General features: G+C 49.8%; 2 protein-coding genes across 8 annotated transcripts in view; one reads left to right on the forward strand and one right to left on the reverse strand.

The window, feature by feature from the left end:
- Positions 1 to 2239, reverse strand: part of STOML1 (stomatin like 1) — a 9559-nt gene extending 7320 nt beyond the window's left edge. For both annotated transcript variants that reach the window (XM_082616698.1, XM_082616699.1), the window contains exons 1-2: positions 2023 to 2239; positions 275 to 381 (exon numbers count right to left, since the gene is read on the reverse strand). In XM_082616698.1, the coding sequence (XP_082472824.1) occupies positions 275 to 381; positions 2023 to 2155 (240 nt within the window). In that variant the 5' untranslated portion in view covers positions 2156 to 2239. The remainder of the gene's footprint in view (positions 1 to 274; positions 382 to 2022) is intronic.
- Positions 2240 to 4743: 2504 nt separating this feature from the next.
- PML (PML nuclear body scaffold) lies at positions 4744 to 49163 on the forward strand. 6 transcript variants are annotated; one of them, XM_082618402.1, is made up of 9 exons: positions 4744 to 4953; positions 6899 to 7365; positions 25039 to 25619; positions 27147 to 27217; positions 33254 to 33373; positions 33797 to 34055; positions 35512 to 35564; positions 44492 to 44642; positions 45711 to 49163. In XM_082618402.1, exons 1-9 carry the CDS (start codon positions 4825 to 4827, stop codon positions 46493 to 46495), a joined length of 2616 nt encoding a protein of 871 aa, XP_082474528.1. In that variant the 5' UTR covers positions 4744 to 4824; the 3' UTR covers positions 46496 to 49163. The 6 variants fall into 6 exon arrangements, with proteins under 6 accessions (XP_082474528.1, XP_082474531.1, XP_082474529.1 ...); XM_082618405.1 differs by having other exon boundaries at positions 45716 to 45852; XM_082618407.1 differs by having other exon boundaries at positions 4809 to 4953; positions 35512 to 35639.
- Positions 49164 to 61955: the final 12792 nt, after the last annotated feature.

Below are 61955 nucleotides of genomic sequence, written 5' to 3' on the forward strand. Positions count from 1 at the left end.
TTTGTGTGCACCTTAAAGCCAGTGTTCAGCCCCCAAACTTGGGAGTTTGGGAAGACTTGTTTCTGCCACTTATGGGCTCCCAGTATGACTTTGGACAAGTCTGAGCTTCTGTTTCCTCAGCTGAAAGGTGAGAATGAACAATTCTTGTCCAGCCCATTTCACAGAGCTGTGATAATATTTGGGGAAAGGGGGCAGAGAATGGGGAATTCACCCACCAATGCCAAAGCTCTCAACATGGCCCAACCATTCTGGGGGCTGACCCAACCAGCCTTACCTTCAGGGCAAACCAACCAGAAATGGGGAAGGTGATCATCAGCAGCAAGAACCCCAGGAAACTGATGAGGCCATGGCAGGGGCAGGAAGGCCAGCTCTGAGGTGCTTCTGGGGACAAGAGAGCAGAGGTAGTCAAGGAATGCCGACTGGGTCTGGCAGGACAGCTGCTGGCTGAGTGGACTCAGTCAAGTGTACCTTTTGCCCACCTCCCCCTTCAGTGGCTCCTTACTTTTCAGGGCTAAGATGTTCTTTCCTAGCTCACAGTTCTTCACTCCACTTTAGTGCCGTGCCCTAAGGACCATCAAATACTCTTCTTGCCTAACACTACTCCCATGTCTTTGGGCAGGTGCTGGTTAAGGACTGTTCCTTCCTCCCATACACCAAAACAAATCTGTCCCAAGTCCCACCCTCACAAGGCCTCTGCTAGACAGTAGTCATTGGAGTTGAGAAACCAATCACACGATGCTCTCCTCACTAGGCTGAGCAGGAGTCAATCCTTTTGTCTGATTCATATTGCCTCCCATAGCTGGCAAAGCCAGGAGTACCTGGGCATCTGTAAGCACACGCTGGGTTGAACTGAATGCTGCTGGCATAACACCTCCTCTACTATCAGCCCCAGAAGTGTGCTTTCAAGGGATCCTTTTGGAGACAACCTAAGGCTATCTGGTGAGGGGAGAAAGCACAACTCCAGGTGGCATCACTGGACCTTAGCTTAAAGGGATAAAGCATCAATTGCTTTTCAACAGATGCCAGAGATGAGGACAAAGATGTTCTTTCCTAGCTCACAATTCTTCACCCCCCCTTTAATGCCCTCTGGGCCATACCTCGCTTGAAGCAGCTTCAGGTGAGAGGTGGGGGACAGAGAACTAAGAAAATGAGATTCATCTGAACCACAGGTCCCTGGCCCTGTGAACCAGAAGCCCAGAATGGGAGTGAAAGCTGAGAAAGCCCCAGAATCTGGGAGAGGTTATTTTCTGCTCTCTTTCCTCTCCCAACCCTGAACAGAAAGCAGACAGGAGCCTCGGCTCCACACTTCCAGGAACCCTATACTTTTGGGCTCTCTGAGCCCCAGAATGCTAAATCTCCTTTCCTGCCTCGTTCTGACCCATGTGGCCCCTGCAGGAAAGGAACCCTTGGATAGGGGCAGCTGTCATTAGAGGAGGATCACAGAGGGGCCACATCCTCTGGGGTTTTGGTTGTTAGGCTGTGGCATGTGGGATCTGGCCTATGGGCCAAGGAAATTACTCAAGGATTTGGAGCAAGACAGGGCCTGGAAGACATGACAGGCACCTGAGGGCCTGCACATCTCCACCAGGAAACAGGGAGATGCTCAAGCTTAGGGAGTCTAGAGGTGCCCCCTGAGGTGAAGATTCTGACATTTCTCTGCAGCCAAGTGCCCTTGGCGTGCTGGTGACCTCCTATGCCTAGACCTTAGTTTCTTTCTAGGCAAAATGGAAACCTGAAACCTCTGGGCTGATAAAAGCCGAGGAGAAACGACGTGGGGCGAGGCTTCTTGGAAGATGAGAGAGCTCTGGTGCTGCAGCCCCGTGGCCCTAGGAGGGCTGGATTAGCAGTAGCATCCCAGCGCCTGATCCAAGCCCTTCTCCACATTGTGGAGACCCCCTCTCGGTCCCTCCTCTTATTAGGATGTGAGCGCGCAAGACCGGCTGACTCCTGAGAGGCAGAGAGTTCGGGCCCAGGGGTGCCAGCCGATCTCTCCCGGGTCCGCTGTGCTGGGCGGCCACTCACCGGCCCCCGGCCCCATGCCGCCCGGCTCCGGGGACAAGCAACCCTCCTGCGAGCCCAGGAAGCCAAAGCTCGACTGATGGAAACGGTAGAAGTCCCCCAACGGCAGCGCCCGGGACCCAGACCTGCCGAGCATGACTCCTAACGGGGGTACGCCCCGCGCCCCATCACGGTACGGAGCCTGACCAGCCGACCGTTACACCGCCCCGCCCCTGCTGGCCGCCGTTTCCGGTTTCGCCCGCGCGGCCGTGGGCGGTGGCCCTGGCGCAGGCGAAGGAGGCAGGCCGGGCTCGGCTCTCACCGTCGCACAGCGCCCCCTGCGCTGGAAGGACCGAAATGCGGCCGCGGGGCAGGAAGGGAGGGTAGTCTGTGTTCCAGGAAGCCCGCAGGAGTCCGTCCTCCTACACCCTGCTCCCACTAGGCCTTAGAAAAGGAGCAGAAAGAGAAGTTGAGCTTTGTAAGGGGGTTTTCAGGAGCTGAATCTTCTCCAGAAGCAAGGAAATGCTACCAGTCTTCTCAGCACAAACTCAAAAACTAGGGACGGATTTTGGGAAGGTTGCCCTTATGTGGAATTAGGTTTTCTCCAAGGCATGATAAACAAATTATTCCTCTTTGTGTCCCCCCTCAGCCCAGCAAGCAGGGCCTGGCACAGAGTGGATCTCAGTGCTTATCTGTTGAATGAAGGAGTAGCCAGGTCATTGTGGGTCAAGGTGGGGCAGGAGGGCCTGAACTTGGGCACAAAAAGAAAGAAATTTCATGTGCAGACCTCAGGGAGCATGGCAGGGTAAGGAAGGAGGGGATTGCACAGCGCTAACCCAGGGCAGCCCTCCAGAGCATCACAGAGGTGAGATCTCAGTCTTGCAGTTGCAGAAGCAACATGCCCCTTGATCCAGGTACCCAGAGGTAACTTGTCTCTCCATGGCTTGAGAAAACCCAAATGCAAATGGTGAATTTACTCTGAGAAGCATTCATTTCCAACAAGGTATTGGGCAGGCTGTCTTCCAAAGCGGGCAAAGAAATTAATAAAGCTTTCCTTGTCTCACACATGCCAGCCCTCAGGCCCCTCAGTCCACTTCCAGGTCCCTTCTGCAGATGGCTGCTTACCATCTTTGGCTTTTACTGGTTTGATGGCCTGATTCTAAACCCCTGGGGGCACTGATCAAGCTGCAGGGTAGGGTAGGCTCCTGAGGCTTTGCACTGTCCCTGGGAAGTTAGTTCTCCCCGCATCCCCCCACCCCCACCCCAGCCTATAAACTTTACAAGAGATAGGCCCCGTCACCATCCCTCTAGTCTGTCCCGGACTGGAGCTGAGCACAAAATGGGTACACGGGAGTCAGCACAGTGACTGGGATGCTTTGAAGTTTGAAGACAGGGGTATTGGCCCAGTGATGCCACCTGGGGTTGTGCTTTCTCCCCTCACCAGCTTGGAGCTGGGCTTCTCCTTTGGCCAAGAGCTAACTTGCTCTCTCCTCATTTTTTTTTTTTTAATAAATTTATTTATTTATTTATTTATTTATTTTGGCTGCGTTGGGTCTCCGTTGCTGCGCACGGGCTTTCTCTAGTTGTGGCGAGCGGGGGGCTACTCTTTGTTGCAGTGCGCCGGCTTCTCATTGCAGTGGCTTCTCTTGTTCCAGAGCACAGGCTCTAGGCGCGCAGGCTTTAGTAGTTGTGGCACATGGGCTTAGCTGCTCCGTGGCATGTGGGATCTTCCCAGACCAGGGCTCTAACCCCTGTCCCCTGCATTGGCAGGAGGATTCTTAACCACTGCTTCTCTCCTCACTCTTCTCATACCTGCCCATCAGCTCTTCCCATTCCCTCCCCACTCCCTACTGCCTCAGATTCACCAGCCCTTCCAACTATCACACAAGGCATCATCTTGTTCCCCTCATCTCCACTCAGTGTCCTCCTAGTGTCTCTGACTCGGGTCTCTCCCCACATCCCACGGCCACTATCCTAGACCAGGCCACCTGCCCCTAGGTTGTCAGAATGACTGTCCCAATATACACTACAGATCATGTTGTTCCTCGTTTCCAAACCCTTCACTGACTCTCTATTGCCCACAGTACTTGTCCATCTGCTTAGCTATCACCTTGCCCCAGCCCACTCCTGGGTCGACATTACTCATGGGTCCCCTCTTAAATCTGAAAATAACCAAAACTGAAACTGAAAACTAGTTGTTTTTTCTCAAAACTACTTTCTAAACAACCTCTCCTATTTCAAACCTCCATGCCTTTGCATGTGCTGTTCTCTCTGCTTAAAGTGTCCCTCCAATTTCTGAATCCCTGGCGAATTCCCACCATTCCTTCATGTCCCAGATGAGGGATCTCCTTTCCAGCCAGTCTCAATACTGTGTGAAAATCTCCTTTTGGGGGCCTGCTCCTCCATTAGACCTGGGGTTCTTCCAAAGTAGGAGCCACGTGTGGCTCATCTCTGCGGCTCCGGCTCCCAGCTGAGGGCTGGCACAAAGCTGTGCCAGTGTGAGATGAATGAATGTTTCAAAACCGAGGGCGGGGGCTGCCTCCTTCCAGGTCAGCTCTGACACTGTCCAGTTGTGCGTTTACTCCTCTCCTCCCTCTCCCTCCTCCCTGCTCAGGGCGAGTCTTCAGAACCCACAGCCGACTTCTCCGCCCCTAGAACCGCCCACAGCTAGTGTCTCACTTCCTCTCGGGAGGCGGACCCTCGCGGGGCCCCTCCCCTTTCGGACGCTTCGACGCTTCGGGAGCTCAGACGTCAGGCGCAAGCCTCTGGTTCAGCTTCTCCCGCCCTTCAGCATCAAAAACGAGAATCGAAACTGCGCTGGATTCCATGCAGCAGGAGGCTGTACCCGCCCGATCTCCGGGGCCCCAGCAGGACTCCGCACTGCCCCACGCCCCCACCATGCCTCCCCCGGAGTCCCTCTCCGAAGGCCACGAGCCCAGCCACAGCCCCCCAGAGGTACTAGTACTGCGTTTGGGGAGATGGGGTTCAGGCTTTGTTGATTTTCGTTGGGGGAGATGTGGGGAGGGACAGGGGAACTTGGCCAAGCACCTTAAAGAGTGACACAAGGAAGGAAGACCAGGCATGAGGTCCTGACCTTCTCGGTTTGGGTCACGGAAAGTAGAAAATGGGATGAGGATAAGTTAGGGGGGACCTCTCTGGCCTGCGATTCTCCACGAGCAGGGGGGTAAGATGCTGAGGGTCAGTGGCACCCCGGACCGGACTCTTCCGCCCCCACGCTGGGACCTGCCTCTTATCCCCTGCCTCAGACGTCCCCTGCCTCAGACGAAGGACCACCTATTAGGGAGAGTAGTAGCCTTATTGCACCGGCCTGGGAACCCCCAACATGTCCCAGGTGTGGAAAAACAAGAACCCTAGTTCCCAGATCAGAAAGTGGGAGAGAGGTGTCTTGGCTAAGGCCTCAGAGTTCCTGTGGTCTCTCCTTTAGGAAGCTTCTTGGATCCTTTTCTTGGAGCACCTTGCTCCCCTAACCCCCATCCCCAAGGGGTTTATTAGGGGTTTATTAGTCTTCTGTGCAAACTCCCTAGCTACCCCTGACCCCCAAAGGAACTACTTAGATCAGTTGCTCTATGTTCTTCTATGTCCTTTTTACTGTCCTTCATGAAAGTACAAATAACACCATATTGCAGTAACTTTCATTATTTGCATTTACACCTAGGAATAATATTAACAATACTAGTTAACATTATGAATATTTCTCATGGGCCAGGTATGGTATTAAGCACTTTTTTTTGTGGTAAAATGTTATCAAAGGGCCTCCCTGGTGGCGCAGTGGTTGAGAGTCCGCCTGCCGATGCAGGGGATACGGGTTCGTGCCCCGGTCTGGGAGGATCCCATATGCCGCGGAGCGGCTGGGCCCGTGAGCCATGGCCGCTGAGCCTGTGCGTCCGGAGCCTGTGCTCCGCAACGGGAGAGGCCACAACAGTGAGAGGCCCGCGTACAGCAAAAAAAAAAAAAAAAAAAAATGTTATCAAATATATATATTATGTATGTTTTCTCCATTTCTAAGTGTACAATTCAGTGGCATTAAATACATTCACAATGTTGTGTAGCCCTCACCACCGTCTATTTACAGAATTTTTTTATCCAAACAAAGTCTGTACTCTTTAAGCAATAGTTCCTCATTCCCCTCTTCCCCCAGTGGCTGGTAACCTCTAATCTACTTTCTCTGTGAATTTGCCTAGTCTAGATATTTCCTAGAAGTGGATTCCTACAATATTTGTTCCTTTGTGTCTGGATGATCTTACTTAGCATAATGGCTTCAAGGTTCATTCATGTTGTAGCATGTGTCAGAATTTCCTTTTTAAGGCTGAATAATATTCCATTGTGTGTATATACCACATTTTGTTTCTCCATTCATCTCTTGATGGACACTTGGGTCGTTTCCACCTTTTGGCTATTGTGAATAATGCTGTGTACAGAATAATGAGTGTACAAGTATCTGGGTACTTATTTTCAGTTCTATTGGGTATATATCTAGGTGTGGAATTGCTGGATCATATGGTAGTTCTATGTTTAACTTTCTGAGGAAACATCAAAGTGTATTAAGCACTTTATGTGAGGTTATATGATGTACACTTAATGAATCTCATTTTTAAACTTAAGTTCCTTGAAGGCAGGGATTTGTCCTATACATCCTTGTATCTCAGGGCCTAGTACTGTGTCTTATGAGAAGTAGATGCTCAGTAAATTTTGGAGTGAGAGTGGGAAGGCCTGAGTAAGTGGAGGATTGGGGTACTGATAAGCCTGGGTTTTGCATCATCCAATGACAGCCTGGTATGGAATAGGAAGTCCCACTCTGAGCCTCCAGCCATAGGGGCGGGTGTCCATTGGGTGGGAACTCCTGGGACTTCAGATCTCATCTCCCTCTCTGATCCCCCAGCAAGCCACGGACGAAGAGTTCCAGTTCTTGCGCTGCCAGGGCTGCCGGGCAGAAGCCAAGTGCCCCAAGCTGCTGCCTTGTCTGCACACGCTGTGTTCAGGATGCCTGGAGGAGCCAGGCATGCAGTGCCCCATCTGCCAGGCGCCCTGGCCCCGAAGCCCTGATGCGCAGGCCTTGGACAACGTCTTCTTCGAAAGCTTGCAGCGGCGCCTGTCGGTGTACCGGCAAATCGTGGACGCGCAGGCACTTTGCACCCGCTGCAAAGAGCCGGCCGACTACTGGTGCTTCGAGTGTGAGCAGCTCCTCTGCGCCAAGTGCATCGAGGCGCACCAGTGGTTCCTCAAGCACGAGGCCCGGCCACTGGTGGAACTCCGCAGCCAGTCGGCGCGGGAGTTTCTGGATGGCACGCGCAAGTCCAACAACATCTTCTGTTCCAACCCTAACCACCGCAACCCTACGCTGACCAGGTGAGCGGGCCTGCCCAGGGTGGGGTGAAGCATCTAAGAGCGAGGTAGAGGGTGCGGGGAGCAGAGATCCAGAGTCTCACAGCCGGGAACTTGGGTCAAGGAGCTTCTACCGTCTTGCAACTCAAAATAAGGTCCACAGACCAGCAGCATCAATAGCAATGACCGCAATTTATGCTGTCCCATGCAAATGGATGGATAGCAGTAGTTTCCAATTTTCCCTTATAAGAAATAATGCTGCAGAATCATCTTTTCACCCATATCCAGTCATTTCTTCAGGATAAATTTTTAGAAATGCCATTTCTAGGTGAAGGGTTATGAAAGTTTTACATTTTAATATGTTGCCAAACTGCCCTTTAGAAAGTCTTATAGTGGAATTTTCCAGAAGCACTGCCATGGAGTCTCAGTATAGCTGGATTCTAGGATGAGATGTGGGTAGTTAGTTTCTGTCTGAAGAGTCAAAACCGAACAAAGCACTTCCTGGGAGTGTCTGTATGAGAAAAAAAAAAAGTCATGTCCAATATTAATGAGTTTTACTAAACAGCACAGGATTTTAATTCAGGATTTTTTGGATAGATAATACATTTATATGGTGCAAAAAATTACAAACAAAATTTATAGAGAGGACAAAGTCTCCATTCCACTCTGTCCCCCATCTGCCTAATACCCACCACTTCTCCCTCCCCCATCCGCGTTTAACCACGGTTACCAGTTTTGAATGTTTCCACAGTTTGTGAATAAACACACAGGTAGGAGTATATAGTCTTATAGGTCTTATTTTTTCCCCCTTTAAGCAAAAAGCTTAACATAGCATACCTATGAGAACTTTTAATACTCCCCCCCCCCCACATAGATAGCTTGTATAAGATTCTTGGGGATCTGCTTGCAAAGTGAAAGTATTCTTTGCCCATTGAGGGCACACTCAGACAGAGCTCCATTCCTGCTAAACTGACTGTGGCTTGCTTACTTCCTGCTTGGAGATTTACCACCTGTACTACCAGATTCCTCCACAGCTGATACTATTGTTTGAATTTGGATTTCTTTATTTATTGTTAAGGTTGAGGTCCAGTGGCTTTTCATATGTTTGTTGGCCATTGAGCTTCTTCATTTGTGAATTGCCTCCTGAGGTCCTTTGCTTGTTTGTTTGTTTACTTTTAGGAATTAGTCTTTAATTGTAAGAGCTTGTTATAGTGCAGATATTTTTCCTGTGTTGACCTTTGTCGTTCATTCAATATGAGGTGTTGTGTTTAAGTTTTTAGTTCTATGTAGTCCAATCCATCAATCTCTTCCTTTATGGTATCTGGCTTTGATCATCCTAGGAAACATTTTTCCTATGCCAATGTTGAAAATATTTACTTGTACTCTATTTTAATAATTTGTTTTTATAGTTAAATTTTTCATTCCCATGGAATTTATTTTTGTGTGTGGTATAAGGTAAGAACCCTTGCTTTGCATTTCTCTCCAAATGGAAAGCCAGTTCTCTCAACAACTTTTATTGAATAATTCACTCTTTTTGTTTGTTTTTTCCCATTTTTTAAAATCGAAGTATAGTTGATGTACAATATTCTATGTTACAGGTGTACAATATAGTGATTCACAATTTTTAAAGGTTATACTTCATTTATAGTTATTATAAGATATTGGCTATATTCCCCATGTTGTACAATATATCCTTGTAGCTTATGAATAATCCACTCTTGCTTTGATCTGAAATGCCCTTTTAATCTTGTACTAAATGTTCATGTAGTCATGAATATGTTTGTAAATCCCTGTTCTGCACCAAACTATTCTTATGCTAATCCTTACTACTGTAAGGAGTTCTGTAGCTTTATATTTGATAGGGTGAATTCCCATTCTTCTTCAAAAATAATTTTGCTTTTATAATTTGTACAGTTGCTTTTGCTCTTACAATTCATGCAGTTTCAGAACTTATATATTCATTGAGATTTTGACTGAGATGACATTAAATCTTGGAAGAATTGTCCTCATCTCTGGTTATATCTTTGGGTTTTATAGTTTTATTCACAAACGTCTTGAAATTTTAAATTATAGTTAAATTTATAATATGTAATAATATTATGAATGGAATTTTTTCCATTATAATTTCTAACTGGTTATTATTAACATTCACTAATGCTATTAATTTATGTATATCTATATTACATCTAGCCATCTTATTGGGCTCTTTTATTCTTGTAAGTTTTTCAGTTGATTTTTTGGATTTTCTAGGTAAACAGTCATATCACCTACAAATAATAAAACCTTTTTTCTTCCCAGTATTTATACATATTACCTCTTTGTAGCTTTGTTTCATTGGATTGGCCAGAACTGCCAGGACAGTACTGAATAATGTGAAGCAGTGGTTAGAAAAGGCAACTTTGTCTTGTACCTATCTTTCATGAGAAAGCTTCTTATGTTTTCTTGTTTAGTATGATGCTTATTATTGATTTCCTCAGGTGACTTTTAAAAATCACATTAAGAAAGTTGCCTCCCACTTCTAGTTTTCTAAGAGTTTTGTTGTTGCTGTTATTTTGTTTTATTTTTAACTCAGGAGTAGATGTTCTTTTGGACTCTGAAGATGTCCTTTCACCTTTTAATATGATGAATTATATCAATAGGTTTCTTTATGGTGAACCATTCTTTAATTCCTGGGAGGAAAAAGTCTATTTGGTCATGATATACTATTATTTTAAATTCTAGCTAGATTCCATTTAGTACTGTTTAGGCTATTATTTAGGGTATTATCTATATTTATAAATGTGATCAAATTTTATGAATATGTATGATTTCCTTGTCAAGTTTTCTTATTCATTTGATAAGACAACTCTTTCAATGAGTTTGCAAGCTTCTTTGAACATGATAATATGTATAAATTGCTTAGCATAGTGCCTGGCACATATTAAATACTCAATAAATGTTAAAATGCTACTCTGATAATTTCTCTGCTGTAGACTAGTTTAAAGAACATAGCAATTCAAGCTTATAGAAGTTTCTTGAAAAACTATCTGATACAGGTACCTTTTTTGAAGAGTAGGTTTTTCCCCCCTTTTTTTTGGATCTTGAATTAGATTTTTTGGAATGTTTTCTAGTTCATCCTGAGTTATCTTTTATAATTTAAAAATCTCCTCTATACGTGTAATTGTGTCCCCTTTCTTATTTCTAATGTTGTATATTTGTGGTTATTTTAGTGATCTTTTCAAAGCACTAGCTTTTTGGTCTTTCCTTTTATTGCTTACTGATAGTAATGTTTTCCTTTTCTCTAATTAATCATTTTGTTTTTATCATCATTATTTTCTCTCTTCTACTTGTCTCATTATTCATCATCTAACTGAACATTTAATTCATTTATTTGTTATCCTTATTGTTTAATACGTTCTCCTGTGAATATGACATTGGCTGCATCCCATAACTTTGATGTAGTGTAATCATAGTCAATCATTTCTCAAATATCTATAATTTCAGTCTTTTCTCTTTTTAAACATTTTTTCTTTGATAGAAGAGTTTGGGGGAGGGAGTTTTCTAAAATTTTCAAGTGGCTTGTGATGTTTGATATTTAAATATTTGATGTTAATTTCTACAGTATGGTCACCTAGTATTTGAGTTATATCTGGGACTATACTGATGTTTTCTTTGGGGCCCTGGACCATATTCCGTGGACTAGCATATTCCTAGGATTTTTAAAAAATGTGTATTCTTTGTAGAGATATATCATATATATCTCTCCTCTTTCTATTCTGGTTTAAATTTTTAACAAACATATTAGAACGCGTGTGTGTGTGTGTGTATCTCTCACCATCAAGAGTAGATTACAACTGTTCTTCCAGATAAGATAAAACTTTTAGCATACTTCTTTTTCTCCCCTCTTTCTCTTACCACATTCAGATATAGTTGAAATAACATGAAATTTTAGTTCTAGATATTACCAAATTTTATGTCTTTTCTATTCTAAGCATCCTTTTTTGACAGTTATTAAGTGTCATCATCACATTATAACCCACTTGTTATCTATAATCTTAGATTTTAATTAGTTTCATTGCTCACAATAATTTTTTCTATAACGTATCTTCCTCTTTCTTCAATTATTTAATGTTATTAATTTCCCATTTGGCTGGAATACTTCAAGTAATTTTTTTTTGGTTGCTTTTCCGAGTTTACTTTCTGGAATCTTGATTGTCTTAACTTGCATGTCCTTCATTTGCTGTCACATTTATTTCTTAATTTATTTTTTATTTTTATTTTTGGCCATGCCACGCAGCTTGTGGGATTTTAGTTCCCTGACTAGGGATCAAACCTGGACCCTCAGCAGTGAGAGCACGGAGTCCTAACCACTGGACCGCCAGGGAGTTCTCTGCTGTCACATTTAAAGGAAAGTTTAGCTAGGTGTAAAATTCTGAGGTCACAATCACAAATCTTTCATCTTGGAGTATATACACATTGCTTCATAAATTTGTGGCCTCCAGTGCTGCAGATGAGAAATTTAATTATTATCTAATTATTTTTCCTCTGTGGGTAATCCGTTTTTGTTTGCTAAGGATCTTTATATAATTTTTCTTTATTCTTGAAAATGATTGATCAAGCTATAGGTCTTTTCTTTTTTCAATAATCCTCTCTGACATTGTTTAACTGAAAATTCAAGTCTTTCTTCAGCTCAAAGAAATTGTCTTCTACTTTTTTATATATTGATTTCTGTTCATTTGCTTATTTTTTTCTTTTTATGGCAATTGTTTTTGTGTGTGTGTGGCTTTTTTTTAATTAACTTTTTATTGGAGTATAGTTGATTCACAATGTTGTGTTAGTTTCTGCTGTACAGCAAAGTGAATCAGTTATACATATACATATATCCATTCTTTGTTAGATTCTTTTCCCATATAGGTCATTACAGACTATTGAGTAGTGTTCCCTGTGCTATACAGGAGGTCCTTATTAGTTATCTATTTTACATATTGTACTGTGTGTGTGTCAATCCCAATCTCGCAATGTATCCCTCCTCCCCCACTTCCCCCCATAACCCTTCCCCGACTTTCCCCCATAACCCTTAGGTTTGTGTTTCACATCTGTGACTCTGTTTCTACTTTGTAAATAAGTTCATCTGTATCATTTTTTTGGATTCCACATATAAGTGGGATCGTATGATGCTTCTCTTTCTCTGCCTGACGTACTTCACTCAGGGTGACGGTCTCTAGGTCCCTCCATGGCGCTGCGACAATTGCAATCATGTTGTTTTAATTGCCAAACAAGGTCAGTGTTCTCAGGATGCTTTTTCTTGTCAGCCTGTTCTTGTTTCCTCAGTGTATGTTCTTAAATCTCCCTGGAAAACAAACTTAGAATTTTTAGAAGGTTTATGTTTCCTATATTACCCTTTTTTTCAGTGTGAGCCAGGAATCCGTTTGGTCCCCATTTTGGCTGCTGATTCTCTTTATAGGTCCTGTGGTTCTGTGTTGTCTGCTCACATGTAAATGTGGACATCTAGATTGCACAGTCTTAGTAGCTGATAGGGGCTGGCAGCAACTGTATAAACCACAGTTTACACCTCCTACCCTGCGGTGAGGATGGGGCCTCTCCCAGAGCCCCAGATGGTGGTAGCTTACAGAGTGCTTCACCTCTAGTGTCGGGGGTGGATTTCTCCACAGTGGGCAAGGTACAAGGGGCAAGGAGGTCCAGCCAGCAAGAGGACAGGATTCTTTTCCCTTGAGCATGGTAGATGGCTTCAAAAACCTGACAGTATTGCTTAAAAATCATACACACACAGTCACAATTCACAGTTGTTTCACAATCTACCAGTGGTTACTAAACAAACTCGTTTCTTCTGCACAAAACCTTAGTGTCATAAATAACCCACAACTTCTTGCAGGTTACCAGTCAATAATAAACCGTTTCATCCTTTGACATTGAGCTGACTTAGGGCTCACACTGGGGAGCAGCATCAGAAGTGGCTTTAAACTTTCAAACTCAGCCTGGGAGTGTCCTCCCTAGGACCATTGGCATTTGATCACCATACTTGTGGAGTCCATTCTTTCAGCCCACATTCCTACTATGTAGCAAGCCCTCTGCTAGGTGCTAGGGTATAAATACAAACAGATACAGCCCTGGCCCTCTGAGGTCACAGTCTGGTGGAGGAACCAGATCTGCAATTAACAATCAAGGCTGCAAAGTGCTTCAAGGAAGCCTGCTCACCATTGTCACTCTGTGCTGATAGTTGCCCTTAGGACAGTGTGATAAGACACCATCCTCTCCCTCATATTTTCCCTTTCCAGAGGGCTGTGTGTGCTCAGTTATTTAAGGGCAGAAGGAAGAAGGAAGGGAGGCACCAGGCATGTGATCTCAGAAAAGGCCACTTACCCAGCCTGGATTGGCTGGGGATGGCAGCTTCCAAGGGGGTGTCACACTTAGCCTGGCCTGTAAGGAAGCAGAAAGGGGAGGGAGCATGTACAAAGGCAGAGGCACCAGCAAGTCTGCTGCATTTCAGGAGCTGCAAGTAAAGGCTGTGCAGGAGGGCAGGAGCTGGAAGGGTGAGCTAGGGTCAAACATGGGAAAGTTGGAGGAATTCGGACGCTATTCTACAATTTCCGGGACAAAGAATGTTCTCAGTTTGCTCCATTTTCCTGCAGTTTACTCTTGTACCAGTGAGTATCCTGTAGAGCACAGTGTGAATGGACCTTTGGGGACTCTGTTGGAAACCCACTGGTGGTATTAAGGCAGAGAGTGGGATAATATTCAGATCCTCTTTCTGCACTCTGGTACTTTGATTGAAGTGGGCAAGTTTAGGAGCAAGGAGACCAGGATTTTTTTTCTTTGGCTGCATGCTTATTTACATTTTACCCTATTCCATAAAGAATTTGAGATTTACCACCTTACCGTTGGATATATGACCCAAGCGGAACTGAAGCAAAAAATCTGGACCTGGGGAAAGGGAGCCGCATTAGGAGGCTGAGCCATGGTGCAGGTGGGGGTGAGACCTGCAAGAATGCAGAGGTGGCAGCATGGGGAGAAGGCCAGAGTGTCACACGGCCATGGCCTGCCTAACCTGGAGGTCAAGGTGGCTGCCAGCCTTTTCATCACATGTGCTGGGGAGCGCTGGGGAGTGCCTTGCAGCCAAGGGTAATGGGGGTTTAGGACTGTCGATGGAGCTGAGACCCATGTTGGGGTGTCAGATCCCAAAGCTTGGCTGGATGGAGTAGGGGAATTAATCCAGGACCATCAAAACTTGTAGCGGGAAGAGCTTTAGTTACAGTTGAGTGGGGAAAATCAAAGACCTATTATTCAAGTTTGAGACGTATGATGAGATCATAAACTGGGAAAAGAGCTCCCAAGACCAGAAAGTTGGAATGATTGGCAACAGGTGGGGAGAGGCATCCTGGGCAGCCCAGGGGAGGGTTCAGGGCAGAGGTGGACATCACGCAGTGGTGGCAGGAAGCAGAGTACAGGGGACAGGCTTAAAACCAGCCTTGAGTGACGCTCCCCGATCCCTTGGTACCTGGGCAGCGCCTTTCAATAGGAAACTGAAACCTTTTCCAGTATGGTCAGAGAATGGGCTCTTCTGGTTGGATTTGACCTCTTCTTAACACAATAAAGCACTTTCCTGTCTTTCGAGATGTTTTTTCCTGTGCTGTTACCTTACTTCCCAGACCCTCCTATAAGATTATTGAGGAAGAGAGAATTGTTGCAAGAGGCCCAAACATTAACGGGAGCTCATCCCCAAATAGGAGATCTTATCTGAGCCAGGGCCAGGACAGGACGCAGGATTTCTGACTGCAGACCCTGCAGAGTCTGTCCTGGTGCTGCCGGCCTCCACATACAGGTAGTTTTCAACTAACAACCTGGCCAAGTTGCAAAAAAAGGATTCTACAAGTTGCTTGTTTCGAGCTCAGAGTGTATCTTCCCTTACAATTAGTTTATTCAAAGGAAGCATGCTAGTTAAGCAATGTTAAATTTAATTTTCCTTGACTTTGATGAAAGAAAAAGATACTAAAGTAAAATTAGACTTGCTAAACTTCAAAGAAATATTTCTTCATCCTAAAATATTTCCTAAAAGACCTCTCTAAGATTAAGCAAAAAAATTACCAAGGCATCAAGAGGCTGGAGCCATTATAGTTTGTATTTAATGAAATGAATCCATTTTAGACAGTAACAAAGTCTTTGCCGTGAAAGACCAGGATGGTCCACTCCCATGTTTGTAGTCTTGGTTCCATGTCACAATGGCTCTAATGCACAGCACTGGTCCTTTCACTTTAACACCACTTTTCATGGATTCTTTGTTTTGATTCGGCTCTTGGTTGGACGGATGTTGTCAATCAGCAGTTTTTCTCAAGAAGGACTGCTGTGTTCTGAATTCCTAGAGTGTCTTGGTGTTGAGAATGTCTATCAGTTGCTTTTACGCTTACATGACATCTTGGCTGGGTGTAATATACCTGATCATGGTCTTTCCTTTAGAGCTTTGTAGACTTTGCTGCATTATCTTCCAGCATCAAACGTCCACCAGGAGAGGCCTGAGGCCAAATTTATTGGCTTTTTCTGTCTCGATGCCTAAAGATATTTTTCATTCCTTAAGTTTATCAATTTAACCAAGCTGTCTTGGTGTGGAGCATATTGTATCAAATTATTCTGAAACCCAGTTTGCTCCTTTAGTTTAAAAATTCTGTTTATTTCAATGAAATTTTCTTACATAACCCCTCCTCCTCTTTCTTCCTCTTCCTTTCCTTCTCATTTTCCTCTTGCTCTATTACCGTTAGTATTACAGTTTTTAATTTATGATTTTATTTTTTTCTGATTAGTAATCTTAAGAGTATTACCACAGTGTGGGGGAAACTTAAATATTTAGTGAGTATTGAATGAGTAACAAAGATCAGAACCACAGTATACACTCAGAGCTACATAAAATAATTTTATACCTATTTTAATAAAAGTACTTCTGGAGAATATCAAAATTGTTTGTGTCACATAAGGAGTTACTGCTTGTTTCCTATGTCACCAGATTCTATTAACATTTAACGATTAACTTTATAGTCATTGAATTTTGTAACAAATGCCTGCTTTGGCTTTTTTTTAAAAATAAATTTATTTATTTAATTTTTTTATTTTTGGCTGTGTTGGGTCTTCGTTGCTATGCGCAGGCTTTCTCTAGTTGGCAGTGAGCGGGGGCTACTCTTCGTTGCAGTGCGTGAGCTTCTCATTACGGTGGCTTCTCTTGTTGTGGAGCACGGGCTCTAGGCGCGCGGGCTTGAGTAGTTGCGGCACGCGGGCTCACTAGTTGTGGCTCACGGGCTCTAGAGCACAGGTTCAGTAGTTGCGGCACATGGGCTTAGTTGCTCCACGACGTGTGGGATCTTCCTGGACCAAGGATCAAACCCGTGTCCCCTGCATTGGCAGGCGGATTCTCAGCCACTGCGCCACCAGGGAAGCCCGCTTTGGCATGTTTTACAGTTTGGATTTGTTCTGCCAAAGCTGTTAGAGTTGGGGAGGTATTTTGAGATAGGGACAACTGAATAGAAGCGCTGTCTGTTTATACCATATGTTATTTAATACAGTATTAAGTTATTGTTACCTTAATATCCAATAGCATTTTTCTTATTCATGGCTCTAGTTAATTGATTGTTTCAGCTATTTCCATCTCTTTTGCCGTTTTATTTCTTGAAATTAGGTTGGATTTAAATGAAATAGCTTAATCAGATTAATAAGTAATCACTATACTTATCTATGTGATCAACTTTGCCTTGTTCTTTTGCAACGTTTACTGGCATGTAAATCCAAATTGTGTTCATGTTCACTAATACCCAATACTATATAATTATAGTACATTATTATAAAACTCAGTGAATTTGCCCAAGTGATCTAACTTTGTTCAAAAATTGAATCTCCTTCATTAACAAATTACTTATGTGTTACTTAAGATATTGCTTGCACTTGATACTATTCTGACTGTACTTCCAAGGGGCATCATTGCAGTCACCTCAATGTATGGTGATAATCACTTTTTTTTTTTTTTTTTTGGCTGCTCCACGCAGCTTGTGGGATCTCAGTTCCCCGACCAGGGATCAGTCCAGGGCCCTTGGCAGTGAAAGCATGGAGTCCTAACCACTGGACCGCCAGGGAATTCCCAGATGATCACATTTTAGAAATACCATGTGGTGGCACTGGGAAAGGTTGATTGGAGAGACCAGAGGCAAGGAGGCCTATTAGGGGACAGTGCTAAAGGAGATAAGCCATAACTGGGGCAAGAACAAAGGCAGTATCAATGGGAACTGATGTGACAGATTTAGGAACCAGAATTCTACCTTAATCATCTCTACATTCTAGCCCCATACCTGTACATAGCTGGTACTCAGTAATTTTTTTTAAGTAAATGAAGGTAGACCTTAACAAGACTTAATAATGAGTCATTGTTGAAGCAGTCGAAGAGGGGAGGAATCTGGAATTCCCCTTGATCTTTGGCTTGAGTGGCCTTTGAACAGTAGTGCCATTCACTGCCATAGAGAGGGCAGGAGAGGCAGGGCACCCATGCAGCAGTGCATCTGCTACCTACTGAATGAGTGACGTGGCCCAGCAGAACACTGTCCACCATGGATGTGCCAGTCTTGAAAGCAGAGACCTACACAGAAAAGAGTGGGGAAGAAAAACTATAAACTTTCTCTTCCTCTTTCTTTTTCTTTTTCTTTTTTTTTTTATTTTGTGGTATGCGGGCCTCTCACTGTTGTGGCCTCTCCCGTTGCGGAGCACAGGCTCCGGACTCGCAGGCTCAGCGGCCATGGCTCACGGGCCCAGCCGGTTCGCAGCATGTGGGATCTTCCCGGGGCACGAACCCGTGTCCCCTGCATTGGCAGGCGGCCTCTCAACCACTGTGCCACCAGGGAAGCCCTCTTCCAGCCCTCTTCCTCTTTCTTGGGTGTGGGACCAGCATAAGACCATAGTGTGAAATAGACAAGGCTTCCTCCCCTCCTCTTTCTTTGCTGTTTCTCTCTTTTTTTAAAAATTTATTTTATTTATTTACTTTTGTTTGTGTTGGGTCTTCATTGCTGCTCGTGGGCTTTACTCTAGTTGCGGCGAGCGGGGGCTACCCTTCGTTGTGGTGCGCGGGCTTCTCACTGTGGTGGCTTTTCTTGTTGAGGAGCACAGGCTCTAGGTGTGCAGGCTTCAGTAGCTGCGGTGCGTGGGCTCAGTAGTTGTGGCTCATGGTCTCTAGAGCGCAGGGTCAGTAGTTGTGGCGCACGGACTTAGTTGCTCCACAACATGTGGGATATTCCTGGACCAGGGCTCGAACCCGTGTCCCCTGCATTGGCAGGCAGATTCTTAACCACTGCGCCACCAGGGAAGTCCCTCTTTGCTGCTTCTCTTAACTTCTGTTATCTTCCTCTCTGAGACCGCAGGTTTTCCTATCTCTGTCACCACCTTCTCAACTAATGAATAGTTGGAGGAGGGGAGGTCAACAGGAATAATGCTTTCACTCTCTTTGAGCATCCCAGTCTCTACAATTACTCATCTCCTCTCCTGGTTTCAGAAATCTTATTTCCTCAACTGTGTCACCCTGGAGATGGCAGGAAACCAGCCTCATTAAATGCATCCATACTACTGTGTAAATGACTGACGGATCCCTTTAATTACCCTCTAGCTAATTATTTGAATTTCCAAAAGAGGCTACTCCTTTCCATACTCCACCAAAGTGAGAGCTCCCATCAACCCTTGTTGAGATAGGGGCGGTGAAGTGGAGAGTTTTTCCGTCAGCATTCAGGCAAGTCAGGCCCTGCCCTGGAGTTTTGCTCTGGGGCCATCTCTCCTCCACTAGTCCTGTTTTCATAGGATTTTTGCTTCCTGCGTTCTGAGTTATCCTGTTTCCTAGGACAGCAGAAGTGCCATGTTGCTCTGGTCCTACTGGGAAGTGTGGCTGGTCTAGGGCGGCATGTCCCTACTGGGAAGGGAACAGTCCAGAGACCACACTCAGTGGTGATGTTTCCTACTGCCTGAGGTTGAGAGGCTCACCCACCCACCAGCAGCAGGGCTCTCCCCTGCCACGTGTACATATGCGGTTAATGCCCCCTCTTCTTTCACAGCTCCAGAATGTCCAGTGTGTATCTGGCACTGTGCTGGTCACTTCACATACACCAGCCCCTTGTCTTTGTAACAGTCTATGAGAGAGTATCCTTATGCCCATTGTATAGATGGGGAAATTAAGACTCAGAGAGAGAAAGTAATTTACTCAAGGCCTCATAGCTAGGAATTGTGGAAGAGCTCAGATTCAGGCCTAGGTCGGGCCGCCTCCAGAACCCATATCCTGTCTACTGTCACGTGGCCTCTGGGATGGTGGTTTAGACACAGGCAGCTTTTGGATGGGAAGACTGAGAACCCAGGAAACATGTTGGGGTTTCTATTAAAATATTAATCATGCAGTCAATTCGCTGAACAGTCATAAAGGGATAGACAAAACAATATATCATAAGGCAGAAGAGAAAGAGCTTGTTGTAATTCCTAGAGGGGATGTTCTTTTACGGTTCCCCATTGCCTCCTATTTAAAGTCCAAACTCGTTTGTTTAGAATTGATTACAGAAACTTTTGGAAAATCTCAATCAGTAAAAAGGGGGAGGGGAGAAGAGAAAGAGGTAACTACTATCAATCTAGACTTTCTCCTTTCCTCCCTGCTGTCTCTGTAATCATCTAAAACAGAATGAACAACACTTAGGGTTACAAAGTGTGCTTTTCTTATAATAGGAGGTCATGAATGTCTTTCCAAAAAATAGAGAGTTTTGAATTTTCAGGCAGCTGCATCTGTTGATAGTATGATTTCTTCCACTTCTTCAGTGGTTATAAGGTCTTTACCATCATGAGAGTAAATAGTCAACTGTTATATCTCCATGGTGTTATTTTTCATATTTAACTCTGATTCATCAAAAATATATCTTGGTGTAGTGTATGAAGCAAAGCCCTAACTTGATTTATTCCCCCCCCCCCGTAGCCAGTTTTCATGATCTAATTGTTGAAAATCCTTTAATGTCCATTAGTTTGGGATGCTTTATTGTATAAAATATTACATTCTGATAGATGCCAGGGCCTCTTTCAGGACTATCTGGTCTGTTGTGCTGATCGTTCTCTTGACTATTAGACTAGTATGTACACTTTTAAGAATGGTAGTTCTATAATGTTGTCAGTGGCAGAGAAAATCCCCTTCCTTACACTGATTTTTCAAACAATTTCTTAGCTATTTGATCTGTTTACTCCTTCATGTGAAATTCATTCTTTTTTTCTTTTTTTTCATTGTGTGAAATTTAGAATCAGTTGGTTAAGTTTTAAAATCTCATTTGTAATTTGGCTCAAATTGCTTTAAACCTTTGTATTAACTTGAGGAAAATTAACATTATACTATTTAGTCTCTCCCGTTGGGACCTTGATACACTTTTCTGTTTTTAGACTTTCTCTCGTAGTGGGTTTTTGTCATTTACTCCATATAAGTTCTATGTATTTCTTGCTAGGGTTATGTCTAGGTATTTTTTTTTAGCATTTTCTAAATTGCTGTTGTGAATGAGAACATGGAAAATTTTTCCATATTTCTTTTCATTTGCTTTGCTGGAATAGAATTAAGCTGTTTTCTTCTCTTAATTCTGGTACAATCCAGCCACTTTGCTGAGCAACTTCTCATTGATTCCGTGGTGTTTTAGTTCATTCTTTCGAGTGTTCTAGAAGCAAATAAGTGCCCTTTTGCTTTCCAGAGCTACACCTCTCTGTCTGTGTTAAGTCTGGGTCCTTGTCATGGAGCTCCTTGTGGGTAGGTGCCCACCTCACCTCTGTCTCCCCACAAAGTGCCAAGCACACAGTGGGTGCTCAGTAAGTGTCCTTTGAATGAGGGTGAAGGAACCCTAGGCCAAGGAGGTCATCCTTGGTCTTGGGTGGCAGGCCCACAATGGGTCATTCTGATTCAGGGTTTGCACCTCAGTCTTATCAGAAAGTTGGGGGCTTTGGACCCCAGGGCATCTGATGCAGGCCCCTCAACAGAGACCTGAAGCCAATTGTCTCCTTCCATCCAGAGGGGCAGGGGTGGCTGGTTTCCCTGGGGAGACCCCATTTGGGGCAGAAGGGGCTTAAGAAGAGGACCCAGCAGAGACTGTGGTCCCCCCCAGCAAGTCTTGCTCTCCCTCCAGCCAGGCCACCCCTAGGGGTCCCCTTCCCAGGCCTGGAGCACTCTTTCTAAGGAAGGGTCACTCACCTCGGTCTCAGCCCCTCTCCCATGAATCCAAAGCTAGGAAAATGACAACTGGTTCTAGTTCTCCCTTTATTTCTATAGCCTATCTAATTGCCCACATCTATTAGAATTCTGTTCTTTAATTAAAAACATAGGTAATATCAGTACATTCACAAGGTTCAAACATGAGAGCAACCTAAAAGGCATACAGTGAAATGCCTCACTCCACCTTTTCCCTGCCTCATCCTGTAAATACTTTTATTAATTTGTATCCTTCCAAGGTTTCTTTATTCAAATACGATCAAATATGAATATATTCTTATTTTTCTCCATTCTTACACAAAAGGCAGCATCCTATAATGCACTTCTGGGTTTTTTTTGGCTGCGTTGGGTCTTTGTTGTTGCACGCGGGCTTTCTCTAGTTGCGGCGAGCGGGGGCTATTCTTCATTGTGGTGCGTGGGCATCTCATTGCAGTGGCTTCTCTTGTTGCGGGGGATGGGCTCTAGGCACACAGGCTTCAGTAGTTGTGGTGTGCGGGCTCTAGGGCACACGGGCTTTAGTAGTTGTGGCACGCAGGCTCAGTAGTTATGGTGCCCGGGCTTAGTTGCTCCACGGCATGTGGGATCTTCCTGGCCCAGGGATCGAACCCATGTCCCCTGCATTGGCAGGCAGATTCTTAACCACTGTGCCACCAGGGGAAGTCCCCTATAATACACTTCTACACCTTGATTTTTTTACTTAAAGTATACATTGTCATAATTGAACACATTATATGGTAGTCACTGTTCTAACCTTTTATATATATTAACTCATCGAATCCTCCTAATACTCCTATTATTATCCTTATTTTGCTAGAGAGATTTTTCCATATAATGAACTTCCACAGTTTTTTTCAGCTGCATAGTACTCCACTGTACGGGTGCATTGTAATTTGTGTAACTCATTGCCTAGTGATGGTCACTTAGGTTGTTTCTATTCTTTGCTATTATGGACTGTGTTACGTTGTACAAATGTTATTTTTTATGTATGGAGATAGAGCTGCAGAAAAGATATCTAGAAGGGAGAGTGCTGGGTCAGAGGATAAATACATTTGTAATTTTGATGAATACTGCCAAATTGCCCGCTGTAGAGTTATTCATTCCTTTCATAATTGCTTCACATTTCTCATTAGTAGTGTCTAATTAGGGAGCACTAATATTTCAGGCAATTATAATCATAGTCTTTTTAAAAAACATTCATGTATGGCTTACCTCATTTGATCCTCTCCAGCACTCCCATATGAGGTAGGAATTATCCCTATTTTACAGGTAAGAAAACTGAGGTGCAGAGAGGTTAAATGACCTGCCAAGGAAGGGCACAGAGCTGAGGTCAGATCCACATCTGCCCAGCTTTTTTCTCTGCTCCAACTGCCACTTACCACAGCCACTGGCCCTGACTCTAGGTGATGTGGGTCTCTGTTACTTAGATCCGATTTCCTGAGGCTGGAGGAGCTCAAGGCTCATGACCCAGTGGCACCCCCCATCCCACTTTCCACACACTTTTCTGTCTCCAGAAAAGCTTTGCTAGCGTGGCATAAGTCTCCTGTGTTTGAGCAGGAGGGTCAAGCCCTGGGACTTTACCACCTTGGGTGACTTGGGAAGGTTGAGAGCTGGCAAAGCTGAGGACTAGTACCTGGTTTCAAGATTTTAGAATTGGGTCGGCCAGCAGGCTCTCTGTTGGCAGTTGTGGGACAAGTTGCTATCAGTAATTAAGGCCAAAATGGCCCCAGCTAAAATCCTTTCTCCTGGCCTCAGGTGGGCTAACTTATTATTTTCATTGCCGGTGAGAGTAAATTACAGCAGTATTTCTAGGGAAGTAACTAATATTTTTCCTGGTAATATTTGAAGAAGCAGCACTGCAGTGTTTCAGAGCATGGACTCTGAGCCAGGCTGCTTGGGTTTTTTATATTAGTTTCCTGTTGCTACTGTAACATTTACCACAAATTTAGGGACCTAAACCATTAGGTCCTCTGGAGGTCAGAAGTCTGAAATGGGTCTCATTGAGCTAAAATCAAGACGTCAGTAGGGCTGTGTTCCTTCTGGAGGCTCTTGAGGAGAATCCATTTTCTTGCCTTTTCCAGCTTCTAGAGGCTGCCTGCATTCTGTATTTTATGATCCCCTTCCATCTTCAAAGCCAGCAGCATAGTGTCACTGTGACCTCTACTTCCATCATCACCTCTCCCTTCTCTCACTCTCCTGCCTCCTGCCTCTTTCCTTTATGAGGACTCTTGTGCTTACATTGGGTCCACCCAGATAATCCAGGATAATCTTCCCATCTCAAGATCCTTAATGTAATCACACCTGTCAAGTCTATTTTGCCGTGTAAGGTGCCATATTCAGGTTCCAGGAATTAGTACTTGGATGGGGGCCATTATTCTGCCTACTACAATTTGTATCTGGACTCTACCACTTACTAACTGTGTGACCTTGGACAAGTTATTGTACCTCTTGCTCAGTTTCCCCATCCTTAAAATAGGGATAATAATAATCCCCACTCCATAGGATTGTTAGAAGGATTAAATGAGTTGATATTTGTCAAATGCTTATAATAGTGTCTGACACATAGTAAATGCTATGGAAGTGTCTTCTGGCTAAAATATATTAAATAAATAAAAATATGCATACTCTTTGATCTAGCAATCCTATTATTTTATAATGTATTTAATAGAAACAAAAGGATGCATGCATTAGGCTACAGAAAGCATTGGGCATATTGAGGAAAAATGCACAAACAGGAAATCACTGGGATTTCCATTAACAGGATGAATGAATCAGTGTGGTCCATCTGGAATGTAAAGAAGCTATTAATGAGAATACATCAGGTCCATACTTGTAGACCTAGAGGAGTGTCCTGAACAAAAGTTCAATTAAAGGAGGAAGTTACACAGGTTTAGCATGCTCTTATTTTTTTTAAGAACATCAACCTGCCCAAAACTGTTGTAGATATTTGAGCCAATTATTTAAACTCTGAATGTCTTGGTTTCTTTATCTGTGAAATGAGGATAACAGTAATTCTCCCTTAAGAAACTCTACGGAGGATTAAGTGGAATGAAATGTATCAAGTCCTTAGAATTCTGCTAGCAGCAGCATAGTCTGGATATTTATGTAAAGCTGTTTGAATAGAGAGAGGTGTGAAGGATGCACCCAGGGTGCTCACCTGGTTGCCTCCGAGGTGGGGAAAGGAAATTCAGAAACGCTGGGAAGAGATGATTAACTTTCTTGTTGTACGTCTTTGTATTGTTTCACGGATGGAGGCTAGCTATTATTACTTTAGTAACTTTTGATGTTCTAATAACGTTTTATTGGTGTTTTGGATACTATCACCATAACCACAAACATTGAACTGAGAAAAGCACGAACGTAGAAAACATACCATGATTCAAAGTTTTGTAATTTTTGAAGAGGAATTTAATAACGAATATAAAGAGAAAAAAAGCAGACGAGCCCTAAATCAGGCCAGCCTTATGTGTCCACAGCATCTACTGCCGAGGCTGCTCCAAGCCGCTGTGCTGCTCCTGCGCGCTCCTGGATAGGGGCCACAACGAGCTCAAGTGCGACATCGGGACGGAGATCCAGCAGCGGCAGGAGGAGCTGGACGTCATGACCCAGGACCTTCAGGAGCAGGACCGCGCCTTTGGCGCGGCGCAGGCGCAAATGAGCTCGGCCATCAGCCAGCTGGGCCGCGTGCGCGTGGACACCGAGGAGCTGATCCGCGGGGGCGTGCGCCAGGTGGTGGAATACGTGATGGAGCAGGAGCGCCAACTGCTGGAGGGGGTGAATGCACGGTACCAGCGCGATTACGAAGAGATAGCAGGCCAACTGGGCCGCCTGGATGCTGTGCTGCAGCGCATCCGTACGGGCAGCGTGCTTGTGCAGAGGATGAAGCTCTATGCTTCCGACCAGGAGGTGCTGGACATGCACGGCTTCCTGCGCGAGGCACTCCAGCAGCTGCGCCGGGAGGAGCCCCAGAGCCTGCGAGCTGCCGTGCGCATGGACAGCTTCGACGAATTCAAGGTGCGCCTGCAGGATCTCGTCTCTCGTATCACCCAGGGCACAGGTAAGCCACCCTCATGGCTGTCCTGTTTACCGTTTAAGGGCTTGGGCCTTGCCGCTGTCCCTTGGGAAAGGCGAGGTAGAGAAGATCAGTTCCGTATGACAGAAAAGGAAACTATGGGGTTTTTATTAAGTCTCTTGGGTTTGATCACATCATAGGTTACAGGGTGCAGGATCAATCTGGGGGAGAGGAGGCACTGACACGAGGCTGCGGCCACCCAGAGGGGTCACGTTTGACTGATTAACAAGGCCCTATGGATTAACTGCGATCTTGTGACCCTAGAGGAAGTTAAGAAACGACAAAGCTGAGAACCAGACCCTGTATCATTTTAGCCCCAGAGGGACCAACCACTTCAGGAGATTCTCTTAAGCCACCTGTGTCCAGCAACAGAGAAGTTAACTGGAACATGCGGTATGGGCAAAGGGGCTGAAAACCACTCCCCCTATCCCCTGTGGTTGGGTGCTTACCCAGAACCATGCTAGGGCTCAGTGGAGGAGACCTTTTCCCCCTGGGATGGCCCGCCATCTGGACCAGCTTCCAACCTTTATGGGCCCTGCCTTGTACTGGGCACTTGGGAAGTATGGGGACAGTACACCAGTTCCTGACCTGGAGTTGTCCAGTCCAACTGGGAGACAAGGTTGGGGCACATTACATAGCTGAGGAATGAGATAGTGCTTGGCTCTGCAATACAAATCCAGGAGTTGCAGCACCTTTATAGGAGCTGGAGATATCAGGGGAGTTCCAAGAGACACAGGGGGTACACAGGAGGGCCTCCAGGGCAGGGAGGCTTTAATGGCTCTTTGACAAAATCTCTAGGCTGGACTCTGAGTTCTGGTCAGCTGGTGTGAGGATGCCCTTACTGGGTAAGGGGAGGGAGGCTACAGAATCTGAAGGTTCTCAGGTAGGTGCCAGTGATGGAGACCTTGCTCACTCCTGCCCTTGGCGATAGCGGATGTGGGCTTATAAAAGTGCAGTACTAGAGTGGGTGTGGACTTGTGCCTTCTCCACCTAGGTGGTGACTGTTACCCCATGTACAGGAAATGACCTGCATAGAGTTTAAACAGCTTGCCTTGGGTGTTGTAACCGGGAAGTGGCAGAGAAAGGAGTTATTTTATTCTGAAGCATGAGAGATTTAGATTTAATAAAAACAGGGTGCAGGTCAGAAGAGTATCACGGAGCTCTCATTATGCAGAAAAATCAGTGAGCAGTAACGGTGTTAGGATTGTCCATGCTTTGCCTTGGTGGTAGCCCCAAGATGGAGAGAGCTGTGCTTGGGGTTTGGAGCCAAAGGCAAGCACTCTCTAGTGCTACCTCTCTCTTCCTTCTGGCTGAGTTCATGCCCATTGCAGTCAGGAAGCTTTCTTTCCAATTACAGCCCCTCCATGGAGCTTCCCCAGTGCTGCCAGAGGCCCTGGAGAATGGGTCTCCAGGAAAAGCAATGGGGATGTTTCCTTTGTCACTGTCCTGAGACAGGATGCTTCTCACCAGGGATGTCTCTGACCTGCCTGTGACCTTCTCTGTGTTCTCCAGATGCAGCTGTTTCCAGGAGAGCCAGCCCAGAAGCTGCCCGCACTCCCGAAGACACTTCTGACGTTGACCTGGTGAGATGGGCTTGAGGTCTGAAGGGGAGGTGGTATGTCCTGCCGGTCAGGTGGGTTGGGAGTTCCCCTGTGTAAGGAAGGAAACTGAGTCTTGCTCTTCCTGTGTCTGCAGGCAGTAGAGGAGGGAGAGCACCTGAGAGAGGGACAGCAAGGACCTGGGCTGGAGCCTTCAGTGGGAGGGAACAAAGGAAGGGCTGGCTGGCTGGCTCTGGGCTCCTGAATGCCAAAGTAGCTCTTGATGGGTTCAGGAGGGGTTAGGCCCAGGGATGGACAGGAGATAAAGGAGGTGGTCACTGGTAGGCAGGCCCTTGATAGATGCGGCAGATGACCCTCCCTCCGTGTGCCCCACCCCAGGTATGTGGACCTTCCCCTCGTCTCCCCCCACACATGGATCTTGGAGACGAATGAAGAATGGGGCCAGGAGTCAGACAGTGATCACAGCAGCCTGGGTTCTATCGGTGTGATTTCAGGGTCAGCATAGTTCCAAGAACCATAGTTTTCAGGGTTTGGAAGTGCCCACACTCCCTCTAATGTTGGCATTACCTCTGCAGCACCCCTGACCTGTGGCTGTCCAGCTATCATGCACACCCTCCAGGGACAGGAAGCTCACTCATTCTTGAGGCAGCCACTCCCATCTCTGGACTGCTCTTAGAGTGCGTCCCTGGGTGGAAATGCAACGGCATCCCTTTAACCTGTCCTCTTGGGTGCTTCATGCATGGCTCCTCTCTGCCAGGATAAGCTTCTTCAGTTTCTTCTTGGACCGGGTATCTGGTCTGCCCCCCATCCTGGTCATCCAGGTGTACGTGCCTATTGAGGATCTGGGCCCAGGACTGACTAGTCCTCCATGGAAAGCAAGTCTTATGGTGAGGGTGTTCAGCCTTTCTAGCTTTGCCATGGCATGGCCTATAGGAGAGAGAGATTGCTGTAGGCTGAGGCAATCAGGAGAGGCTTCCTGTTAGAGGCAGAACTTAGGATCTGAGAGTTTCAAAGCTAGGAGAGATCTTGGATTCTGACCTTCTCTTGTACAGAGGATGAAGCTAAGGCTCCCAGAGAGGGTGTGACTTAACCTGAGGCCACACAGCAAGCTAGGGGCAGGACTTGAAGCCACTTCCTAACTGCCTTGGGTACTGCATTCCCATATACCCATATACAAAAGTAAAAAACACCAGGGGGGAACCTCCCTGGTGGTCCAGTGGTAAAGACTCCACACTTCCACTACAGGGGATGCAAGTTCGATCCCTGGTTGGGGAACTAAGATTGCATGTGCCTCGCAGCACACCCTAAAAAAATAAATAAATAAAAATAAAATAAGATGGTGCATTAAAAAAGAATAAAACAATGATAAAAATAAATAAATAAATAAATAAATAAAACAAAAATCATTAAAAAAAAAAAAAACACCAGGGGAGTTCTCTGGTGATCTAGTGGTTAGGATTCCAGGCTTTCACTGCCGTGGCCTGGGTTCAACATCCCGCAAGCCACATGGTGCAGCCAAAAAAAAAAAACTTAAAAAAGGACATTTTAGCCCATTTTTTAAACATGAAAAACACATTTTATTGCACTTAAGTTACAAGAAAATAAAATTTCTAAGTGAATCAAACCATAGACACAATCCCTTTAAAGGTTGTTTTCCTCCATCATGTCAGGTTGTTACATAACTAAAATTAACCAACTTGAATCTGATTGTTTTAAATCAGACTATAAATAAAACAAACAAAAAAATAAACCAGAAGAGGGAAAAAAAGATCACCTAGGATAGTGTTAAACCACTTTCACAGTTCAGCTTGAGTTGTGGCTATTGGAGAATGAGGCAAACCATTTGACTTTTTCATTCATTTTGCTTGTTTACGTGTGACGCCTTTGCTACAAAAACTGGATAGTTTCTGCTTTGTCAGTTACTCAGAGCAATAAAACTGTAACAGTTGTTTTCCCAAATACTGTAAAACACTAAGACTGACCAGCGACTTAATTTTGTTTTATATATTTTTAAAATATTTTGTGAGTTTTATTATGTATGTTCATCCATTTACCACAGCCCTCAAAAAGAAAAGTTTCTCTGCAGAACAGGCGGCAACAGCTCTGTTCCAAGGAACAGAGTGTTTTAATTTTTGCCCAGATAAAAGAAAATAAGCTTTGTACACACACTCAATTCTTTACTTGCAGGCATACTTCACTCCTTATTTTCTGAAACTCTCCCATTCTCAGCCTCTTAGAGGCACAGATGGTTCAAGTTTCAGTTAGCCCATTTTTTGGATAAGCAATACAATCACATGGTCAGAAATAAAAACCTAAAAGTAATAATGTCTCTCTCCCACCTTGTCCCCTGTCTGTCCAGTTCTTATACCCATATTCCTATCTTTATTAATTTTTACATACCCTTCCAAAATTTCTTTATGTAATTACAAGCAAATATGACTATATATATTTGCTTTCCTTTTTTTTTTTTTTTGTACAAAAGTAGCACAGTACCACATATACATAGTATTGTGCCCTAGGCATAATAGTATTTAGGAATTCTTTTTTTTTAATTGTATTTTATTTTTTGGCTGCGTTGGGTCTTCATTGCTGCATGTGGGCTTTTCTCTGGTTGCAGCGAGTGGAGGCTACTCTTCGTTGCAGTGCACGGGCTTCTCATTGCAGTGGCTTCTCTTGTTGCAGAGCACGGGCTCTAGGGCGCGGGCTTCAGTAGTTGTGGCTCACGGGCTTAGTTGCTCCACAGCATGTGGAATCTTCCCGGACCAGGGCACGAACCCGTGTCCCCTGCATTGGCAGGCGGATTCTTAACCACTGCGCCACCAGGGAAGCCCCAGTATTTGGGAATTCTTACCTTATCAGTAGACAGGGAGCTTCCTGATGCCTTTTTGCATCTGCATGGTGGTCCATTAAGTGGATGTAGCATGGTTTATTTTTAGCTGACTCCTTGGCTATTTAGGTTGTTTTGGCATTACAAACAGTGCTAGAATGAAAAATGTCCCCAAAGAAATCATATGAATGATAGTTGAAAGTGCCGTGGGTCCACAGATTGCACTGTCTTCCAGGTGTCAGTCGCTGGTTAATGAACAGCAAGAGAGCCTGTACCCTTGTGTGAATAAGGTCTAGGCATTTTGCCAGGTCTGGTCTTGTGACCTCTCACTACCAGCTACTAAGCAGTTTGAACTTGGAACCTCAGAAGAATCCTCTTCCTGCAAAGTCTCTTGCTTTCACTTTGGTAATAGGCTTGGGGGTGAGGGTGGATGGAGCTGGGGAATGGAAGTGGGTCACACACCATGCGTGCAAAGGACAGGTGTGGCCGCTTGAGGGTGGCAGGCATGGTCTGGTTGTGCCAGAAGAAAGGCAACTCTTGGACCCACATTCCTGCCTTAGGAGGCAGGAACTGGGCTTCTAGGGCCGACACTCATCTCTCTTGAAACTGCTGATGTACTTTTATCGCCACCCTGTGCCTGTAGGCGGAGAGGGTGAAAAACACCAACAGGCTTAACTAGGAGCACATGGGTGGGACAGTGGCTCGGACATTTTCCCTCCTCTATTTCTCACAGGCTCTTTTTGCAATGACGTCACAATACAATGGAAAAAAATAAATTGTTTTAAAACTATAAACAACTATAAATCAGTCATCATGATTTTTTTTCTTTACTGAGCCCTCATGTGTGTCCCCTGCTTCATTAACATTGCAGGCGGTGTCAGGGAGGATGGGACGGAGGTGGAGAGGAGCCCAGCCCTGTCTTGGGGGAGTTCACAGCCCAGGTGGAAAGAGGTTCTCTTACATGCCAGCAGTTTGCAGAGACATACATGAAGGATAGACCAGGACCTTTTCAACTCTTTCATTTTTAATGGTGATCAAATATATACAACATCAAATTTGCCTAGAAGTGGAATTGCTGGATCATATACTAATTCTGTTTTTAATTTTTGAGGAACCACCATACAGTTTTCCATGGTGGCTGCGTCATATTCTGCGTTACCACCGACAGTGCACAGTGGTTCCAATTTCTCTACGTTTCTCATTCACACTTTTTTTTTAATAGTGGCCATCTTAATGAATGTGAAGTGATTTAAACTTTTTTGACTACTACCCACTGTAAAAAATATATTTTACATCTAACCTACAGGGTATACACATGCACATACCTGTAGCTAAAACAGAAGTTTTGCAAAACGAATTATGCTTATAAACATGGGAGTTACTCTAATTTTCTGTTCTGTATTATTCTATGTAATACAAAAAAATGCTAGTCATGACATTGCTTTCGTGATCCACTCATGGGTCACAACTGTAGTTTGCAGAACACTGGCACAGAGAGTGCTGTGGAGTCTGTGTACTTTACCTAGAGACCTGGGAGAATATGACCTGGGAGATCATCCCCTCTCCCCTTCCCACACAGGTGCGCTCTCTGATCCAGCTCTCCTCCCTTTCTGTAAAGATGTTGAGAAAAATAAACCCGGGAAGCAAGGAGGAGGGAAGGAAATCAGTCCATTATAGCCAATGATTTGGGAGCCCACGTTTCACATGAAAGCACTCGATACCAAGAAGAGCCCCACCTCAGGGTCCTGGTCCCCAGCACATGGCCTGTCGTGCGGGGCTTTCCCTGCTTTCCCCAGCCTGGGCTCGGCCAGGTAATCCCTGCTGTGCACCCCGTGAGGGTGGGCCTGACTATGTCGCCCACCACACGGGAGGGACAGAGCTTGTCCTAAGGAAAGCACATCCCTGGCCTCATCCTCTTACAGCCCAGTGCCTGGCTTTTCTCTGCTCAACCCAGAGCCCCCTCCAGCTGTGTGAGAATCCCCTTCCTTCACTGGGTGGACAGACCGCAGGCTCCTGATGGATGGTCATCCACTGAGCGCACAGGGGCTGTGAGGTGCCAAGGGGTCAGGATTGCAGGCAGGAGTGGCAGGCCAGGGCCCCTGGATTGAGCCCTGGAGTCTGGGCCTCCCCTTTCGGAGGGACACTCCCCACGTCACCCACTTGATTTCAGCAAAAGGTCCAGCTTATTCTTCAGTGTCACATGGTAGAGGATGGTGCAGAGGGATGTTAAAGGATACAGTGGGTGCAGGAAGGGAACTTGCATTTCAAAAACACGATTCAAGCCCTGGTCCAGGCCCTTATTAGGTTTGTGACCTTAGGAAGTCACTTCACCTCTTTGTGCCTCGGTTTCCTTTTCTGTAGATAGGCAATAATCGTAATACAGTACCGTCCTCTTTTTTTTTAACTATAATTTTATTGTAACATTCACATAAGAAAATTCACCATTTTAACTATTTTATTAAAGTGTACAATCCAGTGACATTTAGTACACTCATAGTCTGGTACAACCATCCCACCTCTAGTTCCAGAGTACTTTCATTACCACAAAAGGAAACCCGGTACCCATGAAGCAGTCACTCCTCACTTCCCCTCCCCTAGCCCCTGGCAACCACCAATCTGCTGTCTCCGTGCATTGGCACTTCTGAATATTTCATATAAATGGAATCAGACCGTATGTATTCTTCGGTGGCTGGCTTTTCACTTAGCCTGATGTGTTCAAGGTTCATCCACGTTGTGTGTGTCAGAACTTTATTCCTTTTTATGGCTGGATAATATTCTCCTGAATGGCTATCCCACATTTTGTTTATCCATTCATCAGCTGATGGACATTTGGGTTGTTTCCACCTTTTGGCTATTGTGAACAGGTGACAGGGAGGCCAGTGTCAGCTCAGTAGTGAGCACTTTGTCCCTGGAGTTGTCTAGGCTGGGCCTATTGTCAAGCGAGCCTTGAGTTGTTGGGCAGTGTGATCCCTGAGGTCATCTTCCAGCCCCGTTAGGATGCACAAGCATTGAAGTGGTCCCTGGATGCCAGCACCTCAGGGTCACAAGGGGGTGAAGTCATGGAGGCTGTGGGGAGGACTTCTGGTCCCCAATAGGCTCTGGGCTTTGGACTGGGCAGCCTGCACCTGTTTCTGGGTGAGGCCTTGGGGACTGGGCTGACCCCAGGCCTGGGGACCTGGCCCTGGTCCTGCTGCCTGGTCATTTCTGACTACCTTCATTTCCTGACTTTGCAGCCAGAGGAGGCACAGAGGGCCCAGGTGCAGGCCCCAGGATTGGCTGTGGTACAGCCGGTGCCAGGGGCACACCCTGTGCCAGTGTACGCCTACTCCATCAAAGACCCTTCCTGCAGAGAGGTAAGGTTCTCCCCCACCCTCCCCTCCCCTCCCGAGGGCCCAGATCCTCCTAGGCGGTAAGAGGTGGAGCTGAAGTGAGAATCCAGACCTCAATAGGCACCTATTCTACACTCTCCCTGCTCTTGGTTTCCCTGTCAGGAAGCTCCTCTCCAAGCATGAGCCCCTCCCAGGGCAGTCAGAGGCCAGCAGAGGTCAGTGGTCAGTGGTGGCCAGCAGAGGTCAGTGGTCACCAGCAGGGCCAGTGTGCATGCTGACCTGGGAAGGCATCCTGTATAGAGAGGCGTGATCTACGTGGCAGATAGCAGAGAGAACAGCAGGAGCAAAGGGCACGGGGGGCACAGGTTCCTGCCACCCAGGTCTGGTCTCTGCCCGCTGCCCCAGTAGGAGGCTCCTGACCCTACCCTGTGACTCCCCGTTGCACAGGAGGTCTCCAACACAGCCACACCACAGAAGCGGAAGTCCTGCCAGACCGAGTGCCCCAGGAAGGTCATCAAGATGGAGTCTGAGGAGGAGAAAGAGTCAAGGTTGGCTCGGAGCTCCCCTGAGCAGCCCAGGCCCAGCACCTCCAAGGCAGTCTCGCCACCCCACCTGGACAGGTCCCCCAGCCCCAAGAGCCCCGTCATAGGAAATGAGACCTTCCTGCCTGACAGCAACCATGCGACCAGCGACCCTGGGGAGGCAGGTAGGGAGGTGGGTGGGCAGCAGAGGCTGAGGCCTGCACGCTGTCCTCCAGGGGCTGGGTGGGACCCCTCTTCTGCATCCTGACCCTACCCACGGAGCCCAAAGCCAACAGCATTCCCTGTGTGTCCTGCCCTCAGCTGCCACCAAATGGGGAAGGGAAAGCCCAGGGCTTGTCTGGGGGATGAGAGTGGATAGTTTAGCCTGTGCTTTGCTGGGATGCCAGTGTGACGAGTGTGACGGGCCAAAGACCACATCTCCTTAGTTCCTTCCCCTAACAGTCTTCACACTCTTACAGAACCCAGCACTGTGCCTCTGCATGGGGTGGGTCTCCCCAAGAAATGCTTGTTGGTGGGTGCCTGGCATGTGCCCAGAGAGGACTTGGGTAAAGTCCACACCCATCGGTTCCCAAATTTTTCTGCCACCTGCCTAAGGTACCTCATTTGTCCTAGATACCTTTTACGGCCCCTGCCAGAGAGGGAGTTGAGGTCAACCCATAGAATTCTGGAATGTTCAAGACAGTTCTTCCTGGATCTGTTTTACCCAGAGTCCAGCTTTATTTTCATTGTAGGTCCCACACTGACCCCTGTCCCTGGTCACACTGAACCCCGACCCTGGTCACACACTCAGCCCTGACTGATAATCCTTGCTCACAAATACTATTGGTAATCAGAAGGTTTTGATTAACCTAGATAAAGTATCTTTTTAAAAAATTAATTAATTAAGTTGTTTATTTATTTATTGGCTGCGTTGGGTCTTTGTTGCTGCGCATGGGCTTTCTCTAGTTGCGGTGAGCAGGGGCTACTCTTCGTTCTGGTGCTCGGGCTTCTCATTGCAGTGGCTTCTCTTATTGCGGAGCACGGGCTCTAGGCGCGCGGGCTTCAGTAGTTGTGGCACGCGGGCTCAGTAGCTGTGGTTCGTGGGCTCTAGAGTGCAGGCTCAGTAGTTGTGCACGGGCTTAGTTGCTCCGGGGCATGTGGGATCTTCCTGGACCAGGGCTCAAACCCATGTCCCCTGCATTGGCAGGGGGATTCTTAACCACTGCACCACCAGGGAAGCCCGATAAAGTATCTTTTAACTCAAACATCTCGTGGCTCACGGAGCTGAGAATTGGAACAAACCAGTGTTCTGCTTTAGGACGGCAAAAGGTTCCAAACCAGGTGGTGCTTGCCACGCCCCCTCCACAGGTAGTAAATTCTGAATCACTCCAGGGCCAACAGCTGAATTAAGTGTTCACAGGCAAGGCACAGTACGCAGTGATGGAAAGCCGCTTTGAATAACCCCTCTGCACAAACAGATCCACGCTGGCACACGCGCTGAACGTTCACATCCCCCCTTGCAGGGCACACGTCACCCACCCAGTCCACTGGCCTGCAAGGATTCCCACGGGAGAACGCCCTGGGCCCCATCCATGGGCATCCCTGGCAGGCCTTAACGTTGTCTCCCCTGCCCTGTTTCAGAGGAGCGCGTCGTGGTCATCAGCAGCTCGGAAGACTCAGATGCCGAAAACTCGGTGAGTGGCTCAGAAGTTCGGCCTAGGAATCCTGCCTCCCCCCATTCCAGGTCCCAGGGGGCGCAGCCACAGCAGGTGACTCTCAGACTCGCCTTGCGCCTGGGGAATTTACCAGCAAGGCAGTGAGTCCTGAGCTGTCCAGAGGATAGTCTCCACATGCCAGCTGTGGTCTGGATCACCCCGAACCTCCCTCCATACCAGGGCAGGAGCCTTCAGTAATCACATGTACTCTTCTGAAAAGCTGGGAGAGGGCTTCCTTCCAGGGCTCTGTCTCATCTCTGGACTAGCCAATACCTGTGTCTGGAGCTTCCTTATGCATTTTCTGCCCTCTTAAGTCCTCGGTGAGGAGGGCGGACAAGCGTTCATTCCCTGGTTAATGGCAGCTGTTGAGGGCTCTGGGGGTGTGAGCGTGCAGGGCAGCCCCATGCAGGGCCCAAACAAGCACGTGGTGACTCCATGTAAGAAGAACTTCTTTAAAGCCATCCCACAATGGAACAAGTGACCTTACGGGTTGTGACCCTTCTGTCCCTGGAGGTTTGTTAATGGAGGCTGGGCTGTCACCTGTCCAGGGGCAAAAGGGATCGGAATAGAGTGGAAGGTTGGACTGGGTGGTCCCTGAGGTCCCTTCCAGCCCTCAGTCTGAGGTTCTGTGTTGGAAAGCGTGTGGAGCCCATGGAGACCGTCGCACCTCCCTCCTCGCCAGCCCAGCCCCCGCCGAGAGCTCGCCGAGCGTCCCACCCCTGCTGGGCCTCTCGTCTGCCCCGTGGCACATGCCGACCCCCGGCTTGGCCTCCCCACCATCCTGCCGAGCAAGCTGCCGTCCCTGATGCTGAGTGTCCCGGACAGCCTGCCGCTCACCAGCAGCAAGCTGCCGTCCACCGTGGGATCCACTTCCTATCACGCAGAGCACAAAGAAACCTGCGCCTTTGCCACATCTTACGCCTGCCCCTCAGAGTGTATTGTGCCCCCACGTGGACTTGCTCTCCCTCCCAAGGGCCTGTCCAGGCCACCGCCCCGGCCACCACCGGGAATCCCAGCCAACCTGCCAGTCTCCAGGAGTGTCCCGCCCGCCTCAAAAGGGCCAGTGGCCCACCCCGCCGGGCGGGACAGGCAGCACGATCCCGCGGCCGCTCCCTCCGGGGCTCACCACGTGTGACCCAGTGGCTCAACAACTTCTTTGCCCTTCCTCTCTCCTCTGTGGCTCCCCAGCTTGATGCCTCTCTCATGGGGGGGCTCGGGGGAGGCGGAGCACCCCAGCCTCTTGGAGCAGGAGTCTCCCCGGGGGACTCTGGCAGAGCCCCCATGGGGAATCCCCAGGTCCAGGTCCCACTGGAAGTACCTCCAAATGCATTCCCACCACCCCACCCTCCAAAGAGCCCTCCCAGCAGCACGGGCCCCCCGCAGACAAGCCTCTGAGAGCCCCAAGTGCCTCCCTCCTCTGCAGCCCTGACCCTGGTCACCTTCCTCTTGTAACCTTGTGGCAAACACACCCCCTCTGCTCCCCAAGCCCCCTCCACCCTGCTCCCCAGCCCAGCCCACGCACCTAAAGGTCCTACACACAGTAGGCATCCAGTACACCATTAGAGAGTGAACAAGGGAATGAATGGCTCCATGGACCTCTGGGCAAAGAGACAAGTCTGCCCCAGCCAGTGGGGCGTGACTGAGATTCAGGCCCTTGTTCCTCACTTCCTCGGGCCTCTTTGCCCAAGACAAGGAAGCTTCTCTCACCCTTTGCACCTCCCACTGCCCCCATCCCCCCACCCCAAGCCTTCCCACTGGGCCTCTGCCAGGATGTAAGCCCACGAGGGCAGAGACTGTGTTGCTCCCAGGACCTGGCAGGTGCGGCTGCTCAATAAATACTTGTTGAACGATCACCCTTGCAAACCCTTCTTCCATGACCATCAGATTCCCTGCTGGGCTTAGTTCTTCCCTGCAGGTGTTTTTTGTCTCCTCCCTGCACTGACGCTTGGTTCACCTGTGGGGCTACTTATGTCCCTCTTTCCCCCACACCCTGGGAGCATCAGAGGTGGGAGGTAGGGTCCAGGCCCTCTGTGCCTCCTGTTTGGGTCCCACCGTCTGGCAAGATCCCCTGTGCCTTTGAGGTTCGGGCTCTCCAGGTGAACCCCACTTGCCCCAGCTCATCTCAGACATCCTCCTGCCTTTCCCCACGTAGGAAGACTGCCTCCTGGGTTTCCTCTCCCCACGCAGGTCCAGCCTTCCTGGGTGACTTCAGGACCCAGCACCCTGGTCTCTCCTCGCCTTGACCTTTCAGGGATCTTTGCCCCATTCCCATGCAGCCGCCAGTCCCATCCCCCATGCCCCTCCCCCCAGACCTCGCCATCACTGAGAACTTTCCATCTCTAAACTGTCCCATGCAGACTCTGACCACAGCCTCCTGCTTGAGCTCTCAACCCGTTCCTTCCAGGACCTCTGCCCTCTCCCTCCCAGCTCCTTCTGCCTCTGCCTCCTGCCCACCAGCCAGCAAGGTCCCCCATTTCAGCCAACCTTTCACCAGGGTCTCGGTGCCCTGCCTCCCCCCCCCCCCCGGCCTCCTGGTAGCCTGCCCTCCAGAGACAGCCCTGGAAGGATTCGGTAGCGTTCCCCTGCTCCACGCCACCACCAGGAGGCCGCCACTTGTGTTGGAGAAAAGGCAAGGCAAGGAAAGCTGCAAATGATTGTCTCCTGAGCTCCCTGGCCTCCTGCCTCAGCATGCCTCTCTGCTCTCCACGGCCCCTTGCTGCATGTCCACTTCCCTAGCTCTGGTCCCTCATCCCCGCCCCGCTCGCTCTTGCCAGGTGGCTGCACCTTCTGCCCTCGGAGGATGACAGGTGGCATGGGAGCGGCCCCCATCTCGCTCTCTGATGACAGATTGACCCAACCCGGTTACATCCTTCCCCCGTTCCTTCTGTTAGGGTGGTGGGGATGGCCACCTCCCTGTAGGACTCACTCCCCCTCTTCCTGGCCCCGCCCTCCTGTCTCCTTGGGAGCCTACTGCATCTCCCCATCCTCATTTGTGTCTTCCAACACTTCCTGTGGGCTACAGCTAGGCACCCTGAAGAAAGTCTTTCCTATCTTGGCAATTCCCCACCTCGGACCTTCACCCCCTTGGTGCTCCTTCCTCAGCCCACTCCCCGGCCCTCCCCCACCATGCCAGTGAGCCCTGCCACCAGCACCAAGGTAACCTCCACGCCTCCAAGTCCAGTGGTCACCTTCAGTCTTAACTCCCCAAAAGACTCTGCTGCTTCCCTTGGGTTCAGGACACTTCCTCCTGCAGCTCTGGCTGCTCCTCCCCACTCCCCCTTCAGGTCTCTTTGTTCTTTTAACTGTTGTTCTCCGGCTTAGGTCTGGGCCTTCTTCTCTTTCTAGTCTGTGTACTCCCCCCCCATGATCTCAGCCACACCCACGGCTTCACTATGGGCTCCTGCCCGCAGGACCAATAGAGCCAATGGCGTCCTGACGGCTCCACTCAGATGCCCCATAGAAGCCTCAAACTCGTCTCTCCACCTCTCCTCCTCTCCTCTCAGTAAATTGCAACATCTGCCTAGTTACAGAAGCCAAGACCCCAGAGCTGCCCAGGACTCCCCCTATGCTTTTTATTATTCCTCACAGCCAGTCACTTTTTGAGTCTTTCCATGTTCTAAATTCCTCTGAAATCTGGACACTTCTTTCTATTCCATAATCTTGATAAAATTAAAACAAGACTGACCTTAGGTAGAGACAGAAGCCTGGGAAGGAAAGAGCGAGAAAAGGATTGGAACGCCCTTAGTCTTGCCAGACTTCATGAGTGTCAGGTGGAGGCACGGAAACCAGCAGTATTTTGGGGGTGGGGTGGGACCGGGGTGGTTAGTCTAGTGCTCAGCTGTCAGCAAGGAGCCACTGGATGATATCTGAGGTTGATCAACTCAGGAAGGAGAAGCACATTTCAGGTCAGGAAGAATTAGACGATTAGAAGCCGCTGCTCACCTTTGGAGAGCAGGTCTGGAGGCAAGAGAGCCAGAGGATCACTGCCTTTGTGTAGGGGTTCTTCCGACAAGTTTTTCAAATTAACCATTACACGAGTCCAAAACTTGTTGGGAAAAAATTTTTTTTAAAGAACACAAATTAGGGCTTCCCTGGTGGCGCAGTGGTTGAGAGTCCGCCTGCCGATGCAGGGGACATGGGTTTGTGCCCCGGTCCGGGAAGATCCCACATGCCGCAGAGCGGCTGGGCCCGTGAGCCATGGCCGCTGAGCCTGCACATCCGGAGCCTGTGCTCCGCAATGGGAGGGGCCACAACAGTGAGAGGCCCGCGTACCGCAAAAAAAAAAAAAAAAACACAAGTTAGATCCCCCTAAGTAGGTGCATCTCTCACCCACTTTCCATACCCCCTTCCAGATCCCTGGTGCTCCCAGAGTTCTTTGGAGGAAGAGAGCAGGGCAACATTTGCAGGGTGCTCCAGACTCCCCTGTCCTCCACTCTCTGCAGCCTTTATCTAACCTGCCAGTGTGTGAGAGCTGTAGAATACTGGTCTGCTAAGATACTGCGTTTCCAAGTGTACCAGGGTGTGTAGGCCCCCTGCTCGGGCTGCAGCTGTCAGTGACTGGAAGCGAGACATGGGGGGCAGGTCGTTTCTGGCACAGACCTGGCGTGGTGGGCAGGGCTGGGGAGAGGCTGCCTGGGCAGCAGGGGTGCTCTGTAGGAGACCTCGCCCCCGCTGGGAGAGGCAGTGGGGCTGTAGTCTTGGGGTGGAGGGGCGAGACACAGGTCTGATGCTGGAGACCTGGAGTGAGGACTGTGCTTAAAAACGAGGTGGGTCAGACACATGTCTGCTGCGGGCCCCGGGTTCACGGATCCAAAGCCGAAAAAGATAGATGCTCTCGTCCACTCTTCGGACAGAAGACTCACCCCAGTGCCCGATAGCAGCAGGACCAAGTGGAATCAGCAGGAGGCCTAGCCGAGGGGGCAGCCCCTGGCAGAAGTGGCAGTGGTGACCGGCAGTGGAAGGGAGGCCTGTGGGGAGCAGCCGATCCAGGGGAGGGACCGTGATGCTGGTGAGTGAGTGTATCAGAAAAAGAAACAGGTGCTCAGCTGAGAAGATGGGAGCCGTGTCCTCCAATGGGTAGCATAGCAGCAGCCTGCAGAGGGGCCAGAGCAGTGGGCAGAGGGCAGTAGGGGCCACAGGCTGGCTAATGGGATCGTTTAGGTTAACAGATAACATGTGAAGTATCTCTGGGGCCTTCAGGCTTTGCAAGAGCTGTGGTTTTGTGTCTGCAAAATACAGCAGTGCGTGTCTTGCCACACTGATCCCAGCTGTTGCTTAAGCTCGGGTGCTAAGAAAGTTCCTCAGGAGCTGGGGATTCTTGATTAGTATTAATGTCAGATACTAGATAGGTATCTTCAGGTGGGAATGTTGAATATCAAAGAGTTTGGCTCCTGTCTGATTTGCTGATGCCCAAACATGGAATAAATCAGTAATTAGGACAGTGGTTGCCAATCCTGGCTGCACACTGGTGTCACTTGGGGGGTTTTACCAAGGACAGATTTCCGGGTCCCACCCCTGGAGATTCTAACTGACTTGGTCTGGGGTGCAGCCTGGACATCAAGATTTTTTTAAGCTGCTTATGCACAACCAAGGTAGAGACTCACTAAATTGGGGGAGTCAGTTGCACATCTGTGTCAGAGAAATGCTGCCCATTTGTATACGTATCAGCCTTGAGCAGAGGTGAGGTGTACATTGCTGGGATATGATCCAGGTGTGGAGGGGAAATACTGGCTCTTCCCAGATAAACCTCCTAGACTTCTAGAAGGTGATGTCAACCCAGCTGCTTCCTATGAGCACCTTGGAATGGCCATTACACCTGCTGTGTTGAGTTGGGATGTGATTGATCTGCTAAGTTGACTGTGATGAAGATAAGTGAAATAGAGCTCATGAGCCTGATTGCCTGTGTGTCCCGAAAAAAATCCCAGATCCCACGTGGCCCAGTCTGAACACAGTTTTGTAGTCAAAGAAACACAGTCCATTAACCAAGTGTCCAGTATTTACTCACATCTTTCAAAGACTATTACAGGGGATCCAACTCATAATTCACAGCAGCACTCCTTAAATCCTCCACCACTTCACCCTAGCCCTCATCATCTCCCACTCCCTGGTCCTTCAAAGCCTTGTCCCACTTTTCACTTTGAGTCCTCACACATGGGCTCTGGTCTCTTCCCCACTCCAGTTCCTTCTGCTGCCATTCCTTTCCCTTCCAAGCAAATCTCAGCTTTTTCCAATGAAAGGCCCTCTCCTAGATTCTTGGGTTCTGGTCTCTGCCACTCTCCCTCTCTATCCCCCCTCCCCATTATCCTGATTGTGGAATAAGGTCGGGAAGTGGCAGTGTCGGGGTGCGGAACAGGGGCAGAAAATGAGCAGGGCCAGAAAGACATCCTGCACTGGAGCCTCTGTGTGCTGATTCTGTTAACTCTGGGTCTTCAAAAAGGCTTTTTTAATTGTGTCAGTACTTCCCAGCTGTACTGCTGGGATTTAAGGCAGGGAGGGGGAATTGCGTTTACAGCTGGCTGGATTACAGTGGGAGGCATTCCAGTGAGACCACTCCCATGGGGTAGCCATACTTGATGGAAGTTCCCAAGGACAAGAGGAATCTGGGAGGAAAAGGAGTCACAGCTGGAAGATTCAGCCCTCCCTCCCTCAACAACTCAGCGGAAAGGGGTGTCCTTTTATGAAGGGAGCCAGCAGGTCTTCAGGAAGTTCAGGACGAAGGATATTTCCATGACTATAAAAGAGAAAATGACCCCAGGACCATGGGAGGCTCTTAAAAAATGAGGTTCTCATGGCTATCATAAATGACCCTGGTATAAAGATGGGGGAGTTAGCTCAAGGATGCAGCTGTGCTGCTTGCCAGGGAGCTCAACCCTTGGAGGAGAATATCTGAAGAGAAGACTCTGGCCCTACAGCCTGAAGAGACAGTACCAGAAGACAGATGGAAGCACCCTGGGCCACTGCAAGGGCTTCTGCAGTTTGGAGCAAAGAGAAGAAGGAAGAAGGGAAAGCCCAGCGTACTGTGTCGGTGGGTGGCAGAGAAGACTTGGCCAAGGGGACAGCTCTTCAGCCGAAGCCCAGGGGAGGCCATAGCAAGGGGAGTCCAGCTCTTTCCACCAGCCCAAGTGTGAGAACACCCCTGCCTTGTGATCAGAACAGGCACTGGAAGATTGGAGATAGAAAACAACTTGATTCTCCCATGGGGGAAGAAGGCAGCATCTCCTGTCTACAGGCTAGCAGCTTTAAGGAAGACTCCTGGAGAAGGCTCCTCATAGAGAGGCAAGGGAGCCGTGACAGCGAGACAGAGACTCAGAGCAAGGCAGGCCAAATGGATGTATGGCCAAATCACAGATATGCAAGGCATATCTCTTGTCAAGTTAGGGCCTCAGGTATAAAGTCCCAGAACTCACAGGCTGCTGTAAGCAAAACCAGCTCTAGATGGACTCATAGTGAATGTCTGTTTCTATCAGTGACTGGAGGAAGTTGGTGAGCCTGGGGTAGGGCCATGAAAGGCAAATACAGATCAGCCCCTCTCAGTAAGCACATTTTAATTGTGATTAGTAAAGACTTTGCTCTTGGCTGAAGTTTTGGTAAAACAAATGTTTCACCTGGAGGGTGGAAGGGCCTAAGAAAGTATGCTAATTCTGCCCCAGACCAGGGACGTTAGCCAGAGGCCAGAGTTCAGGGAGGCCTCAGATGGCCCCAGGTGAGGCCGACTCCATCAGCCACCAGGGACAGTCCCTAAGGGGGAACGATCGAGGCCTTCTCTGGACTCTGTCCCAGCAGTGCCCCCGGCCGGCCCTGTGACATTGGCCATGTCCCTCCCAGTGTCTGGTTAGTGTCCACAGGTGGCATCCACAGGAGGTTCTGAGCAGGCCACCAAAGACTGAACATCTGGCTTTGGCAGGTGTGCAAATGATAAGCAATTAACTCTACATTATGAAAGACTCCACCTCTCTCTTTAGCTCCAGCCCCGGGGTTTAAACTCTTATAGCCAGAGCTCTTCCCCAGCCCCAAGCCCTTTCAACAGTGTTCTTGCCTTGGTGCGGGAGAGAACAGACCCTCAGGTGCCAGCCTGGAGGAGGCCTGGCCTCCGGCTTCCCTAAGCACCATCTCCTGGATGCCAAACCTGAGGAGCCTTCTCTCTACTGTTCTCACAGCCAGGCTCTGTGTATCCTCCTAGATGTGGCTGGCATCCCGGAGGCCCAGCTGCCTTCCCCTCTCCTTTGTGCAGGACACTGGGACCTCAGCTCACTTGGGGGACAGGAAAAGCCAGGCACCTTGCCCCTCCCAGAGAAACACCTGAGGTTCGAGATGAGCCTCCTTCCCCCTGTCCCAGGTTTATGACGTTTGTTCTGAGTCTGCTCAGAGAGACGAAGTCAGGAGCAGACACGTCGGACCCTGCCAGCCTCGGCCCTGGCACCTTCCCTGATCCTCCACACCCAGCCCTGCTCACCCATGCGCACACTCACCCACAAAGTATCACACTTTCACACACACGTGTCAACACAGGTCCACAATCCCACACCCCTCGTGCACACCCAGATGCACACACACACGATATTTGCATTCATTCCCACACATTTTTCACGCACACTCACACTTACCCACGTGATCTCATCCTACTCACGCACTAACGGACATGCCCTGGTTCACACGCACAACCCTCACACGTGCACGTTCACATCCATTCATGTGCTCACTTGGAGACCCATCTTCCCTTTCCCAGTAACATGCCCTCCCTCAGGTGCACACAGATGCCCCCACCATACCCATGTGCTTGAGTCCCCCTTGCCACACTCATGCACGCACAAGCATGCACGCCTGCTCACGGGCGCAGGCTCACATCGCCACCGCGCTCCCTCTCGCCCCCCGCAGACCCCTGACCTGTTGGTTTTTCTGTGTTGCAGTCCTCCCGAGAGCTGGCCGACAGCAGCAGCGAGTCCAGTGACCTCCAGCTGGAGGGCCCCAGTTCCCTCGGGGTCCTGGACAAGAGCCTTGAGGACTCCCGAGCAGAAGCCAGGCCCCTGGTTTTCTTTGACCTCAAGATTGACAATGAAAGTGGGTTCTCCAATGGCCACCCCCCACCCCTTTCTAGCTTAGTCCCTGAGTCCCCAGGATAAGTGCAGTCAGAGCCGTCTGCGAGTCCGGGAGAGCCCTGAGCTCTGGCCGATGGCTGCAGCCAGAGAGTGGGCAGAGCACTGGGCCTCCCAGGTACTTGAACTTGGTTCTTTGAATAAGGACGTCTGCTTGGACCAGTGCCTAAAGGCTTCAGGCAAGAGCTTCCAGGGGTTCCCGCCCACCCCACCCCCATCTTAGGGAGCCTTGGGAACACACTTCTAAACAGAAGCACGATGTGAAAGTCGCTGCTGTGAGACCAGCAATCCAAGCACAGCCTTAGGCCATGACTGCACATTTCTGAATACAGGGCCCATTCGTTCCACGGTAGCTGCACGGGGAGGCCAGCAGAGCCAAGGTCCCAGAGAAGTATGACCCCTTCTCCCTCAACTCCATAGTGCTTGCCCTGGCCCTGCAAAAGCCCAGGCCCTGTCCTGCGGCCTGGACTCAATGTGGTGCCAGCCCAGGCAGATGGAAGCAGCAGGTGTTTCCATAGGACAGAGAAGCAGTTTGCACACCTCACTGGAAGATTCTGGGCCATGCTTTGCATGGAGTGGACTGGGCAGGTGTTCTGTCTGACCCAGTGCTCTGACAGCTGAGGGCCTTAGCTATGTGACTGATGGGATTGGAGGCCAGGGGAAAGGGAGTGGAGGGCTAGGCAGAGACAGTGAGGGGTCTCGAGTGCAGGTGGGTGGAGGCTGGCAGAAGACAGACAGGAGGGACCTGGAGTGAAAGTGTTTGGTGAACTCGGGAAGGTGGCAGGGCAGGAGGGAGCTGGACTCCCAGCAGGGGAGCAAGGGGGCATGGAGGGCAGCCCCACCTCCCCTTCTGAGCCCCGTCCCCATCAGAGCCAGGGTCAGAGCTGCATTTGAGGCTGATGTTTGTTTCCTGCCAGCAGGCCCCAAGGTGGGGTCTCTGGATGGGGGTATCGGCAGCCCTAGAGGACCCCCTGCTCCCGGTGGTACCTTGCGGTACCCTTGGGGCCTCACGCTGCCCTTCTCTCCTGCCCAGCCCAGAAGATTAGCCAGCTGGCGGCCGTGAACCAGGAAAGCCAATTCCGCGTGATCATCCAGCCCGAGGCCTTCAACATCTACTCCAAGGCCGTCTCCCTGGAGGTGGGGCTGCAGCACTTCCTGTGCTTCCTGGGCAGCATGCGCCGGCCCATCCTGGCCTGCTATAAGCTGTGGGGGCCTGGCCTCCCCAACTTCTTCCAGGCCCTGGAGAACATGAACAAGCTGGGGGAGTTCCAGAACACCATCTCAGGCTTCCTGGCCGCCCTGCCCCTCATCCGGGAGTGCGTGCCCGGGGCCAGCAGCTTCAAACTCAAGAGTCTGGCCAAGACCTACCTGGCGAGAAACATGAGTGAGCGCAGCGCCCTGGCAGCCGTGCTGACCATGCGCGACCTGTGCCGCCTCCTCGAGGTGTCCCCAGGCCCCCAGCTGGCCCCGCACGTCCACTCCTTCAGCAGCCTGCAGTGCTTTGCGTCCCTGCAGCCCCTGGTGCGGGCGGCTGTCCTGCCCCGGGCTGAGGCCCGCCTGCTGGCCCTCCACATGGTCAGCTTCAAGGAGCTGCTGACTGCACACCGCCGTGATCCACAGGGGGGCCTGAAGAAGTACAACCGCTTCCTGAGCCTACAGACCCACTCGTTGCCCGCAAGCCAGCCTGCACTCAACCTGCAGGCTCTGGGCACCTACTTCGAAGGCCTGCTGGAAGGGCCGGCCTCAGCAGGGGCAGAAGGCATTGCTACCCCTCTGGCTGGCCATAGCTTGGCAGAAAGGGCTTCCCAGCAGAGCTGAGAGGAAGGGATGACTGGCTCAGGCTCTTCTGGGGACAGAGAGGGATGGGGCCCCCGAGCCAGGCCCTGCCCATCACAGCATTCCCAGGTCCTGGTCCCCAGTTCTCCTTTGTCATTTGGTCCAGAATCAGTTTCCTTCTCTGGGACCAAATTCCTCTTCTCTAAAAATCCCACAGAGAAGGTTCCAAGGCCAAGCAGCCACCTGCCAAGCAGCCACCGCACAGATCCCCGTGCGGCCCTGGGAGCACGGGAGAGTTAGCTCACCAGACCGCTGGCCCCTCTCCCCCAGGTGCCAGAGCCAGGGAGGTCCCTGGTGAAGAAGGCCTGGCCGCTGGGCTCTCGAAGTGGCCCCCGTATTGCCCCAGCCACCCAATTCCCACTCCCAAGGGTGCCCTTGCCGCTCCTCCCTGACCCCTGGCCATGGCCCCAGGGGGGACCTGCTGACAGCACCCACAGACACTGCCTGCAACACCAGCGGTCCCACGGGTACCTAAGTGCCTTTCAAACCAAACCACCCCTTAGGGATTTGGGTTCTCCTAGCTTTTGCCTGCCCGGGGCCAGCTCTGTTCACCTCCCCTGTGGAGTATTTTCACCCACAAAGGGCCTCCTCTCAGCAGAGACAGGGGCTGCTGCTCCATGCCTGTCCATGCTTCCAGACTGTGACCCTTCCAAGCCTACTTCCCTCCTCCTGCCCACACAGATGCCTCCCCTTAGTCGAGGCTTTGCCCTTCACGCTCTCTGCACTGCCCCCGGCCCCCAGCCTTCCTGAGGTGTGTCCTCCAACCCAGCACCGCTTTCAGTGGACTCCAGAGACCCGCAGCATTGGAATCTCCCAGCAAGCTGCTTTAGTGCATTCTCCAGACAATTCTGATGCCTGCCAAGTTTCAGAACCATTGCTCTGATAGACTGCTCCTCCAGGGACAGGCAGTGTGGAACAGCAGAGAAGGTCCTGGCCCTGGCCCTGACTGTGTGCATTGAGTGGAACCCAGGGAAGGGCCCCTTCCTGAGCCCCCACGTCCCCACCTATAAAATGGGCTGGTTAGCCAGCATGGTCCTAGAGCTCACATCCAGCTCTGCCATTCTGGGGTTTTAGGAATGGACAGCAGGCCTCTGAGGCAGTGGTCAAGGAGGTTTTCATTCTTGAACCCTTGGTCCCAGCCCTAAGCTAAGGTCCCCAACCTGTAGTCACACTAGAGGTCAGCAGCATAACACAGGCAGGTCAGGCCAGTCTCGTCTGACTAGCAGAACCACCGTCCCTTCCCCTCTGCCCCTCTCCCATCCCTCTTCCTTGGCCCCCTGATACTGGGATGCCTCCATGGCCTCAGCTTTCATGTGGGTGAAGGCTTTGCACCCACACCCCTGCCCCCATCCAGCGGGGGGGCCGTGAAGACCCACTGAGGGATCACATAGGAATGTGCCACCACGTTGAGAGTGCTGGCTCTAACAGTGAACTCTGTTGCATTTCAAATAAGATTCTGATTTAAAGTAGGCGCTGGCTCTGAAGCCCAGTAAATCAGGCTGGTGGGTGAGGGGGGGAGGGGGCTGGAGCCTCAGTCTGGCCGTGATGACCATCTTGGCAACAGCAAGGCAGCGCTTGGACCACTCCTCACAGCATCTTCCCTTCAGCCCCACCTCGGGACTGAGCCTGCCGAGCCCAGCCTCACAATGCTTTCTACCTTCAGATGGAGTTGATCACAGGTTTTACAGCAAAGGGCTGTTCTGCCCTCGCTCCACTGTCACAGCCTCTAATAAAGATGTGAATCGTCAAAGCCTGATGCACCAATCACAGACTCTGCTCAGCCCACCCCAGGAGCCACTGAGCAGCCTCTTGCCTGGCGAAGGGGGCACTTGCTGGCATAGCTGTTCTTTGTGGGGGGTCTTTCAGGACTTAGCAGAGCTGAGAGCCCCTTGTTGCTCAGGTACAGGCCTCAAGGATAAGAAATCCCATTCCAAGTGGGCAGACCAGGGTGGGCCTGTCTGGGATCATCTCCAAAGCGGGGAGCCACCTGGAGGGAAAGAAGCACCAACTTCAAGAATTACCCCCTAGAGGGAGCCAGGGACCAGAGACCAGAGTCTGTAGGAACTTTACCTCTGCCCCCTGCTGGAAAATCCTGTACCCTGGATGTCACAGATGGAGTTCTCATTAGTGCCTGCAGGGATTCCCCTGGCACAGGCAGTGTAGGAATTAGCAACCCCCCTGACCTGGGTGACGAGCCAGGTAATGTGATTTGAACAGTGCCACTACCCTTAGCCCCACCTACCTGTCCCAGGTGCCCAAATTCCAGTCCTGGAGTTTTAGTCTCTAATTGTGAATCCAAATATGTCTCCTGTGCTTCATCTTTGAATTCTGTCTCAGGTTTATCCATGTCAACTAACCACAAGCTTGCTGGACACTGAGCTGGACACTGGACACTGAGTCAGGACACTGAGTTTCAATCCTCACTTAGTTGCCTCTGACTCTAGTCTGGTGCATCAAACTTGTTGATGCTTAGGCTCTGACTCTATAAAATGGTATAATATGGGTTGTTTTACCTCATAGGATCTTGTGTGAACCAATCAAATGTTTCTGAAAGTAGCCTTTTAATGTATGAAGAACCACACAAATGTAAGATCTTATTTTACTGACAACAAAGATGACAGTGTTAATGCTTTATAAGTTATAGAAGAATAAACAGATATTGGATCTTAGCAAACAAAGGACTTCGGCTTGTCTTCAGGGGAATAAAGAACAAGATCTGGCATGGAGCAGACAACTTAGTGGGGCTGGGGGTTCCTGGGTCCCAGGGAGCCAGGAAGGAGAGCAGGGGAGTCTGCCTTGGAGTGGTTGAGCAGTAGGTGGCTTTGTGTCCCAAAAATACCCAGATGGGAGGTTTCAGCCATACAGACCTGGAGCAGACAACAGCTTTCCTGTGGCAGCCCAGCTCAGCCCTTCCCAGCCCTCCCCTACTCTCAGGCCCCTTTTTGAGGCCCAAGAGCTCAGTGACACCCCCAGGAAGGTCACTTGAAAATCTGCTTTAACCTCAACCTTGCTCTTCCTTTTAACTGCACAAAACTCAGCCACTGCTCCAGTGCTTGGCCCAGCTGTTCCCCCACCCTGCACCCTCCCCTCATCCAGCCCTGGCCGGCCCCACCTCCACCCTTATTCCTACCCTAGACTCACTCTGACCCCTAGTCCCAACCTTGACAATTCTCCATAATTCAGAGTTGACCCTTCACCCTGCACCTCCCTCAGGCCCCACCTGCTCCCATCTCCACCTCCTCTGACCTTAGACTTGTCTCCACCTCACACCCCGGCTGCCCTATATCTAGAGGAAGGGGTCCTTTCTCACCTCTCTTCAGTCCTCACAGTTAAAGGAACTACACAGTTAAAGGAACTAGTGACATGAAATGTCAAGTCAAAGAGAGTCGCACCTTGTGGATCCTGCCCAGATGGAAGGGGAGCTGAGCTAGAGCAGCTCCCAGACTCGCCAGCAGAGGGCGCTGTAGCCCCACAGGGCCCGGTGTCGAGGCTGCTGCTCCCCGCGGATGGCGAGGGGTGTGGTGTCAGATAAAGGCTCTGGGCAGCAGCAGTCTTTTCCAAAGTGCCACGCATACTTCCGGTGGTGTGGGAGATATCTTTAGGTAGATGGTGCATGGAGAAACATTTTTAACGTGTTAACCGCCTTGTATTTATTTTAACATCTATTAGAAAAAATATAGCCAGCCTATCAACACCGTGATTTCTGGAACATGCTTGCTCAGAATGATGCTAAAATGGGATTCTTTACAGGTCTAATTTAAAGACAAATATGAAGTAACTACAAGCTCAGAAGGAACACAGGTACAGCAAAACTTGTGACTGTGGAAGTGGGGGACTTAATTTTGGGAAATACTGGGTTACCAGGGGCATTAGAGTGAGGATTAGAGCTAAGGTTAGGGCCCACGTTAAAACCAGAATAAGATGGGGTGGGGTTAGGAGTCGGGGTGAGGCCTAAGGTTAAGATTTGGGGTTATATCAAACTTAGGGTCATATTTGGTCATTAAAGTTAGGCACTGAGTTAGGAATTTAATTAGGAATGGAGTTAGATAGGGAATTCCCTGGTGGCCTAATGGTTAGGATTCGGTGCCATCACCGCTGTGGCCTGGGTTCAATCCCTGGTCGGGGAACTAACTGAGATCCTGCAAGCTTCGAGGCGTGGCCAAAATATATATTAAAAAAAAAAAAAAGGAATGGAGTTAGAGTCACTCTTCAAGATACAGGTGTCACTTTAGCAACAGAAAAGTCCATGAAACTGTGGAGAGATGGGCAGGAACTGAGGAGGAGGACCCCCTAATACAGAGCCTCAAGTGTAGTCAGACTCCCTCCCCATCCTTTTCTAGAAGCATCCAGCAGGGGTTCCACCTGAGCTCACTGAACCCTGGAGAGAGCACAATGACCCATCCCATCCAGGTGTGAAAGCCTCCTGGACAACCAGGTGAATAAAGCTCCCAGCTAACACGACTGAAAGATAATTACATGCTGGACACTCTTTTCTCATTCAGCACAGCTAACCTCATTTAGTCTCCCCAGACACCCTGTGCGGTTACATCATCATCCGCCTTCTGTCCAGGACGTGGGATGGGGGTTAGGGCAGGAAAGTGGAGTACCTTGCTCCAGATCATTAAACTTGAATGTGGCAGAGTTGGGATTTGCCCCACAGGGAGACTGTGTCTACATTGGAGCCCTCTGTGGCCCACACTGCCCGATGCATTGCCATGCATTTGGGGGGGCGGGTGGGGGTGGTTTTCCACTCTCTCCTTCCCGTGCCCTCCTGGTCTGTTGATCTCACATGATGCAGGGCCCAGAAAACTCACACCCCAACCTTCTGGTCCCAGTGTCCCAGAATTTGAACTTATCTTAATTCTATTTTTTTCTTTAAGGACAGTGCTTCTCCAATTTTTTTGCCCATTATTGCCCCCCTAAGGAGCCTTTTTAGACAATTTTTTTCCTAGTCATGACTCCCCCAGTGAAATTTTAGTACTGTGATTCCTTAGGATTTTCTATATACAAGATTAGGTCATCTGCAAATTGAGATCATTTTACTTCTTCCTTACACAGATGTACTGTATATCTGTTTATGTTCTGTGGTCCTTTGGAGGGTCAGAAATCACTGGAATATCTAAGGCTGTTAGTGCCCTCTCCAACCTGGACCAATTTTCATCCTCTCTGGGGCAATGTTGCCCCGGTTGAGAATGCATGATTTAGGGTAAGACCCTATTCCCAGTTATAATGCAAGTAAGAAGTGTCATGTGGGTGTTAGCCCCTCCATGAGGCTCAGTTCACAGGTGGGGGTGAGGTGAGAATAGGCTACAGGGAGATGGGAGGGAACGTGGGCAGAGGTCTCTGAGGACATGCTTCCCCAGGGTGGCCTTGGTCCTGGACTCAGTCCTAGGCCCAGGTCCAGGATGAGCCTGGGGACAGGGAGGGATGGGGGGCAGCACCATCACTTATTTTTGTCTCAGAAACCAGGTGTCAGCTCCAAACCTTTTGGACCTGAATAAAGCAAATGCCTGTGGGGACTCTACTGAGAGAAGGGTCAAGAATTTCAACTGACTCCCCCTCTCAAAAAACAAAACAAAAAGTTTGAAAATCTCTACCCACTCCTACAAAATGCATTTGCTGCCAACAGAGGGAAAAATTCCTTCATTCTTGGCTCAAGGAACCTCCTTAAACTCAGCCCAGAAGAATTCTTTAAAGACCAGCTGCCTGGACTATGCTAAAGTCAGTTTATAAATATTATAAATATCCCAAATTTGATAGCCAAGCAGATTACAAAAGCTAGCTAGCAAACCACAGAAATTTTCCACAAAGTTATCCAGCCAAACAAGTGTGATGGGAAATATTGTGAAATCCAGTGTCGCTTGTCTGATTGTCTAAAACTGAGAGCTTTGTGCAGACCAAGTTCAGAGGGCCCAGGGGTAGAATTTACCCGAGGGCTGACACTCTCCTGGAGTTCTACAGCCATAAAGCCCTGGCTTGACACCACAGTGGACTGATTCTAGAGTAAATCAGACCAACCAAAGAGGAGGCAGTGGGTGGGTGAGGCTGGGCCCACGGTGGTGGTGCCCTTGTCAAGTCTGCTTGGGGTGGGCAAGGATGCTGAGTAGTAGTTAGGACGTGGGCTTTGGAGGGACCTCGTTCAAATCCCAGCTCTGCTGTGTGACCTTGAGCAAACTACTTAACCTCTGTGGTCTCATAGGCAAACTGGGGGTGACAATACATACTTAGAAAATTGTGAAGAGTAAATGAGATACATAAAGCACTAAAGTTTGTGAACTGGCAATCCTCAATAAAAAAAATAACTCTATACATCCAACGCCACAGAGGAGAAGGCATTGTGCTGACTCCCAGAAAGCACTGCAGGCTTCTCCCCTCCTCTCCTCCCTCCCCTCCCTCCCTTCTGGTTCCAGTCCATTTAGGATTTGGGCAACTCTGTCCCTAAATCCTTCTCCTGGTGCCTCTGTCCCCATCTCTCCAAACCTCCTCCACTGTCTCCTCTACCCCGACGGGGTCACCCTGCGGGCTGCAGGCAGGAGGGATTTACGGTCCCCTCCCTCCTCAGCCCCAACCTGAGTACCAGACACAGCCATCTGCAGGCAGGTCACTTTCTGGCAGCACCAACAAAGATGTGGGTTGAACAGAGGAGGTCCTGGGAGAAGCAAATAAACACATCAAGTTTCCAGCTGGGTCTGGAGATAAGGGCTGGGGGTGGGGGGGATGGGGAGACAGGCTGAGGTATCTCAGGCGCTGCACCGGTTCACCCTTCCCAGCCTGTCCATGCTGGTTTTGCAGGCGGCAGGAAAGCCTATTGGGAGAACTTCAAAGAGGACATTGCAGAGAACTGCGGGGGGTGGGGGGAGGCTGTCCCTCCTGGGGATGAATTTGAGTAGGGTTAGGCCAGATGAGGGAGAATGTGACAGATCTGAGCTACTGTCCCAGCTGAGGCAGTGGGGTGGGGAGGGATGATCAGCCCCAAGGCACAGAAGAGGAAACTGGAACCAAGAAGGGAGAGAAGCTTTTCCAAAAGTCTCACAGGAAGTCAGTGGAAAAGTCCCCACCCCCTGATCTCCTGCTCTGGATCCCCTTACACTGAACTCTGACTGGTTGTTACCAAGATGTGGCCATTAGAACTGGATTTGCCTGGGTGCAGATTGAAGGCACGTCTGCATCGGGGCAAGACCCACCCGAGAGAGGGCTCTCCTTCCTCCAAACCTCTGCCCCAGCTGGCTGCCTGGCTGGGGGTCAGCATGCTGCGATTGGGGCTGCTCCAATCCAGGGCACAACCTCGTCCCTCTCAGACATGTGCATGGCTCTGCTTCTGGTGCCCACGAGCCCTGGAGGAGGACTACAGCGAGCTAATACAAGAGACCTGAAGTAGGGGCACCCATCCCACTCCAGAAACAGCTGCCCTCTGCCACTGGAGAGGCCACATCTCCAGAGAGTCTCAAGGGCTTCCTAACTGGCAAGGTCAGCGATGGCCACTGAGCTCAGCTTGCCCTTGACCAGACTGCCCTGGGAGGGCATCTCAGAGAAGCTGAGTGCTGGGGGCATTTCCCGGCCCTACTTGCTCTGTGACCTCCCTCTTGGCCTGTCTTCTCTCCAATAAAGTGGAGGGGTAGGGAGAGAAGACCTCCAGGCCCTGAGCTCTGATGTTCTGCAACTCTGGACAACTCCCTGTCTGTCCTTTGTCTAAGTAAGACAAGTGCAGGTTTCAAAGAGTCCTTCCGGCTTTGGCCCCAGGTGACCTGATGGAGGAGATGGAGCCTGTCCAAGGGACGCTAGTCTTTCAGAAGCCCCAGGGTTCACACACAGGATGTCTGAACATGTTGGGAGATGCGGGAGCCTGTAAGCTCTCTTAGGGCAGAGACATCATCTGCCTGGTTCACAGCGGCACCCAGGCCAATCAGGGCACCTGGTAACATGGGTTGGGGGGGTTGGGGGGTACTGAATTACTATTTGTGGAATGAATGGCGTAGCAGACCTGTTTCTGCATGCCCACCCCTCTGCTTCTGTGTGCTTTACTTCTGACAGCTCATACCTGTGACTTTCTTCCGAGGCCTGTCCTTCAGCTACTGGACTGATTGCCTACAGGCACAGAGAGAGGGAAATGCCTAGAAGTTTCCATCCCCAAGGGCAGCCCCTAGAGAATGTCCGGCTGCTGTGCGTCTGTGGAAGCCAAGCTTCCCTACCTGAATCAGGGCAAACTGAGGTGTGATTATGCCTAGAGCTTCCTGGGGTCAGGCTGAGACTGCGTGAAATCATACCCTGGCTTGGCTTCCTCCCCTTCCATGGCTTCCCTTTTCCCTTGCTGGTTTCTGCTATGGCATTTCCTTAATGGATCACTGGTGTGTGAATCCTTGTCTCAGCTCTGCTTCTGGGAAACCACATCCAAAAACAAATGAAAAGCCTGGTGACAGCAAGAGACTGAAGATACCCAGGAGGAAATTCAATTTGGTCCATGCCGCCATGTGCCCCCATGGGCTTTGATGGGGACAGTGGATGCAGAGACCTTGGGTGACCTTCCAAGAGCTTTGAGTCTGAGGGATGGAGGAGGAGATTCCCTGGGCCCTGCCCTTGTGGGCTCTGCTGGGGACCACACTGGGTTGCGGGGAGGGAGTCTCTGACTACATATTTATTATGACCTCTCTCCGTGTTCTCTGATGGCACCAGGCAATGGACAGTTGAGGGTCCCAGAACAGAGAGGAGTGGCCTCAACTGCTGAAAGAGTTGTGTCTCCCTTCTGCATCATGCGCCCCCATACCCCACCCCAGCAGCCAGGGAGCTCCTGGCAGCTTTGGCCTTTCTTCCTGGGCCTACACACCAGGCTCCTGAAACATTCATTGGTCAGATTTAATCTATAATCACATCACCCGCTCTGCCCACCCCCCACCCCCCACTCCTACTATGTGAAGGAAGTGTTTTGTAGCAGGACTCCCCCTACCTACAGAGTTGTGTGTAGCAGTTTGGGGAAGGGGGTGGTTAGCTCCTGGGCCCAGGTGTGCTGACGGTCTCAAGAGATGAGGCAGGCTGCAGGGTGGTGGGGAAAACAAAGAAACTGCCCAGGGGCATGAGGAGGAGGGTAAGCAGTGGTCCCCAGATTTTCTGAAGACCTCCTCCTGCAGGAAGCCCTGGCAGACACTCCCTAGAGGCCCCAATTCAACCTGCAAACCTGCTTCTCAAGCCACAGCACCCCAGGACAGCAGCCCTGGAAGGGCTCCAGAGCACAGCTAGCCCATTCTTCTACCTTCGCAATGGTAGAGACTTAGAATGAGAGAGTCCAAGGGGTTGCTTAAGATCACGCGGCAAATTTGTGAAGCTGGCACCTTTGTGCTGTCTCTGCATTCTTCATAAGACAAGTAGAATTCTTCCTCCTGTTTTCCACCTCGACAGTAAAGTGCCTCTCTCCTCTGCCATGGGACCCGGTGACATGTTCAGGATGTGAAGTCATGTAGGAACATCTTTGAATTCAGAAACGTCTCCTGTTCATAAATACCCAACTAACGACTGAAACTTCCACTGCTCCCAAAATAGCTTTGGATCCCAGCACAGGCATTTCCAAGAACAGATTTTTATCCTTTCAAGAATTCTATGAAAGCAGAGAATAGTTTGTATGCCTACCCAAAAGAGTTCCCTGATCCTGGTCACACATTGAGCCCTGACCCTCGTCATGGACTGTGGACATAGACTGGTCTAATTTCCAGGTAAGGGGGTATCTACTACAGTTCATTATAATTACGTCACTCTCAATTCATTTTGATACAATGTTAGATTACTCTGATCCTGCAATTCCCCAACCTCTATTTCAAGGGGATTTCTTGCTTATAGTGAATCTTGGGATTGACTCCTCAACATCTATTTCAGGGCTACATGATTACTCTAAGCCAATCAATTCCATCCCCTTTGCCAGTGATTGGCTCAAAGATGGGGAGTCCTAAGCCAATATGTATCAAGAAGACCTCAGGAGAGGTGATGGCTTCTGGAAAGGGAATCGAGTCTCTCTCTTCCGCTAGTCTGCTACTGATAAGCATGTTACTCCAGCTGCTGCTGAAGCCCTCCAATGACACCGAGGGACATGAGTCTCAAGTTGAAGCCCTGTTAAGGGAGAGGAGAGAGACAGAAAGAACCCGAGCCTGCCGATGTCATTGAGCTACTGAATCAACCAGCCCTGAAGCCGCCAGCCTGGCTTCCTGCTTGTGAGATGATACACTTAATAGTTTAAAACACTGAGATGGGAATTTTGTTATCTGCAGATGGAAGCATCATAAATAATTCCCTGACCTCCCTTCCCCTGCTTCCCCCTGCCATGGAGGGGCTGGCTGCCCAGGACTCCCACTCTGGGGGAACCAGTCCTGCCTGGGCTGGGTAGAATAGCTAAGCACGTTGCCCAGGCAGGAGTGTTGCCTCTTCCAGGCAGGAGTTCCCCCATCTTTGGTGAGACAAGCACAGACCCAGATAATTACATGAGATGCCACTGGAAGAGCTGTTGTTAATTTTGATGGCAATAAAGAGCCTTGCCAGAAAGTTAAGCTAATTTCATGAAAGCACTGGGAGGAAGATCATGAACTGGATCCCAGCTTATTAATAATGTCAAGCTTCATTTGAACCATTCAGGAAATTCCTCCCAGTTGCCTCCAGCAAACTGCCACAGGTTGCTACTCTCCTCTGAAATCAACAGTCTTCCTATATGCAAATGTGGATTTTTCTGTTTTTCCCTAGAAAATAATTAAAGTTACGGAGCCCAATAAATACTTAAACAGATTGTGGTTTTAATTAAAAACCTTTCTCCAAGCCTGCAGCTGCAGGTCTCTCTTCCCAAACAGGCACACTGGTGACAGCTGCAAATGTCAGAATCTGGGTTTAAGTATCTGAGACTAGAGATTTTTACAACTAATAATAGTAATTCTGATTTTTACCTATGCCATGGTGTGTGGGAGGTGTAGGGGGGAGTGAAGAGAGATATTTGGAGGAAGGGCCAAGGTCTTTCCCCCTACTGGGGAAGCAGGACACAAGCATGTTCAGCAGAACATCTCATCATACCTGTACCCAATGCTGCAAGGTAATAATGATGGCTAATTCTAGCTATTGTTGAAAAAAATAAAAGCTCATTTCTGAGCACTACCTAAGTACCAGGTACTAGGTGCTTTGCATGCATTGACTCATTTAATCCTCAAGCAACCCAATAAAATGGGTATTCTTATTTATACCCCTTCCCCACCCCCAGGCACAGAGAGGTTAAGTAACTTGGCCAAGGTCACACAGTGAGTACCTGGTGGAGCCTCATGCTAGAACCTTCCCTCTTAACCACTATGTAGCATGTGTATGAGGGAAAGGAGAGATGGAAGTTGGCAGGGGTTGGGGGTGGTTTATAAACGGGGACTCCAGAAGTTGAAAGGTGGGAAGCTGAGTGTTTGGGAGATTCTGGCTGGAGGGCAGGTGGGAAGGGTCTGCTGAGTAGGCTGCTATGCTGGGGATCTGTGATGCCCTTCTGGGTCCTGGCTTTCTTACTCTCAGGGGCTCTCCCTCATTCATTAAATCACCCACCTGGCACGTTAAATACAAGGGCATGTACAGCTCTGAGTGCAGGTGCACTGAATTGTCTGCACAGTGTTACATGTCCTAAACCTTTAATCAAATATCTATTACTTCCAACTTTGCAGTTTTCTATTCCCCTCTTAGAGCCTGAAAAAGATTTTCTTTTTCAGATCTCGGGCATTTTATAAGTCCCTTGCAAAGTTAGAAGACTTAAGGACTGCCTTCTAGGCCTGGGTACTGGACTCAGAGAGAAAGCACTCATGCCGCACGGGGAAGGTTGGGGAGGAGTACAGGACGGTTTCGTCCCAGGAGAACTAAACTTACTGGCTTGCTCAACGAGCATCCAGAGGGTACCTATTGTGCCCTGGGCGTTGAAAACACAATGGGGTGTGAAGCCGGGGCTGTGCCTGTGTTGGGCAGGGGTGAGGAGGCTGCAGATTCCTGGGACACACGCTGGGTGGCATGGGAAGGAAAGCTTCGGTGCCTTGGTTTAGCGTCTCCCGCTTCGGAACTTTGCGCCACAGGATGCAGAGCCGGGAGCAGTGCACGCCTGGGTCCGGGGCTCAAGCCGCCGATCCTCGGGGCCCAGGGTACCCCAGCCATTGCCCCGCGCCTCTGAGCCCGGCAGGCGGTTTCCAGCAGGGGGAGCGCGCGAACCAGGCCTGGGCCCGAGACTTTGAATAGACAGAACCCGGGTAGCTGGTGCCGGGATCCCGGGGGTTTAACCCGCCCTACTCTCGGGACCCTGCGGATAGGCAAGGTCGAAGTTAGAGGTCCACAAAAAGCTGCCCAGAGCTCCAGCTCTCCGCCCTGGGTGTATCTAGGGTCGGCACCCCAGCCTGGTCAAAAAGCCTTAGCCCGGATTCTGTAGATTCCAAATCTGGGCCCTCCACGCTGGTGTCTTGGAACCTTGTATCCCTCCTCTCCCCTACTTCCACACACCTAATTAGGTGTCTGTTTCTTTAACCATCAAAGGCTTGGGCGGCGGTGGGGGTGCTATCTTCGTTCCCGGTTCCCCAGCCCTTCAGTAAGTGTACTATTATCAACATTACAGACATTAGAGGCCCCTGCGCGCCCGGCGGCGCCGGTCGAGATGCTCTCAGTCTTCTCCTAGCTGAGCTCGGAGGCTGATCCTGGAGTCGTACCTCCCATCCCAGGCCTCGGCGGATTCTGCCCGGGGCGACTCGGGGTCTAGCCCTGCTAGGGCGGGCACTGACCTCTTCAGGGTCCAAGACGGGGGTAAGGGTTGTCTTTCCCCCAGGGCAGGCTTGGGGAACAAAAGCGCTTGCTGGAGAGTGGGCGGGAGCTGCGGGGCTCCGCGGGAGTCGGCGCCTTCGCCTGGGTGACCACTGCGCCCTTAGTCTCCCTCCAGGCGCCTGATGCCCTGTCTCCCTGCAGAATTCCCCTGGCTTCTGCATCCCCGGCAAAAGAGCAAGGAAAGGGGGTCTTTCTTGGCTCGCAGGCCCCAAAGGTTCCCAGGACTCGGGCGGGTGGGGTCCCTGCGGTCCGGGAAGCTCTCCGAGGAGAGTGAGCAAGCTCATTTTTCTTTCCATTCCCCAGCCTCTGTCTTCCAGTCCTTCAACCCTTCCAAGTTATCCCCTGCTTGCCTCCCTGTACGCCTCCTAGCTGAAAGCAAAGAGAACCCCCCAACACACAAAATAAAGAGAGATGAAAAATGGGTGGAAGGTCCGCAAGTCGCGCACCTCCGTGCCTGAGCCTCGGTCACTGCCTTTACGCCAGGCTCCCCTCCCCCCGCCAGGGAAAGTCTCCAGGACCCCCATACAGGACCCTATTCTCTAACCTCGCTGCTGGGCCCCCGGCTCCCCAGATGCCTCTTCCTCGGCCAAGGCTCCTCGAATTGCCCTTCAGGATTCCCAAGACGCGCGGACAACACACCCAGGACGCCCCCCTTGCTCCGCAGACAAAGAGTCTGTGCCAGGCCAGCCGGCCACGCCATTCCCCCGCCCAGTCAGGCCCAAACCGCCCGGACTCACTCCCGGACTAGGGACCTGCTCTCGCTGCCCCCACCGCACGGTCAAGATCCTCTTACTCCTCCTCCCTCCTCGAAGACACCTTCTCCCTCAGGGCGCCCCCGCGCCCCTCCCCCGGGGTGTCTGTGGGAACTACAGGCACAGGCAGATGGAATGAAGTTCTGGGTTCTGAATTCTGGGTTGAGCGAGATGCGCTGGTCCCAGATGGCTGGGCTGCCTGTAGCGACCGCAGGAATAGGAGAGAGGGAAGGATGCGAAGTGTGTGTGCGCCAGTCTGTTCATATTTAATTTATAAAGGCTCCTCGGAACCCCGATCGGGTGGTCTCTTTAGAGGCAGAGCTCCTCACCCGTCTCTCTCCCCCACCTCCCCAGCTCATTAAAATGCTCAACACTGAAATCGGAAGATTGATCTCAGAGGCCCCAAACCGACCCACCTCCAGAGACCGCCACGGCCCGAGTGAGGGCTGGGGGGTACACGTGTGCCCGGAGTGCTCAGTGTCCATGGAAAAACCGGGGAAGGCAGGGGCTCTGCGTGTTTCCCGAAGCCTGCACCCCTTTTCCGATTCTGGTCAGCAACTCTGTCTCCAGGGCTCCCACGGGCACTGAGGGGGAACAGAAATCGCGTTTTATACAAATGCCTCGACATCCCTGGGCTTCCACTTCTTTGTCGCCAAAAGAAATATCGGGGTTTCGCCAGAGACAGGAAGCGAGAGTCCGGAACAGCAAATATTCGAGTTTGCTGAGGCCCGTTGTTGTGTGAGGGTGTGAAACATTAGGGCGGTATCGGGCCGCAGAGGCTTTGGGGGCTAGTGTGTGGGGTTGATGGTGTGTTTGCTCGTTAGACCGTGAAGATGATGGCGGGGGCGGAGGAGGGAGAGAGATGCTCAAGCCTGAAGTCTCCAACCCACAGTGCTCAAAAGGAGCACACGTTTTGTAACCATCCCTTTCCATACCGCCGTCTGCTGCAGCCCCGGAGCCCCATTCGCCCCTAGCTGGCAAGTCCTGAGGGCGAGGCTCTTGGCTGTGCTCGGGCCGGCTTCCTGGGAGCGGAGGCTGGTACCAACGCACCTGCCCCACCCAGCGGTGCGCACGGGCCCACGAGCTGGGCGGTGGGCTTCCAGCGCTGGTTTAGCCACAAAAGGCGAGACGTACAGAGTCGACCTGAGGAGGCTGGGCAGGGGAGCGCCCGGTAGGGCGGTGCGTTCTAGTCTTCGGGTTGGACTGGCAAGAGGTGAGGTGGGAGCTGGGGAAACCAGGGCTCGTAGCTGCCCAGAGCCAGGCAAAAATAGCAGGGAGGGTGAGGCGCTCTGCTAACACTATCAATTATGCATCGTGTTGAACGTGGCTTCGGGGAGGAGGCGGCTAGCAGCAGGGGTGCGGGAAGGAAGAGTCCGCGCGACCCCTGCGGAGCGCAGCTCAGCCGGTCCCGCGTGAGGACTCTCTGTGCCACCGCCTGCCTTTGCAAAAAGAGTTTTAAGGCAAAGACACGCTTCCCCCCTTCAGGCGTGAGCTCTTCCTTCCCCCAAATTCCTCAAAGATGGTTTGTCTCACGTGTTGCGGGGCGTAAAAGAGGCTCGCATTCAATTAAGCAGCAAAGCTAACGGGCTCTGGCGGGACCCGCGCGTGAGGGTGAGTGCTCATGAATGTGTGTGCATGCAGGAGGGGGGAATGCTGAGCGTCCCGGGTGAAGGTGTGCCTTTGAAAATGTGTGTGAACCTAGCGAGATCTCAACACATTGATGCGATTATTACATGATGATGGGTAATTCTAACATATGAAGAGCCACTGTGTGGAGGGTGCGAGGGTCTGTGACTGTGCCAACGCGTTTGAATGGGGAGGGAGTCGTGTGATTAGGGATAGTGACAATGTCTGCAGATGTGTAAATGGGGGGGGGACGAGGGTTATGGGAGTGTGGTGAA

The sequence above is a fragment of the Mesoplodon mirus genome (assembly GCF_964341445.2).
Source record: "Mesoplodon mirus genome assembly, chromosome: 4".
Taxonomy (NCBI): Eukaryota; Metazoa; Chordata; class Mammalia; order Artiodactyla; family Ziphiidae; genus Mesoplodon; species Mesoplodon mirus.

Coding starts and splice junctions, on each gene's coding strand:
- PML (XM_082618407.1), top strand. CDS start 4,825: ATGCAGCAGGAGGCTGTACCCGCCCGATCTCCGGGGCCCCAGCAGGAC. Junction 27,218..33,253: donor ACACTTCTGACGTTGACCTG/GTGAGATGGGCT, acceptor CTGACTTTGCAG/CCAGAGGAGGCACAGAGGGC. Junction 34,056..35,511: donor CAGCGACCCTGGGGAGGCAG/GTAGGGAGGTGG, acceptor GCCCTGTTTCAG/AGGAGCGCGTCGTGGTCATC.